The sequence below is a fragment of the Ailuropoda melanoleuca genome, chromosome X, assembly GCF_002007445.2.
Source record: "Ailuropoda melanoleuca isolate Jingjing chromosome X, ASM200744v2, whole genome shotgun sequence".
Lineage (NCBI taxonomy): Eukaryota > Metazoa > Chordata > Mammalia > Carnivora > Ursidae > Ailuropoda > Ailuropoda melanoleuca.
Genome location: NC_048238.1, coordinates 47,166,024 through 47,238,112, shown reverse-complemented (window position 1 = coordinate 47,238,112; position 72,089 = coordinate 47,166,024). Strand labels below are relative to the sequence as shown.

Sequence of the window (72,089 nt, the reverse complement as noted above, 5' to 3'; positions counted from 1 at the left end):
AACATTGTGATTATCATTGCAGGATATAGTATCAATGCACAGAAGTCAGTTACATTTCTATGCACTAACAATGAGGCAGAAAAATAACAGTGTTTTATATACAGCTGACCCTTGAACAACATGGGTTCTAACTCCATGGATCTACTTATAAGTGAATTTTTATTTTTACAGTACAGTGTTGTAAATGTATTTTGTTTTCCTTATAATTTTCTTAGTAACATTTTCTTTTCTCTAGCTCACTTTATTGTTAGAATACCATCTAGTCATAAAAAAATGTGTTAACTGACCATTTATGTCATCAATAAGTCTTCTGGTCAACAGTAGGCCATTATTAGTTAAGTTTGAGGGAAGTCAAAATTAATACATGGATTTTTGACTTGGTGGGAGGGTCAGAACCCCTAGTACCTGCAGTTCTTCAAAGGTCAACTGTACTTTAAAGTGGAGATACTAGATCCTCAATGTTCTCACAATAAAAAAGAAATGATAATTATGTTATATAATGGAGGTATTAGTAACACTATAATGGTAATCATATTTCAATATACAAGTGTATTAAATCAGCATGTTGTACAAGCTTATACAATGCTATGCCGATTATACCAATAAAAACATAAAAGAATAGAGAAAGATATGTGCTAACATTAATCAAAAGAAAGCTGGAGTAGTTATATTAATTTCAGAGAGAGCATACTATAGAGCAAGGAGAATTATCAGGACAAAGAGCATTGCATAATAATGAAGGGATCAAGTTTTTAAGAAAATAGGACAATCATCAATAAGTATGCATTTAACAACAAAGCATCCAAATACTTGAGGCAGAAACTGATAGATCTGCAAGAAGAAACAAATAATTGGAAACTTAAAAACTCCTCTGAAAGACAGAAAATTAGTAACAATGTAGTTGACCTCCACAGTAACTCCAATCAACGGAATCCAACTGTCATTATAAAATACTTCATCCAACAACAGAAGAATGCAACTTATTCTCAAGCTTCCACAGAACATTCAAGAAGATGAATATGTTGTTTTCAAATGACAACAGAATTAAACTAGAAGTTAATAACAGAAAGATAACTGAATAACCTCCAAATATTTGCTGATTAAACAACACCATTCTAAATAATACATGGCTTGAAAATAAAAAAGTTTCAAGAGAAATTTAGAATTTTTTAACCTAAAAGAGGGGCCCCTGGGTGGCACAGCGGTTAAGCGTCTGCCTTCAGCTCAGGGCGTGATCCCAGCATTATGGGATTGATTCCCACATCAGGCTCCTCCACTATGAGCCTGCTCCTTCCTCTCCCACTCTCCCTGCTTGTGTTCCCTCTCTCGCTGGCTGTCTCTATCTCTGTCAAATAAATAAATAAAATCTTTAAAAATAAATAAATAAATAAAATCTTTAAAAAAAAAGAATTTTTTAACCTAAAAGAAAATGAAAATGCAACATATCAAAATTTGTGGGATGTAGTGAATGCAGTACTTAATGGGAAATTTACAGTTTTGAGTAATATATTAAAAAAGAACAGACCAAAATGAATAATCTGAGCTCACTTCCACTTAATGAAAATAAAAAAAGAGCAAATTAAATCTAAAGAAAGCAGAGGAGAGGAATAAAAATTAAAGCAGAAAATACTGAATTTTAAAACATAAAAATCAATAGAGAAAAACCAATGAAACCAAAAGCTTCTTCTTCAAAATGATCAATGAAATTGTTAAACCTTTAGCCCAGTTCACTAAAAAAGTGAAATATAAAATTACTAATATCAAAACTGAAAGATCCTGATTCCTGGCATTGGAAGAATGAAGGTATATTATAGACAAGTCTATGCTTTCAAATTTAATCAAATTAAATGAAATTAGATGAAACTGACCAATTCCTCAAAAGACATAATATACCAAAACTCACACAAAAAATAAGGGGATGATTTTAATATATGTGTGTGTATATGTGTCATAGCAATTGAATCAGTAGTTACTAACTTCCCAAACCAAGAAGCAGCAGGCCCAGATGGGTTCACTGGAGAATTATAGCAAATATTTAAGAAACAAATTATATAAATTATCTATATTTCAAAAAATAATACAGAGGGCACTCTCTGTAACTAATTATTTGAGGGCAGCTTTACCTTAATGCAAAATTACACAAAGATGTTATAAGAAAGAAAAATCAGAGACCAGCAACTCTCATAAACATAGATACAAAAATCTCAATAAAATATTATCAAATTAAGTCCAACAATGTATAAAAAGAATTATACAATACAACTAAATAGACACAGAAGAAGTTTTGATAAAATCCAACACCTATTCATGATAAAATGTCTCCACAAACTAGAAATAGAAGGAAACTTCCCCAATCTGATAATGCATATCTACAAAACTTGACACTTTTCCACTAAGATGAGAACAAGACAAGGATGTCTTCTCTCACCACTACTATTCAACATTATAGTAGAAGTCCTAGATGTCCTAGATAACATAATAAGCCAAGAAAAAAATTTTTAAAAATTTATAAATTGAGAGGCACCCCCTTCTGAAAAGGGCAGAGGGGGTAAGTAGGGCAGAATTCTAGGTGGATCATTGTGGTCTCAGGATTCTAGGAGACTCAGAAAGAATGGAGGAGCCTAAAGCAATAGAGTGCTCAAGCAGGGAGACTGGTTGTGGTCAGCGAGCCCAGAGGGTTCATTCAGCTCTGGACACCATAAACCATAAGTGGAGCTGGTAGGGAGACCACCAACTGCCTAACCACCCTGAAAAGGACTAGAAGGTGCAGGCTGTCTAACATCCTAGGGAAGATATAGAACTGCTTGCACCCATGACAGAGACCACACTCAGGGTGGTGTGGCTCATGAGGAGATGCTGGGGTGGCATGCATTGTGACCTAGGAGCTGAGGAAAAGGTGGACGTGTGAGCCCACAGCTGCTGGCAGTTGCAGAGTCACAAGGTGCAGAGGCACTCTTGGGTTCCTGTGGATCCCCTGGGAGAAGTGCAGCCAGCGGGAGGCACAGGATTTGGTGGTTTGGCACACAAAGAGCCCATGCTCATGACTTGGCAATAGCTCACAGGGCGATGTGATCCCCAAGGGACACTGGGGCAGCACTCAGAACTCAGCATGACCTGGGAACTGTGGAAGAGGGTGCACATGCAAGCCCACAGATGCTAGCAATTGCAAAGTCACAAAGCTCAGAGACTCTCATGGGTCCCCGTACTCCCCTGGGAGAGGTGTGGCCGGCACAAATTGCATGAGTCTGTAGAGTTTGGTATGCACAAAGGTGGAGATGGATTGATCTGGAGGATTTGCTGAGGGATGGGAACCATAAAGTTGCGGTTCTGGGCCAGAGATTCCTGCATGGCCATGTTTGCTCTGACCCTCTAAAGAGAAGCAGAAAGATGCCAGGGAAAAAAAGCCTCACAGCCAACCACCTCACATTAAGTGTATCCCCCTGGCTAGGGGTGGGGCAACTTCACCCAGGCAAAGACACCTGAGAAGCCAAGCAGCCGGCCCCTCCCCCAGAAGACAGCCTGGAAGAACAGGTGAATGATAAGCTTATTTCCCACAAGACTGCTAAACTCCACTGCCAGGGGAAAATAATATAGGAGCTCCAGGTGTTACCTCACGACTTGTTTACACTTCATGCTAAAATTCTACATTTCTTTTTTCTTTCTTTCTTCTTTCTTTCTTTCTTTCTTCTCTCTTTTTTTCACTCTGTTCCCATTTCAAATAGATTCTAATTTCCAAAATTATGTTTTCAGGTCACTTTTTAACTTTTATTTTTTAAACATATATGTTTTATAGGTTTATGCCCCATACTAGTGCATTTTTCACTCTATTTAATTTTATCTTGATATGTATATGTAAGTGCTGATTTCTTCGCAATTTGGGGATATAGTGTCTTCTAACACAGAGACCAAAAATCAAGCAGGAGCAGGGAGATCAACCTGGGATATCCCCTGTGAGACATTATAATCTTATTCCCCACCCCCTGATTTTTTTCCCTCTCTCTTTTCTTTTTTCTTTCTTTTTTATTACTTTGGATCATCATGGCTTTGGTGGTGTATCTGTGGTAGCTTTTGACCACTTCAGATTTTTTCGTAGGTGCATTTTGCTTGGGTCATGGTTGATATTTTGGACTCTGTACATTCCATCAACCATTCCACAACAGAATGACTAGAAGGAGGAATTCTCAACAAAGAAAAGAACAAGAGAAAATGTCCTATTGCCATGGATCTAATGGATATGAATATAAGCAAGATGTCAGAGATAGATTTCAGAGTAGCAATCATGAAGTCAATAGCTAGTCTTGAGAAAAACATTAGAGACAATATAGAATCTCTAAGGGCAGAAATGAGATCTAATGAGGCCAAAATTTAAAAATGCTATGAATGAGATGCAGTCTAAGGTAGATACTCTAATAGCCACAGTAAATGAGGCAGAAGAACAAATTAGTGATCTAGAAAATAAGCTGATAGAAAGGAAATAAGCTGAGGAAAATAAGGATAGGAGCTAGAAGCCAATAAGAAAAGACTTAAAGAGGTCAATGATGCCAGGAATTTTCCAATGGCAGAATTATTGAGATATCTGAGAGGGTGGAGAGAGAGAAAGAGAGAGGGATAGAAGGCATACTTGAGCAAATCATAGATGAGAATTTTCCTGATATGAAGGAAACAAGCATTTGTGTCCAAGAGGAAGAGAGGACAACTCCTAAAATCAGTAAAAATAGACCAGCACCCTGGCAAATAATAGTGAAATCTGCAAATCTTGGAGTCAAGGAAGCTATCCTGAGAGCAGCTAGGGGTAAGAAATTTCTTACTTATGGAAGGAGGAGCATAAAAATAACATCAGACCTATCCACAGAGACCTGGCAAGACAGAAAGGACTGGCAGGATAAATTCAGGGTACTAAATGAGAAGAACATGCAGCCAAGAATACTTTCCCCAGCAAATCTTTCATTCAGAATGGGTGGAGAGATAAAGAGCTTTCAGGACAGGTAGAAACTGAAAGACTATGTGACCACCAAGCCAGGCCTGCAAGAAATATTAAGGGGGATTCTCTTAAAGAAGAAACATCCCAGGATAAATATAGACCAGAAATTAACAGAGACAATCTATAGAAACAAGGACTTTATAGGCAATATAATGGCACTAAATGCATTTCTTTCAATAGTTACACTCAATAGTAACTGGCTGAATGCTCCCATCAAAAGGCACAAGGTTTCAGACTGGATAAAAAAGAAGGAGCCATGCAGATGTTGTCTAGAAGAGACTCATTTTGAACCTAAAGACACCTCCAGATTGAAAATGAGGGGATGGAGAACCATTTATTATGCCAATGGACCTCAAAAGAAAGTTGGGATAGCAATTCTCATATCACACAAATTGGATTTTGAAACAAAGACTGTGGTAAAATATGTAGAGGGACACTAGATCATACTTGAAGGGTTTTTCCAACAAGAAAATCTAAGAATTGTAAATATCTATGACCCCAAAATGGGAGCAAACAACTACATAAACCATTAATCAAAATAAAGAATCATATTGATATTAATGCATATTAATGCATTAATGGTAGGAGACATCAGCACTCCACTCACAGCAATAGACAGATCATCTAAGCAGAAGATCAACAAAGAAACACGAGCTTTGCAGGAAACATTGGACCAGATGAACTGCATAGATATATACAGAACATTCCATCCTAAAACAATAGAATATTCATTCTTCTCATGTGTACACAGAACTTTTTCCAGACTAGATACCATGCTGGGCCAAAAATCAGGTCGCAACTGATACCAAAAGTTTGAGATTATTCCTTGCATATTTTTGGACCACAAAGCATTGAAACTGGAACTCAACCACAAAAAAAAAATTGAAGGGATGCAAAGACTTGGAGGTTAAAAAATCACCCTGCTAAAGAATGAAAGGGTAGGATATTAAAGAAGAACTTAAACAGTTCATGCAAACCAATGAAAATGAAAACACATGAGTTCAGAACCTATGGGATACTGCAAAGGCCGTCCTTAGAGGGAAGTACATAGCCACCCAAGCCACTCTCAAAAAATTATAAAAATCCCAAATGCACAAGCTAACTTTACACCTAAAGGACCTGGAGACAGAACAGCAAATAAAGCTTAAACCAAGCATGAGAAGAGAAATAATATAGACTAGAGCAGAAATTAATGAAATAGAAACTAGAAGAACAGAACAGATCACTGAAACTAGAAGCTGGTTCTTTGAAAGAATTAATAAGATTGATAAATCTCTGGGCAGACTTATGCAAAAGAAAAAAGAAAGGACCCAAATGAATAAAATCATGAATGAAAGGGGAGAAATCATGACCATACCAAGAAAAGAAAGACAATTATTAGGTCTTATTACCAGCAGCTATACGCCAACAACCTAGGCATTCTGGAAGAAATGGATGCATTCCTGGACACTTATAAACTACCAAGACTGAAACAGGAAGAAATAGACAATCTGAACAGACTAATAGCCAGCAAGGAAATTGAAACACTACTCAAAAACTTCTGAAAAATCAAGAGTCAGGGCCAGATGGCTTCTCAAGGGAATTCTAACAAAAACTTAAATAAGCAATCATACCTATTCTGAAGCTGTTCCAAAAAAAAGAGATGAAAGGAAAATTTCCAAACTCATTAAATGAGGCCAATATTACCCTTATCCAAAAACCAGACAAAGACCCCATCAAAAAGAATTACAGACCAATATCCCTGATGAACATGGATGCCAAAATACTCACGAAGATCCTAGCCAATAGGATCCGACAGTGCATTAAAAGGATTATTCACCACCACCAGGTGGGGTTTATTCCTGGGATGCAAGGATGTTTCAAAATTGCAAATCAATCAACGTGATAGATCACATTAATAAATGAGGAGCAACAACCATATGATCCTCTCAATTGATGCAAAAAAAATTTGACAAAATACAGTGTCCCTTCTTGATTAAAACTCTTCAAAATATGGGGATACAAGGAACATACCTCAATTTCATAAAGGCCACATAAAAAGCTCACAGGAAATATCATTCTCAATGGGAAAAAATGGATAGCTTTTCCCCTAAGGTCAGGAACACAACAGGGATGCCCACTCTCACCACTTTTACTCAGTATAGTACTAGAAGTCCTAGCCTCAGCATTCAGACAGCAAAAAGAAATAAAAGGCATTCAGATTGGCAAAGAAGTCAAACTCTCTCTCTTCACAGATCACATGATACTTTATGTGGAAATCCCAAAAGATTCCACCCCAAAATTGCTAGAACTTAAACAGCAATTCAGTAACATGGCAGGATACAAAATCGATGCACAGAAATTAGTTGGATTTCTATACACTAAAAATGTGACCAAAGAAAGAGAAATTAAGGAATTGATTCCATTTACAATAGCATCTAAAATTGTAAAATACCTAGGAAAAAACCTAACCAAGAGATAAAGGATCTATACCCTAGAAACTACAGAACACTTATGAAAGAAATGGGGGAAGACACAAAGAGATGGAAAAACATTCCATACAGATAGATTGAAAGAATAAACATTGTGAAAATGTCTATGTTGCCCAGAGCAATCTACACTTTCAATGTAATCACTATCAAAATACCATTGACATTTTTCACAGATGCGGAAGTAACAGTGCTAAAATTTATGGAATGATAAAAGTCCCTGAATTGCCAGGGGATTGTTGAAAAAGAAAACCAAAGGTGGGGGTATCACAATGCCTGACTTCAATCTATATTACAAAGTTGTGATCATTAAGACAGCATGGCATTTGCACAAAAACAGACACATAGATCAATGGAACAGAATAAAGAACCCAGAAATGGACTCTATGGTCAATTAATCCTTGACAAAGCAGGGAAGAATATCCAATGGAAAAAAGACAGTCTCTTCAATAAATATTGCTGAGAAAATTAGACAGCCAGATCGAGAAGAATGAAGCTGAACCATTCTCTTACACCATACACAAAAATATAGTCAAAATGGATGAAAGACCTAATGGGGTGACAAGAACCCACCAAAATCCTAAAGGAGAACATAGGAAGTAACATCTTTGACATTGGCCACAGTGACTTCTTTCAACAAAAGCAAAAATGAACTTTTGGGACTTCATCAAGATAAAAAGCTTCTGCAAAGCAAATGAAACATTCAACAAAACTAAGAGGCAACCAACAGACTGGGAGAAGATATTTGCAAATGACATTAAGGATAAAGGACTAGTATCCAAAATGTATAAAGAACTTATCAAACTCAACACCCAAAAAACAAATAATCCAGTCAAGAAATGGGAAGAAGACATGAACAGACACGTCTCCAAAGAAGACATACAAATGGCTAATAGACACATGAAAAAATGTAACATCACTAGCCATCAGGGAAATACAAATCAAAACCACATTACGATACTACCTTACACCAGTTAGAAGGACAAAAATTAACATGACAGGAAAAAACAGATGTTGGTGGGGATGTAGAGAAAGGGGAACCCTCTTACAATGTTGGTGTGGATGCAAGCTGGTACACCCACTCTGGAAAACAGTAATGGAGGTTCCTCAAAAAGTTAAAAATAGAGCTACCCTACCTCCTAGCATTTGCACTACTAGGTATTAACTCCATAGGTACAGATGTAGTGAAAAAAATGGGCACATACACCCCAATGTTCATAGCAGCTATGTCCACAATAGCCAAACTGTGGAAGGAGCCAAGATGCCCTTCAACAGATAAATGGATAAAGAAGATGTGGCCCATATATACAATGGAATATTACTCAGCCATCAGAAAGGATGAATACCTATCATTTGCATTGACATGTATGGAACTGGAGGGAATTATGCTGAGTGAAATAAGTCAAGAAAAGAAAGACAATTATCGTATGGTTTCACCAATATGTGGAACATAAGGAATAGCACAGAGGACCACAGAGGAAGGGAGGGAAAACTGAATGGGAAGAAATCAGAGAGGGAGACAAACCATGAAAGACTCTGGACTCCGGGAAAAAAAAATTGAGGGTTACAGAAGGGAGGGGGTGGTGGAGTGGGGTAACCACGTGATGTGTATTAAAGTGGCATGCATTGTGATGAGCACTGGGTGTAATACACAAATAATGAATCATTGAACACTACATCAAAAACTAAATATGTATTATAAGTTGGCTAATTGAACAGAATAAAAATTAAATAAAACTCATCTATATTAAGAACATGTTAATAATAAAACTAATAGCCCCCATAAAATGTTTTTAAAAATATACATATTAGGAAGGAGGAAATAAGCTGTCCACATTTCTGGATTGCATGACTCTACGTAAAATAAAAAATCCCAGAGAATCAACTCAAATATTAACAAGTAATTATTGGAAAAGTTGTAAGAAACAAGGTTAATATACAAAGTTCTATTGCTTTCCTAAATACAATTGCAGTTTGAAATTTAAAGCAAAACATCATTTACATTACCACACATAAAATGTGATGACAAGGTATAAATATAGCTACATATGTACAAAATCCGTATGAAAAAAACTACACTCTGTTGAACAAATCAAAGAAGATCTAAATAAATGTAGAGATATTCTATATTCATTGACAGGAAGAATCAACTCTTAAGATGTCAGTTCTCTGCTTGATCAATAGATACAATGGAATCTATATAAAAATCTCAGCAACTTATTAGTAGATATCAACAAGCTTATTCAAAATTTATTTAGAAAGGCAAAAGACCTTGAATATCCTACAAAATACTGATGGAGAACAACAATATTAGAAGACAGACACTCAATTGCAGATTTACTATAAGGCTATAGTAATCAAAATAGTGTGGTATTGACAAAGATATAGACAAATAGATCAATGTAACAGAATAGAAACAAAGAAATTAACCCCCAGAGACACAGTATATTGGTCTTTGACATAGGAACAAAGGTAATGAAGAAAGTCTTTTCATCAAATGATCCCAGAAAAACTGAACGTCCACATGGAAAAAATTAATCTAGATACAGAACTTATACAAAATTAACTCAAAATGAATTACAGACCTAGATATAAAATTCAATCTATAAAGCTCCTAGCAGGCCAAAATCTAGGTGACCTCTGGTTCAGCAGTGGATTTTTAGATACAACACCAAAAACATAATCTATGAAAGACAAAATTCATAATTTGGACTTCATCAAAATTAAAAACATTTGCTCTATGAAAGGCTGGGTTTTTTTCTTTTAAGAATTCATTTAAATTCTAGTTACTTAACATATAGAGTAATATTAGTTTCAGGGATATAATGTAGTAATTCATCTGTGCATGTAACACCCAGTGCTCATTACAAGTCCCCTCCTTAATGCCCATTACCAATTTACCCCATTCCCCCACCCACCTCCCTTCTAGCAACCTTCCAATTTTTCCCTATTATGAGTCTCTTATTATTTGCCTCCCTCCCTGTTTTTATCTTATTTTTCCTTCTCTTTCTCTATGTTCATCTGTTTTGTTTCTTAAACTCCACATGAGAGTGAAATCATATGGTATTTGTCTTTCTCTGTTATTTCACTTAGCATAATATATACTTAGTTCCATCCACATTGTTGAAAATGTCAAAATTTCATTCTTTTTGATGACCTAGGAATTTTCCATTGCATATGTACTTCCCACTTCTTTATCCATTCATCAGTCAGTGGATATTATATCTCCTTCCATATCTTGGCTATTGTGGATATTGCCACTATAAACATTGGAGTGCATGTGACCCTTTGAATCACTATATTCATATCCATTGAATAAATACCTATTAGTGCAACTGCTTGGACTTAGGGTAGTTCTATTTTTACCATTTTGAGGAACCTCTATAAAGTTTTTCAGAGTGGCCACACCAGTTTGCATTCCCACGTACAGTGTAAGAGGGTCCCCCATTCTCCACATCCTTACCAACACCTGTTATTTTCTGAGTTGTTAATTTTAGCCATTCTGACTGGTGTGAGGTGGTATCTCATTGCAGTTTCAGTTTGTATTTCCCTGATGATGAGTGATGTTGAGTATCTTTTTATGTGTCATTGGCCATCTTCTTTGGAAAAAGTCTGTTCACATCTTCTGTTCATTTCTTAACTGGATTATTTCTTTTTTCGGTGTTGAGTTTGAGAAATTATATATAGATCTTGAATACTAACCCTTTATCAGAGATGCCATTTGCAAATACCTTCTCCCATTCTGTAGGATGTCTTTTAGTTTTGTTGATTGTTTCCTTCCTGGGCAAAAGCTATTTATCTTGAGGAAGTCCCAATAGTTCATTTTTTATTTTGTTTTCCTTGCTACTAGAGACATGTCTAGTAAGAAGTTTTTATAGCTGGGGTGAAAGAGGTTGCTGCCTGTGCTCTTCTCTAGGATTTTGATTGTTTCCTGTCTACCATTAAGGTCTTTTATCCATTTGAATTTATTTTTATTTATGGTGAAAGAAAGTGGTCCAGTTTTATTCCCCTGCATGTTGTGTCCATTTTTCCAAACACCATTGTTGAAAAGACTATCTTTTTTCCTTTGGATATTCTTTCCTATTTTGTCACAGATTAGTTAACCATTTAGTTGTAGGTCCACTTCTAGGTTTTCTATTCTGTTCCATTGATCAATATGTCTCTTTTTGTGACAGTACCATACTGTTTTGATCACTACAACTTTCTAATATATCTTGAAATTCAGTATCTTGATACCTCCAGCTTTCCTTTCCTTTTGCAGGATTTTTTTGTCTATTCAAGGCCTTTTGTGGTTCCATACAAATTTTGGGACTGTTGGTTTTAGCTCTATGAAAAATGATGGTGGTATTTTGACAGAGATTGAATTAAATGTGTAGATTGCTTTGGGTAGTATAGACATTTTAACAATATTCTTCCAATCCATGAGCATAGAATTTTTTTTAATTAATTTTATTTTATTATATTATGTTAATCACCATACAGTACATCCCCTGATTCTGATGTAAAGTTTGATGCTTCATTAGTTGCGTATAACACCCAGTGCACCATGCAATACGTGCCCTCCTTACTACCCATCACCAGTCTATCCCCTTCCCCCACCCCCTCCCCTCTGAAGTCTTCAGTTTGTTTCTCATAGTCCATAGTCATGAGCATAGAATTTATGTCCATTTCCTTATGACCTCTTCAATTCCTTTCACAAGTGTTCTGTGGTTTTCAGAGTACACATCTTTTACCTCTTTGGATAGGTTTATTCTAAGAATCTTATGGCTTGTGGTGCAATTGTAAATGGGATCGATTCCCTGATTTCTCTTTGTGCTGCTTTATTATTGGTGTATAAAAATACAGCTCTTGAGGGGCGGAGGCAAGATGGCAGAAGATTAGCAGACCTCAATTCATCTGGTTCCTTGAATTTAGCTAGATAACTAACAAATCATTCTGAATATCCATGTATTCATTCTGACATGTGAGAAAAGAATATCTGAACCTTACCAGTAGAAAAGAGACCACTTTCTGCAACATAGGAGATGCAGAGAAGTGAATCTGAAGGGATATATTGGAAGATAAATGGTGGGGGGAAGGGACCCTCAGTAAGCCAGCTACCAGAGGGTGATATAGCCCCAGAGGGAAAAATTGAAACCTTTTACAAATCTGCTCCAGTGAGAGACATCCCTGCCTGAACTGTGTTCAGGGGCTGAAATGGGTCACAATTCTAGGTGGAACAGTGTGGTCTCAGGATTCCCAGAATACAGAACTAATGGGAGTGCCTGAGTCAGTGGAGTTCCCAAACATTGGAATGGGGAACTGGTAATGGTCAGCTAGCCCGGGAGGGGTCTCTCAGCTCGGTTCACCATAAACCATCAGGTTACCTCTCTCCACGTGGTGACCATGCAAAGGACAGGAACTTGAGGTCCCTCTGCCTTCCCCTGGGAGGAGTGTAGCAGGTGTTCACATGAGTGGGGGACAGCTCTCAGTGCCAGAGCCCTGCAAAAAACAGAAATGTGATGACATTCTGCCCTCCCCTGGAGGGACAGAGCAGATGGGCACACAATCCATTACCAATCTCCGTGCCAGGACCCTACCATGTGCAGCAATGTGGGACCCTCTGCCTTCCCCTGGGAGGATTAGTATGGATGCATACCTCAGGAGTCTACAGAGTTTGGCACACACAAAAGTGAAGACTGTTTATCCCTGAGGGTTTACTGAAGGGTTTCGGCTCTGGGGCTGGAGATTGGAGCATTGACATTTTTGTTTTGATCCTCTAAAGAAGCATGGAAAGGCTTCAGGGAAGAAAAGCCACACAGAGCAACCAGCTTACTCTGAGCCCAGCTCCTCGGCAAGGGGTGGTGCAACTTCACCCAGGAAAAGATACCTGAGAAGAATCTCAGCTGGTCCCCCTCCAAGAAGACCAACTGAAAGAACAGGTGCACAGCAAATTTAAGGAGCACACAGGATTGTAAAACTCCAGCACTAGGGGAAAATAGTATATAGAATTCAAAGTTTTTTCTCATGATTCATGTATCTTTTAGTGTAAGGTTTTGATTTCTTTTTACCCTCTTTTCAACTAGTTTCTTATTTTAACAACTCTGTTTTTAAGCCTTTTTTTAACTTGCATTTTTTACATTTACATTTTATAGATATATTCCTCATTTTTGCCTTCCTTTCACTGTATTCGATTTTATTTTTTTGCATATATATATAGATAGATATATATATATATCTATATATATATACATTCTTTACAATTTTGGGATTTAGTGTCTTCTAACAAACAGACCAAAATACAGCCAGGACCAATATATCAGCTTGTTTTGTCCACCTGAGGGATTATATTCTTTCTTTTCCTACCCCCTACTTTTTGTTTCTTTTTTAGTTTCTGACATCTTCAGATTTGAACATTTTCTTGGGTTGCAGTTGATATTTTTTATTTTGTTCTCTTGTTCATTCATTCTTCTCCAGGCAAAATGACTAGAAGGAAGAATTCACAAAAAAAGAGAGAACCAGAGGTAATACTCTCTGCCACTGATCTAATAAATATGGATATAAGTAAAATGTCAGAGCTGGAATTCAGGATAATGATTATAAACTTAGTAGCTGGGATTGAAAAAAAGTATAAAAACACTAGAGAATCACTTGGTGCAGAAATAAAATCTAATCAGGCCAAAATTAAAAATGCTTTAACTGAGAGGCAGTCTAAAATGAATGCTATAACAGATAGGGTAAATGAGGCAGAAGAGGGAGGAGTCAGTGACACAGAAGACAAGATGATGAAAAAAGAAGGAAGCTGAGGAAAAGAGGAAAGAAATGATGGGCCAAGAGGGGAGGCTTTCAGAAATCAGCAATACCATAAAGCAAAACAATATTGGAATTATTGGGGTCCCAGAGGAAAAAGAAATAGAGGAAGTGACAGAAGGTATATGTGAGCCAATCATAGCTGAAAACTTCCTGAATCTTGGAAAGGAAACAGGCATTCATATCCAAGAAGTAGAGAGGACCCCTCCCAATACCAATAAAAATAGATCAACACCCTGACAAATAATAGTGAAGCTTGCAAATTTAGAGATAAAGAGAAAATCCTGAATTCAGCTCACACAACAGGTGTAGGAACATTGGACTGGCAGCAGGCCTATCCACAGACACCTGACAGGCCAGAAAGGGCTGGCAGGGTGTATTCAGGACACTAAATGAGAAAAACATGAAGCCACAATTACTTTATCCAGCAAGGCTGTCATTCAGAATGGAAGGAGAGATGAAGAGCTTCCAGGATAGACAGAAACTGAGAGAATATGTAACCACCAAACTAGCCCTGCAAAAAATATTAAGTGGGATCATGTAATTGAAGAGCAAGCCCAAGAGTAACATAGGCCATAAAGCAACAGAGACAATCAACAGAAACAAGGACATTACAGGCAATACAATGGCACCAAATCCATATCTTTCAATATTTACTCTGAATGTAAATGGGCCAAATGCTCCAATTAAAAGACACAGGTTATCAGATTGGATAAAAAAGCAAGACCCATCCATAGGCTGTCTATAAGAGACTCATTTTCGACCTAAGGACACATCCAGATTGAAGGTGAGGGGGTGGAGAACAATTTATCATGCTAGTGGATCTCAAAAGAAAGCTGGGGTAAAAATCCTCATATCAAACATATTAGATTTTAAACCAAAGACTGTAGTAAGAGTTGAAGAGGGACACTCTATCATACTTAAAGGGTTTACATAACAAGAAGCTCTAACAATTGTAAGTATTTATGCACCTAATTTGGGAGCAGCCAATTACATCAACCAACTAATAACCAAAGTAAAGAAACACATTGATAATCATACAACAATAATAGGAGACTTCAAACCCCAGTCACAGTAATAGATCATCTAAAGAGAAGATCATAAAGGAAAAAAAGGCTTTGAATGACACACAGGATGAGATGGACTTCACAGGTATATACAGAGCATTACATCCTAAAGTAACAGAATACTTATTCTTCTTGAGTGCACATGGTACTTTCTCCAAATAGATCACATTGTGGATCACAAATTAGGTCTCAACCAATACCAAAAGATTGGGATTATTCTCTGCCTCATTTCAGACCAAAATGCTTTGAAACATAGACTCAATCACAAGAGGACATTTGGAAAGAACTCAAGCACTTGGAGGTTAAAGAGCACCCTACTAAAGAATGAATGGACCAATCAGGAAATTAAAGAATAATTTTAAAAATTCATGAAAACAAATAAAAATGAAAACAAAACTGATCAAAGCCTTTTAGCAAAGGTGGTCCTAAGAAGGAATTACACTGCATTACAAGCCTTTCTCAAAAAATTAGAAAAGTCTGAAATATACAAGTTAATCTTACACTTAAAAGATCTGGAGAAAAAACAGCAAATAAAGCTTAAACCAAACGGAAGAAGAAAAATAATCAAGATTAGAGCAGAAATCAATGAAATAGAAACCAAAAGAACAGTAGAACAGATCAATGAAAGTAGAAGCTGGTTCTTTGAAAGAATTAATTAGATCGATAAACCCCTAGACAAACCTATCAAAAAGAAAAGAGAAGGGACCCAAATTAATAAATTAATGAATGAAAGAAGAGAGATCATGACCAACACCAAGGAAATACTAACAATTTTATGAACATATTATGAGCAACTATATGCCAACAAATTAGGCAATCTGGAAGAAATGAATGCATTCGTGGAAACTTATAAACTACCATAACTGAAACAGGAATAAATAGAAAATATGAACAGACCCATAACCAGCAAGGAAATTGAAACAGTAATGAAAAACCTCCCAAAAACTAAGAGTCCAGGGCCAGATGGCTTCCAAGGGGAATTCTACCATAAATTTAAAAAAGAAATAATAGATATTCTACTAAAGCTGTTTCAAAATAGAAAATCTGAACAAACCCATAACCAGCAAGGAAATTGAAGCAGTAATCAAAAATCTCCCCAAAAAATGAGAGTCTGGGGCCAGATGACTTTCCAGGGGAATTCCACCAAAAATTTAAAGAAGATAATAGATATTCTACTAAAGCTGTATCAAAAATTAGAAATGGAAGGAAAACATCCAAACTCTTTTGATGAGATCAGCATTACCTTGATCCTAAAACCAGATAAAAATCCCAGCAAAAAGGAGAATTACACACCAATATCTCTGATGAGCATGGATGCCAAAATTCTCCCCAAGATCCTAGGCAATAGAATACAACAGTACATTAAAAGGATTATTCACCACTACGAAGTGGGATTTATTCCTGGGCTGCAAGGGTGGTTCAACATTTGCAAATCAATCAACGTGATACGTCACATTAATAAAAGAAAGAACAAGAATCATATGATCCTCTCAATTGATACAAACGTGATAAAATACAAGAAATCCTGTCTTGATTAAAACTCTCCACAGTGTAGATGGAACATACGTCAATAGCATAAAAGCCATCTATAAAAAGCCCCCACTGAATATCATTCTCAATGGGGAAAAACTGAGAGCTTTTCCCATAAGGTCAGGGACATGACAGGGATGCCCACACTAACTACTCTTGTTCAACATATGACTAGAAGTCCAAACCTCAGCAATCAGACAACAAGAAGAAATAAAAGGCATTCAAATTGGCAAAGAAGAAATCAAACTCTCAATCTTCGCAGATGACATGATACTTTATCTGGAAAACCCAGAAGACTCCACCCAAAAGTTGCTGGAACTCATACTACAATTCAGCAACATGTCAGGATAAAAAAATCAATGCACAGAAATCAGTTGCATTTCTACGCAGTAGCAATGAGACTGAAGAAAGAGAAATTAAGGAATTGATCCCATTTACAGTTGCACCAAAAACCATAAGATACCTACAAAGAAAACTAACCAAAGAGATAAAAGATCTGTACTCTATAAAAAACACAACATTTATGAAAGAATTTGAGGAAGACACAAAGAAATAGAAAACATTCCATGCTCCTGGATTGGAAGAATATTGTTACACTGTCTATGTTACCCAAAGCAGTCTACACATTCAATGCAATCAATATCAAAATACCATTGACATTTTTCACAGACTTGGAACAAATAATCCTAAACTTTGTATGGAACTAGAAAAGATCCTGAATAGCCAAGGGAATGTTGAAAAAGAAAACCAAGACCGGGAGCATCAAGATACCTGACTTCAAGCTATACTACAAAGCTGTCATCATCAGACAGCATGGTACTGGCACAAAAATAGACACATATATTAAGGAACAGAACAGAGAGCCCAGAAATCGAACCTCAATTCTATGGTCAACCATTGAGCACTATATCTGAAACTAATGATGTTGGCTAATTGAATTAAATAAAAATACATATGGTTTCTTTTGGTGTTTTTTTATTTAGATTCAATTAGCCAACATATAGTACGTCATCAGTTTCAGATGAAGTGTTCAATAATTCATCAGTTGCATATAACACCCAGTACTCACACATCAAGTGCCCTCCTTAATGCCCATCACCCAATTACCACCTACCCCCACCTGTCTTCCCTCCAACAATCATCAGGTTTTTTTTCCTATAGTTAAGAGTCTCTCATGGTTTGTCTTCCTCTCTGATGACTTCCCATTCAGCTTTCCCTCCCTTTCACTGTGTTCTGTTTGTTGGTTTTATATCCTGTGATTTTGCTGCATTCATGTATGAGTTCTAGCAATTTTTTGGTGGTCTTTCAGGTTTCGTACATAGTACCATGTGATCTGCAAATAGTGAAAGTTTTATTTCTCCCTTGACAATTTGGATTCCTTTTATTTCTTTTTGTTGTCTGATTCCTGAGGCTAAGACTTCAAGTACTATGTTGAATAGTAATGGTAAGAGTGGACATCTTTGTCTTTTTCCTGAGGATAGAGGAAAAGCTCTCAGCTTTTCCCCATTGAGGAGGGTATTATCTGTAAGTCTTTCATAAGTGGCCTAATTATGTTGAGTTGTGTTTCCTCTAACCCTACTTTGTTGAGGGTTGTTATCAAGAATGGATGCTGTATTTTGTCAAATGCATTTTCTGCATCTATTGAGAGGATCATATGGTTCTTATCTTTTCTTTTATTAATGTGGTGTATCACGTTGTTTAGTTTGTGAATATTGAACCACCCCAGCAGCCCAGGAATAAATCCCACTTGATCATGGTAAATAATTTTTTAATGCATTGTTGGATTCTATTAGTGAGTATCTTGTTGAGAATTCTTGCTTCCATGGTCATCGGGGATATCAGCCTGTAATTATCCTTTTTAGTGGGGTCTTTGTCTGGTTTTGGAATCAAGGCAATGCTGGCGTCATAGAATGTGTTTGGAAACTTTCCATTCATTTCTATTTTTTTGGAAGAGTTTCAGAAGAATAGATATTAACTTTTCTCTAAAATTTTGATAGAAGTCCCCTGGGAAGGCATCTGGTCCTAGTCTTTTGTTTGTCAGGAGATTTTTGATTACTCATTCAATTTATTTACTGGTTAGGGGTCTGTTCAAATTTTCTATTTCTTCCTGTTTCCATTTTGGCAGTTGGTATGTTTCTGGAAATTTATCCATTTATTCCACATTTCCCAATTTGTTGACATTTAATTTTTCATAATATTCTCTTATGGTAGTTTATATTTCTTTGGTGTTGGTTGAGATATCTCCTCTTTCATTTATGATTTTACTTATTTGTGTCTTTCTCTTTTCTTTTTGATAAGAATGCCTACAGGTTTATCAATTTTATTCTCTAAAAGAACTGGCTTTTAGTTTCACTGATCTTTTCTACTGTTTTGCTTGTTCATTTCTGTATTGTCTACTTCTCTGATATTTATTATTTCCCTTCTGCTAGTTTTAGGCTTTTTTTTCCTATTCCTTTTCTAGCTATTTTAGGTGTAAGGTTAGCTTGTGTATTTGAGATTTTTCTTGCTTCTTCAGGTAGGCCTGTATTGCAATATCCCAAAGAATTGCTATTGTTGCATCCCAAAACTTTTGGGCTGTCATGTTTTCATTTTCATTTCCTTTCTTATATATCATTTTAAATTCTTTTTAATTTCCTTCTTCACCCGTTCATTCTTTGGTAGGGTTTTCTTTAAACTACATGTATTTAAGGTATTTCTAAAGGTTTTCTTGTGGTTGACTTCATGCTTCATAGTGCTTGGTCTGAAGCTACTTTCAGGACTTTTCCTTCTCTGTGTGTTTTGTAAATTTGACTATGTTATGTCTTGGTGTGGGCTTGCTGTTGTTGATTTTAATGGGAGTTCTCTGTACATCTCAAATTTTGATGTTTGTTTCCTTCTCCAGATTAGGGATATTTTCAGCAAAATATGCTCAAATAAAACTTCTTCCTCCTTTTCCCTACCGTTTTCTTCTGGAATTCCTATGATACAATTATTATTATAGTTTAAGGGGCTACTGAGTTCTCTAATTCTACTTTCACGATCCAATAGTTTTCTTCCTCTCTTCTTTTCAACTTCATTATTTTCATTAATTTTACCTTCAATATCACTGATTTGTTCCTTTGCTTTGTCCATTCTCATTGTCATTGCATCCAGTTGGTTTTGCATCTCAGTTATACTGTTTTATATTTTGGCCTGACTAAAGTTCTTTTATATATGTAGTAAGGGATTCTCTAGTGTCCTCTATGCTTTTCTCAAGCCCAGCTTGTGTCCTTATGATTATTGTTTTATTCTTTTTATTTTTATAGATTTTATTTATTTGACACACACACACACACACAAGTGCACAAGCAGGGGGAGTTGCAGAGGGGGAGGGAGAAGCAGCCTCCTCATTGAGCAGGAAGCCCAATGTGGGACTCGATCCCCAGACCTGAGCCGAAAGCAGATGCTAACTGACTGTGCCACCCAGGCACCCATGCTTATTGTTTTAAATTCTGGTTAAGACCTCTAATATCAGTTTTGTTTAATCCTTGGCTGTTACTTCTTTCTCTTCTTTGTCTTAGGGTGAGTTCCTCTGTTGTGTCATTTTGTCTAGGTCACTGTTGTATGAGTGTGTGTGTGTGCGTGCACTCACGTGTGTGACTCTTATGAAAGCCTGTTATGTTCCTGCTCCTGAGAGTAATGGCTATATTAAGAGGTCCTATACTGTCTCAGCATGTACTCTATAAACTTAGTTCATAATAACGTATCACTATTGGTACATCTCTAGGAGTACATTAGGGTTTGCTCTTTGTTTTGTACATTCTCTGGGTTTTGACACATGTATAATAACATGTATCCATCATTACAGTATCATACGGAATAGGTTCACTCCCTTAAAAATACCCTGTGCTTCACCTATTCATTTTTCTCTCTCTTCCTCCTATGGAGTCCCTGGCAACCATTGATCTTTCTATTGTCTCCCTAGTTTCAAGTGGTCCAGAATGCCATATAATTAGAATCATATAGCATGTAGCCTTTTCAGGTTGGCTTATTTCACTTAGCAATATGCATTTAAGGCTTGTCCATGTTTATTCATGGTTTTGTTGCTGTTTGTAACAATCTTATTTAACTTTTCCACAGGCTTTGCAGTGGTAAAAGTAAATCTAATGGGGATATGAATTTTAAAGCATTTTCTATGGGATCCTGATAACAAATGAAGACAGTACATTTTAGCCCCAACTTATCCTAAGATATTCTTAAATATTTCATGACACTTAGGTTAAGCAGAAATTTTATTATTTTTTAAAGTTTTTATTTAAATTACAATTAGTTAGCATACAGGGTTATATTAGTCTCAGGTGTACAACATAGTGACTCAACAATTCCATACATCACCCAGTGCTTATCATGACATGTGCACTCTTTAATCCCCATCACCTATTTAATCCACACACTGACCAGCCTCCCCTCTGGTAACCATCAGTATGTTCTCTATAAGTACAAGTCCGTTTCTTGGTTTGTCTCCCTCTCTCTTATTTTTCACCTTTGCTATTTGTTTTGCTTCTTAAATTCCACTTATGAGTGAAATCATATGGTATTTGTCTTTCTTTGACTTATTTTGCTTAGAATAATACTTTCTAGCTTCATCTATGTCATTGCAAATGACAAGATTCCATTCTTACAGCTGAAACATATTCCAGTGTGTGTGTGTGTGTGTGTGTGTGTGTGTAATCTCACATCTTTTTAATCCATTCATTAATCACCCTTAGGCTGCCTCCATATCTTGCCTATTTTAAATAATGCTGCTATAATACTCAGGGTACATGTATACCTTTGGATTTTGTTTTTGTATTATTTGGGTAAATACCCATTAACGTGATTACTGGATCATAAGGTAGTTCTATTTTCAAATTTTTCAGGAACCTCGATACTGTTTTCAACGATGGCTGCACTAGCCTGCATTCCCACCATTGGTGCTAGAGTGTTCCCTTTTCTCCAGATCCTGGCTAACACCTGTTGTTTCTTGTGCTTTTGTGTTAGCCATTCTGACAGGTGTAAGGTGATATCTCATTATAGCTTGATATAATGATATCTCATTATAGCCTGATGGTGAGTCATGATGAGCATCTTTTCATGTGTCTGCTAGCAATCTGGATGTCTTCCCCGGGCAAAAGGTCTATTTATGTCCTTTGCCCATTTTTAAATTGGATTATTTGGTTTTTGGGAGTTGAGTTTATAGGTTCTTTTTGGATACTAACCCTTTATCGGATATGTCATTTGCAAATATCTTCTCCCATTCAGTAGACTGCCTTCTACTTTTGTCCATTATTTTGTTTGCTGTACAGAATCTTCTAATTATGATGTAGTGTCAATAGTTTATTTTTCCTTTTCTTTTCCTTGCCTGGGAAACCTATCAAAAAATATGTACTACATTCAGTGTTGAAGAAATTACTGCCTGTGTGCTCTTCAGGTTTTTTATAATTTCAGGTCTCACATGTAGGTCTTTCAAACATTTGAAATTTAATTTTTGTGTGACAAAAGAAAGTGGTCCAGCAGAAGTTAAGATGGTGGAGGAGTAGGGGACCCTAATTTTGTCTAGTCCCTGGAATTCACCTAGATAGTTATCAAATCATTCTGAACACATGTGAAATCAACTGGAGATCTGAGAAAAGAATTGTTACAATTCTTTTATAGAAAAATAGAAAGGCGACCATTTTTTTCAAGGTCAGAGGTGTGGCGATGTGAATCTGAGGTGAATATCAGAAGATAAACTGCCGGGGAGGAGGGAGTTTCCTTAAGCCACCTACCAGAAAGTGTTATAAGCAGCAGAGCACAAAATTAGAACTTTCAGAAGTGTTTTCCGGTTGGGGATGTCCCTGCCTGAAAGGTCCTCAGGTGGCAATGCAGGACAGAATCCCAGGTAGGGCAGCATGGTCGCAGGATCTCCAGGGTCACAAAAAGGATGGGGCTGCCTGAGTGCAGCAGATTTCCCAAGCATCAGAGCAGGGAAGCTGGCTGCAAACACTGATTCTAGCCACCGGCCTTCTGCTCGGTGTTGCCATAAATGATGAACCACTGCAAGGTCCGGTGACTGCTCTCTAAGCAGGGGCCCAGCAAAAGGCAGAAGTATGGTGAGACCTCCCCTCCCTCCCCTAGGAGGAATGACATGGGTCTGCACCGGAGAAGTCCATAAAGTTTGGAGACTCAAAATAGGATTGAATGCCTGAGATAAAAATGCTGTCACAGGCTGGGTGAACCACAGCGTTTAGGCAGAAACCAAGGAGACAAGAGTGATTGATGTTTTTCTGTCAGGGCCCACTGAAAAGTGGGGGTCTCAAACTTTCAGCTAGAGATCAGGGCAACACCATTTTCATCCCTCCCCACTGAAGTATTGAAAGCCTTCAGGGAGCAAAACAGTGCTACATAGTGCAATACACTTACACTGTGACCAGCTCCCTGGTAAGAGGGGTGCAATTCTACCCGGGCAAAGACATCTGAAAATCAGTGCAAAAAGCCCCACCCCCAGAGCACCAGCAGGAATATCTGGCTAATAACAAATTTACCAATCACAGAGAACTGCAAAACTTGAGGTTTTGGGGAAAACAGAATATAGCAATTGTGATTTTTTTAAAAGTTATTATTACTCCTTAGTCTTTCAGTTTTATTTTATTTTTTCTTTTCAGTTATTTTCTTATTTTACCAATTCTTTTTAAAATGGTTATATATATATATATATATATATATATATATATATATGTGTCCTTTCATTGTATTCAATTTTTTTATTTTATTTTTTTAGCTATATAAGTTTTTCTTTCTTTCTTGTTTTGGGATTTGGTTTCTTCTAACAAACAGACCAAAACCCACCCAGGATCTAGTTTATTGTTGTGTTCTGTTTTACTTTTTGGTGGATTTTACTCTCTTTTTTCTTTAGTTTCTGTGTTCTTCTGATTTATTTTGTTTGTATTTTCTGGTGTTGTTGTTGCTATGTTTGTATTTTCTCTCTCTTCAATGTATTCTTTTCTGAACATAAGGATGAGGCAGAGAAACTTACCCCAAAAGAAAGAACAGAAGGCAGTACTCACTGCCAGGGAATTAATCAATATGGATGTAAGTAAGATGTTAGAACAAGAATTCAAAACAACAATTGTAAAGATATTAGCTGGGCTTGAAAAAAATCATAGAAGACACTATAGAACCCCTTACTGGAGAAATAAAAGAACTAATAAGACCCAAATCAAAAGGGCTATTATTGAGATGCAGTAAAGAATGGAGTCTCCAACTCTAGGAAAAATGAAGCAGAAGAGAGTGTCAGTGATATGCAAGACAAAATGATGGAGAATAAGTTGAGAAAAACAACTACTGGATCATACAGTTCACTCTTGGCATGGTACATTTTATGGGTTTGGGCAAATGTATGATGGCATTATCCATCCATTATAATATCATACAGAGTATTTTCACTGACCTAAATATTCTCTGTGCTCTTCCCATTCATCTCTATTCCCTCACCAGCAACCATTGAGCTTTTTTTTCCCCCTCCATAGCCTGTTAGCCTTCTGTATATCTTCTTTGGAAAAATGTCTATTCAGATCCCCTGACCATTTTTAAATTAAATTTTGTTATTGAGTTGTATGAGTTCTTCATATATTTTGTATATCAAAAACTTATTGGATAAAAAATTTGCAACTATCCTCTCCATCTCAGTAGGCTGCCTTTCATTTTGTTGATGGTTTCCTTCACTATGCAGAAGATTTTTAATTTGATGTAGTCTCATTTGCTTACTTTTGCTTTTGTCTCATGGTCCTTTTTATTATCCTTGTATCAGTTGTAACTTCTCTCACTTGACATTTTTTTTCTCATTAAACATCTGTTTTAATGGGTCTCACAATTCTGTGGCAGATTTTTGGTCAAGTTGTTGCCATTAAAAAGTACTGATTTTAAAAACTAACAACTTAAACCTGCCACACACACACACACACACACACACACACACACACGGTCCACAAAACATTCTCCTTTCCTTCTGAAGGTTTTTTTTTTATTTTAATGTTTCTTTATTATATTATGTTAGTCACCGTACAGTACATCCCTGGTTTCTGATGTAAANACAGTACATCCCTGGTTTCTGATGTAAAGTTCGATGATTCATTAGTTGTGTATAACAGCCAGTGCACCATGCAATACGTGCCCTCCTTAATACCCATCACCAGTCTATCCCATTCCCCTACCCCCCCCCAAAGCCCTCAGGTTTTACCATGCATTGTTATCATTAACCAGTCTTTTACTATTAAACTTAAATGGCCAATTGATGCAAACAGTTCTGAGACCATTCTTCCACCTCTGATTAAGACTTGGGTGGCGGGGGGGGGAGGTTAAGATGGCGGAGGAGTAGGGGACACCTTTTTCAGCCGGTCCCCTGAGTTGAGCTGGATAGGTACCAGACCAGCAGGAATATCCACGGAATCAGCCTGAGACGCAGGAAGATACATCTGGATCTCTACAAATGAACATCTCCAGCGCTGAGTATCGAGGTACGAAGCGGGGAGCCGTGAAACCGCGCACAGATATCGGAAGCTAAACAGAAGGGGGAGGGAGCCGCCGTGTCAGGGCGCCGGGAAGCGGTAGCCACCTGCAAGGGGGAGTGGACAGACCGCGGACCCGCACGCTTGAGACAGCAGGCTGAGAAGGGAGCTCCGGGAGCGCACGCGGGACGGCTGGCGGTTGGCGGGCCACCTGCACGGGGGAGCAGGCGGACTCGCGGACGGCACCCGCGAGACAACAGACTTAGAACGCGAGCTCCAGGAGCGCGCGCGCAGGGCGGCTGGCGGGCCACCTGCACCGGGGAGCGGGCGGACCGCGGACCCGCACTCTGGAAACGGCAGACTGAGTCCGTGAGCCGGGAGCGTGCACCACCAAGCATCTCACGGAGCTCCGGAGCTCCGGTGTGCTCACTGGATCGAGGCTGAGACCGGGAGCTCCGGGAGCGTCCGCGGGGCGGCTGGCGGCTGGAGGGCCACCTGCACGGGGGAGCAGGCGGACTCGCGGTCAGCACCCGTGAGACACCAGACTGAGACGGGGAGCTCCGGGAGCCCGCGCGGGGCGGCTGGCGGCGGGCGGGGTTGGAAACACAAAGGACAGAGACGTGCCGGCCCTGGAAGTGAGGGCTGGGACGCCGGGTGTGGGGCGCACAGCCCGGGATGCTGCAGGGTTGAGCAGCACCAACAGAAACAGAGTTAAAGTGGCCAGAACATCAGTGGAGAACGATCCGCGATCCCTCTGTTCTGAGACAGAGGCTGAATTTCAGCCGCTGCTGCTCTCTCAGAAGAGGCATAGCAAACCGCCAGGGAAAGCCGCCAGAGAACAAAAGCCCGGAAATACCGGCTCACAGGGTGCCCATCCCCATCCCCCCTCGCAAGGGACACAGAGACTCTACCCAAACAGGGTTTTCTGAGTACCGGCAGGCAGGCCCCTCCCCCAGAAGGCAGGCTGAAAAATCAAGAAGCCCACAACCCGGAGCGCCTGAGTGGCGCAGTCACCAAGCACCTGTCTTCGGATTAGGGTGTGTTTACAACGTTCCGGAAAGGAGTCCCTCATCGGGCTTCTCCACCGGGAACCTGCTTCTTCCTCTCCCACTCCTCTGCTTGGGTTCCCTTTCTTGCTGACTGTCTCTCTCTCTCTCAAATAAATAAATAAACTCTTTAAGGAAGAAGCCCACATCCCTAAGATCTCTATAAAACAAGGGCGCACGGCCTGGGTCCCAGTCAACACTTGGGCTCTGGACAACCCTGCAATCTCTCTTCATCAGAATGACGAGAAGGAGAAGTCCCCCCCAGCAAAGAAAAGATAATGAGTCTGTGGCCTCTGCCACAGAATTGGCCTCGGCCACAGAATTAATACATATGGATGTATCCCAATTATCAGAAATGGAATTCAGAGCAACAATGGTCAAGATGATGAGTAAACTTGAAAAAAGCATCAGAGAAAGCGTTGCTGAGAATATAGAATCCCTAAGGGCAGAAATGAGAGCGAATCTGACAGAAATTAAAAATTCTATGGGCCAAATACAGTCAAAACTAGAGGCTCTGACGGCCAGGGTCACCGAGGCAGAGGAACGCGTTAGCGAATTGGAGGATGGGTTAGTAGAAGAAAAAACGAAAATAGAAGCTGGTCTTAAAAAAATCCACGCCCACGAATGTAGATTACGGGAGATTACTGACTCTATGAAACGATCCAATGTCAGAATCATCGGCATCCCTGAAGGGGTGGAGAAAAACAGAGGTCTAGAAGAGATATTTGAACAAATTGTAGCTGAAAACTTCCCTAATCTAGCAAGGGAAACAAGCATTCGTGTCCAAGAGGCAGAGAGGACCCCATCCAAGCTCAACCAGGACAAACCTACGCCACGGCATGTCATAGTGCAATTCGCAAATATTAGATCCAAGGATACAGTATTGAAAGCGGCCAGGGCAAAGAAATTTCTCACGTACCAAGGCAAAGGTATCAGGATTACGTCAGACCTGTCTACAGAGACCTGGAATGAGAGAAAGGCTTGGGGGGGCATTTTTAAAGCTCTTTCAGAGAAAAACATGCAGCCAAGGATCCTTTATCCAGCAAAGCTGTCATTCAGAATTGATGGAGAAATAAAGACGTTCCAAAATCGCCAATCATTAACCAATTTCGTAACCACGAAACCAGCCCTACAGGAGATATTAAGGGGGGCTCTATAAAGGTAAAAAGGCCCCAAGAGTGATACAGAGCAGCAAGTCACAACCGATACAAAGACTTTAAAGAGAAATGGCATCATTAAAATCATATCTGTCAATAATCTCTATCAATCTAAATGGCTTAAACTCTCCCATAAAACGCCACAGGGTTGCAGATTGGATAAAAAGACATGACCCATCCATTTGCTGTCTACAAGAGACTCATTTTGAACCCAAAGATGCATTCAGACTTAGAGTAAGGGGATGGAGTACCATCTTCCACGCAAATGGACCTCAAAAGAAAGCTGGAGTAGCAATTCTCATATCAGATAGACTGGATTTTAAACTAGAGGCCATAGAGAGAGATACAGAAGGGCACTATATTATTCTTAAAGGAAGTATTCAACAAGTGGATATGACAATTATTAATATATATGCCCCCAACAGGGGAGCAGCAAGATACACAAGCCAACTCTTAACCAAAATAAAGAGACATATAGATAAGAACACAGTAATAGTAGGGGACCTCAACACCCCACTATCAGAAATAGACAGAACACCCTGGCAAAAACTAAGCAAAGAATCAAAGGCTTTGAATGCCATACTCGACGAGTTGGACCTCATAGATATATATAGAACACTACACCCCAGAACCAAAGAATACTCATTCTATTCAAATGCCCATGGAACATTCTCAAGAATAGATCATGCTCTGGGACACAAAACAGGTCTCAGCCAATACCAAAAGATTGAAATTATCCCCTGCATATTCTCAGACCACAACGCTCTGAAATTGGAACTCAACCACAAGGAAAAACCTGGAAGAAACTCAAACACTTGGAGGCTAAGAACCATCCTGCTCAAGAATGACTCGATAAACCAGGAAATCAAAAAACAAATTAAACAATTTATGGAGACCAACGAGAATGAATACACAACGGTCCAAAACCTATGGGATACTGCAAAGGCAGTCCTAAGGGGGAAATACATAGCCATCCAAGCCTCACTCAAAAGAATAGAAAAATCTAAAATGCAGTTTCTATATTCTCACCTCAAGAAACTGGAACAGCAACAGAGGGACAGGCCTAACCCACTGACAAGGAAGGAGTTGACCAAGATTAGAGCAGAAATCAATGAATTAGAGACCAGAACCACAGTAGAGCAGATCAACAGGACTAGAAGCTGGTTCTTTGAGAGAATCCATAAAATTGATAGACCACTGGCAAAACTTGTCCAAAAACAAAGAGAAAGGACTGAGATTATTAAAATTATGACTGAAAAGGGAGAGGTCACGACCAGCACCATTGAAATTGCAAGGATTATTAGAAACTTTTATCAACAGCTATATGCCAAAAAACTAAACAATCTGGAAGAGATGGAGGCCTTCCTGGAAACCTATAAACTACCAAGACTGAAACAGGAAGAAATAGATTTCTTAAATAGGCCAATTAACTATGAAGAAATTGAGTCAGTGATAAACAACCTTCCAAATAATAAAACTCCAGGCCCAGACGGTTTTCCTGGGGAATTCTACCAAACATTCAAAGAAGAAATAATACCTATTCTCCTAAAGCTATTTCAAAAAATAGAAACAGAAGGAAAGCTACCAAACTCATTCTATGAGGCTAATATTACCTTGATCCCCAAACCAGGCAAAGACCCCCTCAAAAAGGAGAATTACAGACCGATTTCTCTAATGAATATGGATGCCAAAATCCTCAACAAGATCCTTGCTAATAGAATCCAACAGTACATTAAAAGGATTATCCATCATGACCAAGTGGGATTCATACCTGGGATGCAAGCATGGTTCAACACTCGCAAATCAATCAATGTGATACATCATATCAACAAGAAAAGACTCAAGAACCATATGATCCTCTCAATTGATGCAGAAAAAGCATTTGACAAAATACAGCATCCTTTCCTGATTAAAACCCTTCAGAGTGTAGGAATAGAGGGTACATTTCTCAATCTCATAAAAGCCATCTATGAAAAGCCTACTGCAAGCATTATTCTCAATGGGGAAAAGCTGGAAGCCTTTCCCTTAAGATCAGGAACACGACAAGGATGCCCACTCTCGCCACTATTATTCAACATAGTACTAGAAGTCCTTGCAACAGCAATCAGAAGACAAAAAGGGATCAAAGGTATCCAAATCGGCAAAGAAGAAGTCAAACTGTCTCTCTTTGCAGATGACATGATACTCTATATGGAAAACCCAAAGGAATCCACTCCCAAACTATTAGAAGTTATAGAACAATTCAGTAAGGTGGCAGGATACAAAATCAATGCCCAGAAATCAGTTGCATTTCTATACACGAATAACGAGACTGAAGAAAGAGAAATTAGGGAATCCATCCCATTTACAATAACACCAAAAACCATGCGTTACCTTGGAATTAACTTAACCAGAGACGTAAAGGACCTATATGCTAGAAACTATAGATCACTTTTGAAAGATATTGAGGAAGACATAAAAAGATGGAAAAATATTCCATGCTCATGGATTGGAAGAATTAACATAGTTAAAATGTCCATACTACCCAGAGCAATCTACACTTTCAATGCTATCCCGATCAAAATACCGAGGACATTTTTCAAAGAACTGGAACAAATAGTCCTTAAATTTGTATGGAACCAGAAAAGGCCCCGAATCTCCAAGGAACTGTTGAAAAGGAAAAACAAAGCTGGGGGCATCACAATGCCGGATTTCGAGCTGTACTACAAAGCTGTGATCACAAAGACAGCATGGTACTGGCACAAAAACAGACACATCGACCAATGGAACAGAATAGAGAACCCAGAAATGGACCCTCGGCTCTTTGGGCAACTAATCTTTGATAAAGCAGGAAAAAACATCCGGTGGAAAAAAGACAGTCTCTTCAATAAATGGTGCTGGGAAAATTGGACAGCTACATGCAAAAGAATGAAACTTGACCACTCTCTCACACCATACACAAAAATAAACTCCAAATGGATGAAAGACCTCAATGTGAGACAGGAATCCATCAAAATTCTAGAGGAGAACATAGGCAACAACTTCTATGACATCGGCCAGAGCAACCTTTTTCACGACACATCTCCAAAGGCAAGAGAAATAAAAGATAAAATGAACTTATGGGACTTTATCAGGATAAAGAGCTTCTGCACAGCCAAGGAAACAGTCAAAAAAACTAAGAGACAGCCCACGGAATGGGAGAATATATTTGCAAAGGACACCACAGATAAAGGACTGGTATCCAAGATCTACAAAGAACTTCTCAAACTCAATACACGAGAAACAAATAAACAAATCATAAAATGGGCAGAAGATATGAACAGACACTTTTCCAATGAAGACATACAAATGGCTAACAGACACATGAAAAAATGTTCAAAATCATTAGCCATCAGGGAAATTCAAATCAAAACCACACTGAGATACCACCTTACGCCAGTTAGAATGGCAAAGATAGACAAGGCAAGAAACAACAATTGTTGGAGAGGATGTGGAGAAAGGGGATCCCTCCTACATTGTTGGTGGGAATGCAAGTTGGTACAGCCACTCTGGAAAACAGTGTGGAGGTCCCTTAAAAAGTTAAAAATTGAACTACCCTATGACCCAGCCATTGCACTACTGGGTGTTTACCCCAAAGATACAGACGTAGTAAAGAGAAGGGCCATATGCACCCCAATGTTCATAGCTGCATTGTCCACAATAGCCAAATCATGGAAGGAGCCGAGATGCCCTTCAACAGATGACTGGATTAAGAAGCTGTGGTCCATATATACAATGGAATATTACTCAGCTATCAGAAAGAACGAATTCTCAACATTTGCTGCAACATGGACGGCACTGGAGGAGATAATGCTAAGTGAAATAAGTCAAGCAGAGAAAGACAATTATCATATGATTTCTCTCATCTATGGAACATAAGAACTAGGAGGATCGGTAGGGGAAGAAAGGGATAAAGAAAAGGGGGGTAATCAGAGGGGGGAATGAAACATGAGAGACTATGGACTGTGAGAGGCAAACTGAGGACTTCAGAGGGGAGGGGGTGGGGGAAGGGGATAGCCTGGTGATGGGTAGTAGGGAGGGCACATATTGCATGGTGCACTGGGTGTTATACGCAACTAATGAAGCATCAAACTTTGCATCGGAATCTGGGGATGTACTGTATGGTGATTAACACAATATAATAAGATAAAAATTAAAAAAAAAAAAAAAGACTTGGGTGGCAGGTATTGGGTATAATATTCATTTAGCTTTCTGAGCTTTCTGGGCAGACTTGGTGACCTTGCCACTTGTAATTTTATTTGAGTCCTTTCTCTCTTTTTTTGTTATGTATAGCTACATTTCTTTCAGTTTTGTTTGTCTTTTTTAAAAAATCAACTCTTATTTTCATTTATGTTTTGTATTATCCTTTTAGTCTCTATTTCATTTATTGCCACTTGCTTTGGTCTTTACTATTTTCTTCCTTCTACTAACTTTGTTTGTTTGGTCTTTGTTGTTCTTCTTTTTCTGCTTCCTTTAGGTGTAAATTTAAATTGTCTATTGAGATACCTCTTGTTTTTTGAGGCAGGCCTATATTGCTAGGAACTTCTTTTTTAGAACTGCTTTTCCTGCATTCCATAAATTTGGGTACTTCACATTTCTGCTTTAATTTTTCTGAAGGTATTTTTTAATTTCTCCTTGATTTCCTTTATGACCCTAAATTATTCAGTAACATGTTGTTTAATCTCCATATGTTTGTAAATTTTCCAGAATTCTTTTTGATTTCTAGTTACATTTCATTTTGTTTGGAAAAGATGCTTGATAATATTTCAATATTCTTAAAATTTTGAGACTTGTTTTGTGGCCTAACATGTAATCTGTTCTATGCACACTTGGAATTTCCTACATATATCAATTACAACCATATGGTGTAATGTGTCATTTAAAGCCAATGTTTTCTGTTTAATTTTCAGTCTGGGTGATCTATCCATTAATGTTTGTGAGGTATTAAAATTGCCTTCAATTATTGTACTACTTTCAATTTCTTCCCTTAGGTCCATTAATAATTGTTTTATATACCTCTTTGTCTTTTATTACAATCTGTTTTAAATTCTATTTTGCCTAATATGAATATGTCTACACTAGCTTTCTTTTCATTTCCATTTGCATGTAATATCTTTTTCCATCTCTTCATTTTCAGTCTGTCTGTGTCTTTACCTCTGAAGTGATTCTCTTGTAGGCAACATATAAATGCATCTTTTTAAAAATCCTTTCAGGCACTCTACCTTCTAATTTGAGAATTTAGTTCACTACATTTAAAGTAATTATTGTTAAGTATGTACTAATTGCCTCTTTGTTAATGGTTTTCCAGCTGGTTTTATAGTTCCTCTCTCTTTCTTTCTTCTTTTTTCCCCTTGCTTTGTAGTTTGATGACTTTCTATTTAGGTTATGTTTAGATTCCATTCACATTTTGTTTTGTTTATTAACTATATATTTTTGCTCTGTGGTTGCCATGAAGTTCACATATATTATCGTATGTATACGACAGTCTATCTTAAGTTGATAACTTAAATTTGAACACATTCAAAAACTCTTATTTTATTAACCCCTTCCCACATTTTGTGTTTTTGATGTCACTTTCTACATCTTTTTATTCCACATATCCCATAACTAATTATTGTAGTTTCAGTTAATTTTACTACTTTTGTCTTTTAACCTTTTTACTAGCTTTCTAATTGAATAATCCACTACATTTAGTGTATATTTACCTTTCCCAGATTTTTATTTCTTTTTTTTAAAACTGAATTTATTGATTTGTATAAATATCTGAATAGCTGCTCTTTTTTGTATTTATTTTTTTATTATTATTATGTTATGTTAGTCACCATAGTACATCATTAGCTTTTGATGTAGTGTTCCATGATTCATTGTTTGCATATGGTTTCTTCTTTCTTTTCTACTTTAAAAAGTTCCTTTAATATTTTATTATTATTATCATTATATTATTATTATCATTTTTATTTAGAGAGAGAGAGTGTGTGTGTGCAAGTGGAGGGAGGTCCGGAGGGGGAGGGAGACAGAGAATCTTAAACAGAGTCCACATCCAGTGCAGAGCCCAATGCTGGCCCAACATGGGGCTTGATATCATGACCCTGAAATCATGACCTGAGCTGAAATCAAGAGTCAAATGCATAACTGACTTGAGTCACCCAGGCACCCTAGTTCCTTTAATATTTCTTACAAGGTCTGATTTAGTAGTAATAAACTCCTTTAGCTTTTGCTTGTGTGGAAAACTCTTTATTTCTCCTTCAAGTCTGAATAATAAACTTGCCAAGTACAGTATTCTTGGTTGTAAATTTTTCCTTTTAGCACTTTGAATATGTCATGCCACTTTCTTCTGGCTTGCAAATTTTCTGCTGATAAATCTGATAGCCTTATGAGGTTTCCCCTGTGTGTAACAATTTATCTTTGCCCTTATTTCTTCAACTAGATTGTCTGCCGCTTTTTCTCTCTCTTCTTTGGAGAACCCTAGAATGTGAATGTTATTCTATTTGATGTTGTTCCATAAGCCTCTTAAGTGATCTTCACTTTTTAAGTTTGCTGTTTCTTTTTGGTTCCCAGTCTGGCTGAGTTCCATTGCCTACCTTCCAGTTCACTGATCCATTTTGCTTTATCCAGTCTGATGTTGAAACCTTCTGATGTATTTTTCAATTCAGTTATTGTACTCTTTAGCTCTGTGACTTACTTTTGATACGTTCTTAGGTTTTCCTTCTTTTGTTGACATTCTCATTGTGTTTATCCATTCTGAGTTTGGTGGGCATCTTTATGACCATTACTTAGAATTCTTTATCAGGTAGATTTTTATCTTCATATCATTAAGATATTTTCTGAGGTTTTATCTTATTCTTTCACTTGGAACTTCTCTCTCCATTTCCTCATTTTGTTTGACTGTGTTTCTATGTATCACATGAAATTTTTACTTCTCTTACCTTAAAGGAATGTCCTTGTTTAAGTGATGAACCATCTCATTTAACCTCCCCCTAGTTCTTGATTATCACTTGGACCTTTTTGATTGTCCAAACTGCCTAATTCATTGTTGATAAGTCCCTGTTGCTGAGAGTGTAAAAAATATCTCTCTCCTTAGATCACTGACAGGTCACCAGATCTAAGGAGAGAGATATTGTTTACCACCTAATTTTGGACTGATTGGAAGCCAGATCCTAATGCTACTCCTTTTAAAGGATACAAACATATGCAGTCCTGTGGAACCACATCATAACCCCTCCTGACCTCCTAACTAGATCTGGAGGTATCTCTAAGTGACACTTAAAAAAATTAAGACTCCAGTTAAATGTACAGTCTTCTTTCTGAGAAGTCTTGTTGGGCTGTAGTGAGGTCAAGGGGTTACACGAGGATGGTATATACTTGCTTATATTCACTGGGATTGCTTACTTAATGCCTAGAAGTGAGAGAAACCAAAAGCCTACACCTCAGGCTGAAGTGTCAAGCTAAGTATGCAGGCCTTTTTCAAAGGAAGACTGGGGTTCTGTATTAGTCTGCTGTCTGAGCAGTACCTGTGTGGGGGGGATGGCCTGCTAAGGATTCTGATTGTTACAAGCCTGTGGAGCTCTGAAATTCCAGTCCTCTTGACCATCAGTGTCTGAGGAATGAATGAGAGTTGTCCTCTGTGTGAATTGCACACATCTTTTGTCTTAAATAAGGCAGCTGGAAACTGTTGGGGAGTGGGGCAGGCTCACTGGCTTTAAAAATGGCAGTGGAAAATGTCTTGATGGAATATGCTTAGCAATGGAATAGGCTTTAGCTATGTAGTTGTCTACGTGTGTACACTGGCTTTAGGCTGAGAGGAAGAGCACACTGCATACACTCATGCCTGATAGCCCCAGCAGGGACAGGGGAGACTTTTAACCTCCCACACTCACCGACTTTGGTTAAGGTGTGGGAGAACTCCATGACCGTACATGTTCACCTGCTTCAGCCAGGGAGTGAGAAAACACAAACTGGCCATGCTCTCTGGCCTCAGCAAAGGCTCAACCACTCTCCCCAACTATCCCAGCAATGCAGTAAGAGGGTGCTGTGTCCAAGTTCATTTCCCTGTACTTTCAGGTTGTGCGGGGAGTGCAACAATGGCATCCAACAGTTACTCCATTTCTGAGGATCATCACAACTGTTCCCCAAACCTCTAGCTGATGCCCCAAGATCACCAAATGAATCTCCCACACATACAGCCTAGACATGTTTCAAACTGCTGTTTTTTCCACTGGGTCTCAGCATGAGCAAAATAACATGCAAGCCCTTCAAGAGGGGAGATTAAGTTTCCTGTAGCACTTTGGTACTCTTGAATGTCAGCCTCATTAGTTCTCTAAGTTAGATGTTCTGGGGGGTCATCTCTTTGGAGCAGATCCTAGGGGCCAGGGTGTCTGAGATGGGCACTAAATGCTTGGTTTTCTGGGAAAAGCACTGATGTGGTGAGTTCCTATTGTCATCATGCCAAGGATTTTTTTATTCTTTTTTTTTTTTTTGCAAGACTGTGTCTCTGCTTTCCCTACCCATTTCAATATTGTCCTTTTATCTTTTGTTGTGGAGAACAGTCCCTGTATTTTCCAGGTCTTTTTCAGAGGGAAATGACCCATATGTAACTGCAGATTTGGTGTATTTGTTGGAAGAGGTGAGTTCAGGATCTTCCTGCAGTACCACCATTTTGATCCCCCCTTCCTGTAGCTTGGCTTCTAATTCTCTTGATCCTGTATTTGCAAAATAGAATTTTTAGTTTTAATGAATTCAAACATATCAACTGGTGTGTGTGTGTGTGTGTGTGTGTGTGTGTGTGTGTGTGTGTGAATCATGTCTTTGGTGTTGGATCTAAAATTCATCAGGTAATTAGGTTTTATTCTGTATTGCCTTCTAGAATTTCTATGGCTTTGCGTCTTACATTTAGGTTGATAATACATTTGAAGTTAACTTTTTGTGAAAGACGTAAGGTCTGTTTCTAGTTTCATTTTCTTTCTCTTTTTTTCTTTTTTTTTGCATTTGGGTGTCCAGTTGTTCCAGCACTATTTGTTGAAGATCCTATCTTTGCTCAGTTGTATTGACTTTTCTTGTCAAGATCAATTGACTATATTTATAGTTGTCTATTTCAGGGTTCTCTATTCTGTTTCATTCATTTTAATCTATTCTTTCACAATACACCATTTTGATTACTGTAACTTTATAGTATGTCTTGAAGTCAAATACCATCAGTCCTCCAACTTTGTTCTTTATTCAGTATTGTGTGGTTCTTCTGGGTCTTTTTTTCCTCTCTGTATAAACTTTAGAATGTTTGTTATTTTTAAAATAACTTACTGGGATTTTTTTTGAGATTCCATTATATCTATACATCAATTTGGAATGAACTGACATCTTGAACACAGTCTTCCTATTCATGAACATGGAATATCTCTCCCTTAAGTTCTTTGATTTCATTAATCAGAATTTTGTACTTTTCCTCACACAGATCTTGCAGATATTTTGTTACATTTATACCAAAGTATTTTCTTTTGGAGAGTGCTAATGTACTGTATCTTTAATTTCAAATCCCAATTGTTCATCATTGGTTACTGGAGCTATTGTTTTTGTTTTTGTTGTTGTTGTTCATTCTTTTCTTTTTCCATGTAGATGCTCATTATATCTGTGAACAAAAACAATTTTTCTTCCCAATCAGCATACCATTTATTTTTTTGGTTGTTGCCTTATAACATTAACAGTAACTTCCTATGTGATGTTGAAAGGGAGTGGTGAGAGGGGATATTCTTACCTTGAACATGATCTTAGTGAGAAAGCTTCAAGTTTCTCACCATTACATATGATGCAAGTGGTAGGTTTTTTGTAGTCTTATCAAGTTGAGAAAGTTTCCCTCTATTTCTAGCTGAGATAGGTTTTTATTATGAATGAGTGTTGGATTTTCTCATTTTTTTCTCTGTATCCATTGATACTGTCATGTGATTTTCTTTTTCAATTTGCTAAAGTGATACTTTACACTACTTGATTTTTGTTTTTATTATTTTTTATTATGTTCAATTGCACAACATATAATACACCTTTAGTTTTTGATGTAGTGTTCAACAATTCGTTAGTTGTGTATAACCCCCAGCGCTCATCACCACATGTACCCTCCTTAATACCCTTCACCCAGTTACCCCGTCCCCCTACCCCATTCCCTTCTGTAACCCTCAGTTAATTTCCCAGAGTCCAAAGTACAAAGTTTCTCATGATTTGCCTCCCTCTCTGATTTCTTCCTATTCAGTTTTCCCTCCCTTCCCCTATGGTCTTCTGCTCTATTCTTTATATTCCACATATGAGTGAAACCATATGATAATTGTATCCCTCTGCTTGACTTATTTCACTTAGCATATTATCTTCCAGTTCCATCCATATCAATGCAAGTGGTAGATATTAATTCTTTGTGATGGCTGAGTAATATTCCATTTGTATATATGAACCACAACTTCTTTATCCATTCATCTCTTGAAGGACATCTCAGCTCCTTCTACAGTTTGGCTATTGTGGACATTACTGCTATGAACATCAGGATGTAGGTGCCTCTTCTTTTCACTGCATCTGTATCTTTGAGGTAAATACCTAGTAGTGCAATTGCTAGGTTGTAGGGTAGCTCTATTTTTAATGTCTTGAGGAACTTCCATAACTGTTTTCCAGAGTGTGTTTACAGTTTGCATTCCCACCAACAGTGTAATAGTGTTCCTCTTTCTCCACATTCTTGCCAACATTTGCTGTTCCCTGTCTTGTTAATTTTTTGCCCTTCTAACTGGTGTAAGGTGGTTTTGATTTGTATTTCCCTAATGGCTAGTGATATTGAACATTTTTTGGCTAGTGATGTTGAATTTTTTTCATGTGTCTGTTAGCCATTCATATGTCTTCTTTGGAGAAGTGTCTATTCATGTCTTCTGCCCATTTATTGACTGGATTATTTGTTTTTTGGGTGTTGAGTTTGATAAGTTCTTTACAGATTTTGGATACCAGCCTTTTATCCTCAATGTCATTTGCAAATATCTTGATTTTTAAATGTTGAACCATCCTTGCATTAGAGATACATTCCATTTCTTTACAGTGAAAAATTGTTTTAATGTACTGTTGGATTCAATTTGCTAATATATTGTTGATGATCTTTGCATCTATATTCATGAGGTCTGTGATTTTCTGTTCTGGTAATTTCTTTGTCTTAATTCAGTATGAGGGTAATGCTGGCCTCAAAATGAGTTAGGAAGTATTCTCTCTGTTTCTGCCCTCTGAAAGACAGGTTGCAGAGAATTGGTATAATTTCTTCCTTTAATGTTTGGTAGTCTCTTATTATTTTTGATGTTATTGTAAATGAGATTACTTTTTATATTTCTTTTTGGGTTCTTTGTTATTATTGTATATAAATGCAACTGGTATTTGTATGTTGATTTTGTATCTTACAATGTTACTTAATTTGTTTAATAGTTTTAACTGTGTGTGTGAGTGTGTGTGTGTGTGTGTGGGTAAAATCTTTAGGGTTTTAAGAGTAGGCCATCTGAGAACAGAGATCATTTTACTTCTTTCCTATTACAGACATTTCTTTTGTTTGTTTTTGTTTCTTTGATTTTTTGCCTGGTAGTTCTTGTTAAAACATTGACTATCATGCTGAATGAAAGACTTCTTCCTGATAATAGAGGAAAATTTTCAGTCTTTACCATTGAGTATGATGTTGGCCATGGGCTTTTCATCTATGGCCTTTATTGTTTTGAAATAGATGTCCTACATTCAGTAATCACAAAACAAAAAGAAATAAAAGGCATTCAAATTGGCAGAGAAAAAGTCAAAGTCTCACTCTTCACAGATGACATCATACGCTATGTAGAAAATGCAAAGACTTCAAAATTGCTAGAATTCGTACAACAATTCAGAAATGTGTTAGGATACAAAAATAAATGCCCAGAAATCAGTTGCTTTTCTATATACTAACAATGTAACTGTAGAAAGAGAAATTAGGGAATCAATTCCATGTACAATACCACCAAAAACCATAAGATAGCTGGGAATGAACCTAACCAAAGTGGTAAATGATCTGTACTCTATAAACTACAGAACACTTATGAAAGAAATTGAGGAAGACATAAAGAGATGGAAAAAGATTTCATGCTCATGGATTGGAAGAATAAGCATGGTAATGTCTATACTTCCCAGAGCAATCTACACATTCAGTGCAATCCCTATCAAAATACCATCGACATTTTCCTAAAATTTGTATGAAATCAGTAAAGACCCCGAATCCCCAGGGGAATGTTGAAAAGGAAAACCAAAGTTAAGGGCAACACAATGCCTGACTTCAAGCTATATTACAAAGCTGTGATCGTCAAGACAGTATGGTACTAGCACAAAAACAGATATATAGATCAATGGAACAGAGCAGAGAGCCCAGAAATGGACCCTCAATTCTGTGGCCAAGTAATCTTCAACAATGCAGGAGAGAATATCCAATGGAAAAAAAGCCAGTCTCTTCAATAAATTCTGGGAAAATTGGACAGCCACATGCAGAAGAATGAAACTGGACCACTCTCTTACACCATACACAAAGATAAACTCAAAAGGATGAATTATCTCAATGTGAGACAGGAATCCATCAAAATCCTAGAGAAGAACACAGGTAGAAACCTCTTCGACATCAGCCACAGCAACTTCTTTCAAAACACGTCTCCAAAGGCAAGGGAAATAAAAGCAAAAATGAACTATTGGGATTTCATCAAGATAAAATTTTCTGTGTAGCAAAGGAAGCAATCAACAAAACTAAAAGGCAACCCATGGAACGGGAAAATATATTTGCAAATGAGGTTACAGATAAAGGGCTCATATCCACGATGTATGAAGATCTCAAACTAAACACCCAAGAAACAAAGAATCCAGTCAAGAAATTGGCAGAAGACATGAACAGACATTTCTCCAAAGAAAATATACAAATTGCCAAGAGACACATGAAAAAATGCTCCACATCAACTTGTCATCCGGGAAATAGAACTGAAAACCACAATTCAAGACCACCTTACACCAGTCAGAATGGCTAAAAATAACAAAATGTGGAACAACATATGTTGGCGAGTATGTGGAGAAAGGGGAACCCTCTTACACTGTTGGTGGGAGTGTAAGCTTGGTATAGCCACTCTGAAAAACAGTATGGAGATTCCTCAGGATGTTAAAAGTAGAAGTATCCTACAACCCATAAATTGCACACTAGGTATTTACCCCAAATGATACAGATGTAGTGAAAAGAAGAAATACATGCACCCAAATGTTCACAGCAGCAATTTCTACAACAGCCAAACTGTGGAAGGAGCTGAGATGAATGGATAAAGAAGCCATAAGAATGAGTATCTACCATTTACATCAACATGGATGGAACTGGAGGGATTATGCTAAATATAAGCCAATCAGAGAGAAACAATTATCATATTGTTTCACTCATATGTCGAACATAAGGAATAGTGCAGAGGAGAGTAGGGGTGTGGGGGGGAACTGAATGGGAGGAAATCGGAGATGGAGACAAACCATATGAGACTCCTGACTCCGGGAAACAAAATGAGGGTTTTGGTAAGGGAGGTGGGTGAGGGGAATGGGGTAACTGGGTGATGGGCATTAAAGAGGGCACATGAGACAATGAGCACTGTGTGATTTACTTGACTAATGAACATTATATCAAAAACTAGTGATGCAGTATACCTTGGCTAATTGAATTTAAATAAAAAAATTAAAACAATAAAATTAAAATTAAAATTAAAAAAATAAAATAGGGGCGCCTGGGTGGCACAGCGGTTGAGCGTCTGCCTTCGGCTCAGGGTGTGATCACGGCGTTTTGGGATCGAGCTCCACATCAGGCTCTTCCTCTAGGAGCCTGCTTCTTCCTCTCCCACTCCCCCTGCTTGTGTTCCCTCTCTCGCTGGCTCTCTCTATCTCTGTCGAATAAAGAAATTTTTAAAAAAATCTTTAAAAAAATAAAATAAAAAATAAAATAAAACCCATTTTGTCTGATATAAATAGTGCTGCCTAGGCCTTCTTTCAACATCCGTTTGCATGATAAATGTTTCTTCTTCTAATTTTCAATCTGTAGGTGTCTTTAGGTTTAAAATGAATCTCCTGTATGAAACAGATAAATGATTGTTCTTGTGTATAGAAATGCAAGAGATTTCTCTATGATTATTTTGTATCATGCAACTCCACTGCATTTGTGTATAAATTCTAGCAAATTTTTGTAGTGTCTTTCATGTTCTGTATAGTTTATCATGTTTTTGCTACTGCTGAAAGTTTTACTTCTTCTATGTTGATTTGAATGCATTGTCTTTTTTCCCCCCTGTCTGGTTGTTGTGGCTTGGACGTCAAGTACTATGTTAAAGTACAGTGTGAGAGTGGAAATCCTTATCTTGTTCCTGACCATGGAGGAAAAAGCTTTCATTTTTCCATTGAGGATTATATTAGATGTGGGGTTTTAAATTATGCCTTTAATAGGTTTAGGTATATTCTCTCTAAACCTACCTTGTTGGTGTTTTTTTTTATCATAAATTTATGTTGAATTCTCAAATGCTTTTTCTGTATCTATTGAAAGGATCAAATGGTTCCTATCTTTTAATTAATGTGGTGTCATGCTGATTGATTTGTGAATATTGAACCACCTTTCAAACAATAAATAAATTACACTTGATTTTAGTGAATGATTTATTAAATGTATTGTTGGATTTGGTTTGCCAGTATTATTTTGACAATTTTTGCATCCATAATCATCAGGGATATTGGCCTATATTTCTCTTTTTAAGTGGAGTCTTTGGTTTTGGTACCTGGGAAATGCTGGCCTCATAGAATGAATTTGGAAATTTTCCTTCCTTTCCTATATTTTGGAATAGTTTGAGTAGAATAGGTATTAGCTCTTCATTAAATATTTGTTAGAATTGGGTTGTGAAGACTTCTGGCCTTGTACTTTTGTTTGTTGGGAGATTTTTTATTAACTAATTCAATGTATTTGTTGGTTATTGGTCTGTTCAAGTTCTCTATATCTTCCTGTTTCCTTTTTTGTGCTTTATATGTTTTTAGGCTATTATCCATTTCTCCCAGATTCTCCAATTTGTTGTCATATAGCTTTTCATAATATTCTCTTTGAATTGTTTATATTTCTATGGTGTTGGTTATTTTTCCACTCTCATTTGTGATTTTATTTATTTGGGTCCTTTATCTTTTCTTTTGATAAGTCTGGCTGTGTGGTTATCAATTTTGTTAATTCTTTCAGAGAACCAAATCCTGGCTTCATTGATACGTTCTATTGGTTTTGTTTGTTTTTGTTCTTTTTTTTTTTTACTTTCTATATTATTTATTTTTGCTGTCATCTTCAATTATTTCCTTTCTTCTGTTGGCTTTAAGATTCTTTTATTATTTTTCTAGATCCTTTACATTGTTTACTTGAGATTTTTCTTGCTTCTTGAGGTAGGCTTATATTGCTATATACTACCCTCTTAGGGCCACTTTGGTTACGTCCCAAAGGTTTTGGAATGTTGTGTTTTCATTTTCATTTGTTTCCATGTATTTTTTTTAAATTTCTTCTCTGATTTCCTGGTTGACCCACTTATTATTTAGTAGAATGTTGTTTAACTCCCATGTATTTGTGGTCTTTCCCAATTTTTTTTTCTTGTGCTTTCCTAGATTCATAGTGTTCTGGTCAGAAACAATGCATGATACAGCATCAATCTTTTTGTATTTGTTGAGGTCTGATTGTGTCTGAATACGTGATGTGTTCTGGATAATGATTCTTTTTTTAAGATTTTATTTATTTATTTGACAGAGAAAGAGAGAGCATGCAAGTTGGCAGAGCATCAGGCAGAGGGAAAAGGAGAAGCAGGCTCCCCACTGAGCAGAAAGCCCAATGCAGGGCTCCATCCCAGGACCCTGGGATAATGACCCAAGCTGAAGGCAGATGCTAAACTAACTGAACCACCCAGATGTACCCTGGATAATGTTTCATGTGAACTTGAAGGGAATGTGTATTCTGCTGCTTCAGGTTGGAATGTTCTGAATATATCTGTTAAGTCCATCCGGTTGAGTATGTCATTCAAAGCCATTGTTTCCTTGTTGACTTTCTGTTTAGATGATCTGTCTGCTGATGTAAGTGGGGTGTTAATGTTCCCTACTATACTGTAGTGTTATCACTGAGTTCCTTTATGTTTGTTATTAGTTGTTTTATATTTGTTCTTCCCATGTTGGGTGCATAAATATTTACAATTGTTAAAATTTTTGTTGGATTGTCCCCTCTATGATTATATAGTGATCTTCTTTGTCCCTTGTTTTATAGCCTTTGATTTATTAATTTATTTTTTAATTTTTTTTGTTATATTATGTTAGTCACCATAAGGCACATCCCTGGTTTCTGATGTAAAGTTCGAGGATTCATTAGTTGCGTATAACACCGAGTGCACCGTGCAATACGTGACCTCCTTACTACCCTAACCAGTCTATCCCATTCCCTCACCCCTCTCCCCTCTGAAGGCCTCAGTTTGCTTCTCAGAGTCCATAGTCTCTTATGCTTCATTCCCCCTTCTGATTACCCCCCATTCTTTATCCCTTTCTTCCCCAATTGATCTTCCTAGTTCTTATGTTCCACAGATGAGAGAAATCATATGATAATTGTCTTTCTCTGCTTGACTTATTTCACTTAGCATTATCTCCTCCATTGCTGTCCATGTTGCAGCAAATGTTGAGAACATGTCCTTTCTGATAGCTGAGTAATATTCCATTGTATATATGGACCACTACTTCTTTTCATTTTTAATGTTTTCTTATTATATTATGTTAATCACCATACAGTACATCCCTGGTTTCTGATGCAAAGCTCAATGCTTCATTAGTTGCATAAAACACCCAGTGCACCATGCAACACTTGTCCTCCTCACTACCCATCACCACTCCATCCCATTACCCCACCCCCCTCCCCTATGAAGCCCTCAGGATGTTCCTCAGAGTCCAGAGTATCTCATGCTTCATTCCCCCTTCTGATTACCCATCTCTTAACCCTTTCTTCCCCTACCGATCTTCCTAGTTCTTATGTTCCATAGATGAGAGAAATCATATGGCAATTGTCTTTCTCTGCTTGACTTATTTCACTTAGCATTATCTCCCCCAATGCCGTCCATGTTGCAGCAAATGTTGAGAACTCGTTCTTTCTGATAGCTGAGTAATAATCCATTGTATATATGGACCACAACTTTGTAATCCATTCATCTGTTGAAGGGCATCTCAGTTCTTTCCACGATTTGGATATTGTGGACAATGCTGCTATGAACATTGGGATGCATATGGCCCTTCTCTTCACTACGTCTGCATCTTTGGGGTAAATACCCAATAGTGCAATGGCTGGATCATAGGGTAGCTCAATTTTTAACTTTTGAAGGGACCTCCACACTGTTTTCCAGACTGGCTGTACCAACTTGCATTCCCACCAAGAGCATAGGAGGGATCCCCTTTCTCCAAATCCTCTCCAGCAAATGTAGTTTCTTGCCTTGTCAATTTTTGCCATTCTAACTGGTGTAAGGTGGTATCTTAGTGTGGTTTTGATTGGAATTTCCCTGATGGCTAATGATTTTGAACATTTTTTCATGTGTGTGTTAGCCATTTGTATGTCTTCATTGGAAAAGTGTCTGTTCATATCTTCTGCCCATTTTATGATGTTTATTTGTTTCTCACGTATTGAATTTGAGAAGTTCTTTGTAGATCTTGAATACCAGTCTTTTATCTGTAGTATCATTTAATAATATCTTCTCCAATTCCTTGGGCTGCCACTTAGTTTTTTGACTGTTTCCTTGGCTGTGCAGAAGCATTTTATCTTGATGAAGTCCCACAAGTTCATTTTCTCTTTTGCTTCTCTTACCTTTGGAGATGTGTCATGAAAAAGGTTGCTTTGGCTGATGTCATAGAGGTTGCTGCCTATGTTCTCCTCTAGGATTTGGATGCATTCCTGTCTCACATTGAGGTCTTTCATCCATTTGAAGTTTACCTTTGTGTATGGTCTGAGAAAGTGGTCGTTTCATTCTTTTGCATGTAGCTGTCCAATTTTCCCAGCACCATTTATTGAAGAGACTGTCTTTTTTCCACCGAATGTTCTTTCCTGCTTTATCAAAGATTAGCTGCCCAAAGAGTCTAGGGTCCATCTCTGGGTTTTCTGTTCTGTTCCATTGGTCTATGGGTCTGTTTTTCTGCCAGTACCATGCTGTCTTTGTGATCACAGCTTTGTAGTACACCTCGAAATCTGGCATTGTGACGCCACCAGCTTTGTTTTTCCTCTTCAACAGTTCCTTGGCGATTCGGAGCCTTTTCTGGTTCCATACAAAGTTAAGGACTATTTGTTCCAGTTCTTTAAAAAATGTCCTTGGTATTTTGATCGGGATGCCATTGAAAGTGTAGATTGCTCTGGGTAGCATGAACATTTTAGCTATGTTAATTCTTCCGATCCATGAGCATGGAATATTTTTCCATCTTTTTGTGTCTTCCTCAATGTCTCTCAAGAGTGATTTATTGTTTCTAGATTATAGATCCTTTACGTCTCTAATTAAGTTAATTCCAAGGTAACGTATGTTTTTTGGTGCTACTGTAAATGGGAAGGATTCCCTAATTTCTTTTTCTTCAGTCTCATTATTTGTGTATAGATATGCAACTGATTTCTGAGCATTGATTTTGTATCCTGCCACATTACTGAATTGCTCTATAATTTGTAGGAGTTTGGGAGTGGATTCTTTTGGGTTTTCCATATAGAGTACCATGTCATCTGTCAAGAGAGTTTGACTTCTTCTTTGCCAATTTGGATACATTTTATCCCTTTTCATTTTCTGATTGCTGTTGCAGGGAATTCTAGTAGTATGTTGAATAATAATAGCCAGAGTAGGCATCCTTGTCGTGTTCCTGATCTTAAGGGAAAGGCTTCCAGCTTTTCCCCATTGAGAATGACATTTGCTCTAGGCTTTTCATAGATGGTTTTTATGAGATTGAGGAATATACCCTCTATCCCTACATTCTGAAGGATTTTAATCAGGAAAGGATGCTGTATTTTGTCTAATGCTTTTTCTGCATCTATTGACAGAATCATATGATTTTTGGCTTTTTCCTTTTGGATAAAATCAAAGGCATTGATTGCGACTGTTGAACCATACTTGCATCCCAGGGATGAATCCCATTTGGTCATGAAGGATAATCCTCTTAATGTACTGGTGGATTCTATTAGCAAGGATCTTGTTGAGAATGTTGGCGTCCATATTCATTAGGGAAATCGGTCTATAATTTTCCTTTTTGATGGCGTCTTTGCCTGGTTTGGGGATCAAGGTAATATTGGCCTCATAGAATGAGTTTGGAGGCTTTCCTTCTGTTCTATTTTTTGAAATAGCTTCAGGAGAATAGGTATTACTTCTTCTTTCAATGTTTGGTAGAGTTCCCCAGGAAAATAGTGTGGGCCTGGAGTTTTGTTATTTGGAAGGTTGTTTATCACTGATTCATTCAATCTCTTCATAATTAATTGGCCTGTTAAAAAATCAATTTCTTCCTGTTTCAGACTTGGTACTTTATAGGTTTCCATGAAGACCTTCATCTCTTCCAGATTGCTTAATTTATAGGCATAAAGCTGTTGATAAAAGTTTCTAATAATCCTTGCAATTTCATTGGTGTTGGTTGTGACCTTTCCTCTTTCATTCATAATTTTATTAATTTGGGTCCTTTCTCTATTCTTTTGGATAGGTCTTGCCAGTGGTCTGTCAATTTTACTGATTCTCTCAAAGAACCAGCTTCTAGTTCTGTTGATCTGCTCTACTGTACTACTGGTTTTTAATTCATTTATCTCTGTTCTAATCTTGGTCAACTGCTTCCTCGTGCATGGATTAGGCCTGTTCCTCTGTTGCTGTTCCAGCTTCTTGAGGTGAGAATATAAAAACCGCATTTTAGATTTTTCTATTCTTTTGAGTGAGGCTTGGATGGCTATGCATTTCCCCCTTAGGACTGCCTTTGCATTATCCCATAGGTTTTGGACCATTGTGTTTTCATTCTCAGTGTCTCCATAAATTGTTTAAATTGATTTTTGCTTTCCTGGTTTATCAAATCATTCTTGAGCAGGATGGTTCTTAGTTTCCAAGTGTTTGAGTTTTTTCCAAATTTTTCCTTGTCGTTGCATTCTAATTTAAAAGCCTTTTGGTCTGAGAATATGCAGGGAATAATTTCAGGATTTTTGTGTCAGTTGAGACCTGTTTTGTGAGCCAAAACATGGTCTATTATAGAGAATGTTCCATGGGCATTAGAAAAAAATGAGTATTCTTTGGTTCTGGGGTGTAATGTTCTGTATATATCTATGAGGTCCAACTCATCGAGTATGGCTTTCAAAGCCCTTGTTACTTTGTTGATTTTTTGCATGGTTGTTCTGTCATTTTTTGATAGTGGAGTGTTGAAGTCCCCTACTATTAATGTATTTTTATCTATATGTCTCTTTATTCTGGTTATCCCCTGTTGGGAGCATATATATTTATAATTGTCATATCCACTTGTTGGATACATCCTTTAAGAATAATATAGTGCCCTTCTGTGTCTCTAATTATAGTCTTTAGTTTAAAATCCAATCTGTTCGATATGAGAATTGCTACCCCAGCTTTCTTTTGAGGTCCATTGGCATGAAAGATGGTATTCCATTCCTTTACTTTCAGTCTGAATGTATCTTTAGGTTCTAAATGAGTCTCTTGTGGACAGCAAATGGATGGGTCATGTCTTTTTATCCAATCTGCAACCCTGTGGCATTTTATGGAAGCACTTAGTCCATTTATATTGAGACTGAATATTGAGAGATATGATTTTAATGATGCCACATTGCCAGTAAAGTCTTTTTTTCTATAGATTGTGACTTTCTCTTCTGTATCACTCTTTGGGCCTTTTTACTTTTATAGAACCCCCCCTTAATATCTCCTGTAGGGCTGGTTTCGTGGTTTTGAAATTGGTCAATGACTGGCGATTCTGGATGGTCTTTATTTCTCCATCAAATCTGAATGACAGCCTTGCTGGATAAAGGATACTTGGCTGCATGTTTTTCTGTGAAAGAGCTTTAAAAATGCCCGCCAACCCTTTCTCTCATTCCAGGTCTTGTAGACAAGTCTGATGTAATTCTGATACCTTTGCCTTGGTACGTGTGAAATTTCTGTGCCCTGGCCGCTTTCAATACTGTATTCTTGGATCTAATATTTGCAAATTGCACTATGACATGACATGGTGTAGGTTTGTCGTGGTTGAGCTTGGGAGGGGTCCTCTCTGTCTCTTGGACACAAATGTTTGTTTCCCTTGCTAGATTAGGAAAGTTTTCAGCTACAATTTGTTCAAATATCTCTTCTAGACCTCTCTTTTTCTCCACCCCCTCAGGGATGCCGATGATTCTGATATTGGAACGTTTCATTGAGTCAGTAATCTCCTGTAACCTACATTCCTGAGTGTGGATTTTTTTGAGTCCGGATTCTATTTTAGCTTTCTCTTCTACTAAACCATCCTCCAATTCACTGATACGTTCTTCTGCCTCATTCACCCTGGCCGTCAGAGCCCCTAGTTCTGACTACATTTGGCTCATAGAATTTTTAATTTCTGCCACATTTGCTCTCATTTCCGCCCTTAGAGATTCTATATTCTCATTAACATTTTCGTGAATACTTTTTCCTAGTCTACACATCATCTTGACCATTGTTACTCTGAATTCCATTTCTGTTAATTTGGTTATATCCATGTCCATTAGTTCTTTGGCAGAGGCTACAGACTCATTGTCTTTTCTTCACTGTGGGGGATTTCTCCTTCTCATCATTCTGATGAGGAGAGTTTGCAGGGTTGTCCAGAGCCCAAATTATTGACCTGGACCCAGGTCATGCACCCTTGTTTTATAGGAATCTTAGCGATGTGGTCTTCTTGATTTTTCAGCCTGCCTTCTGGGGGAGGGGCATGCCATGCAGATACTCAGGCAACCCTGTTTGGGTAGAGTCTCCCTGTCTCCTGCGAGGGGGTTGGGGATGGGCACACTGTGAGTCGGTGTTTCCAGACTTTTCTTTCTGGCAGCTTTCCCTGGCCATTTGCTGTCCCTCTTCTGAGTGTCAGATCAGCAGTGGCCAAATTTCAGCCTCTGTCTCAGAACAGAGGGATTGCGGACCTTTCTCCACTGATGTTCTGGCCACTTTAACTCTGTTTATGTTGGTGCTGCTCAACTCTGCAGCGTCCTGGGATATGTGCTCCACAACTGGCATCCCAGCCCTCATTTCCAGGGCTGGTGCGTCTCTGTCCTTTGTGTTTCTAACACCACCAGCCATTCCAGCACACTCCTGGAGTTCCCAGTCTCAGTCTGGTTCCAGTGAGCACAGCGGAGTTCCATTGCAGTCTGGTGGCATGCGTTCCCTGGCTCACGGTCTCAGTCTGCTCTCTCATGGGTGCCGGTCCACGAGTCAGCCCACTCCCCCGTGCAGGTGGCTATGGCTTCCCAGCACCCGAACACGGTGGCTCCCTCCCCCTTCCGTTTATCTTCTGATATCTGTGTGCAGTTTCTCAGCTTCCCGCTTTTTGCCTCCATACTCAGCACTGGAGATATTCATTTATAGAGGTCCAGATGTGTCTTCCTGCATCTCAGCCTGATTCCGTGGATGTTCAGTCTGGTCTGGTACCTATCCAACTCAACTCAGGGGACTGGCTGAAAAAGGGGTCCCCTACTCCTCCACCATCTTAACTCCGACCCCCCATAGTCTTTGTTTTGTAGTCTAGTTTGTCTAAAGTGAGTGTTATTACTCTGTCTCATTTGACAACCATTTGCATGAGAATGGGTCTCCATTTCCTCACTTGCAGTCTGTATTTAGGCCTAAAATATGTCTGTTGTAAGCAGTATATATATACATGGGTCTTGTTGTTGTAACCATTCTGACACACTATGTCTTTTGATTGGAACATGTAGTCCATTTACATGGAAAGTAATAACTGAGAGATACGTATTTACTGCCATTTTTATTTCTTGTTTTGTTATTGTTTCTGGAGACTTTCTCTGATCCTTTCTTGTCTTTGTCCCTTTTGGTGTCACCCTTCCACTCAAAGAGTTCCCTTTCATATTTCTTGCAGGACTGGTTTAGTGGTCATGAACTCCTTTAGTTTTTTTTTTGTTGTTTGTTTTTTGTTTTTTTGTTTTTTTGCAAAACTCTTTATTTTTCCTTCTATTCTGAATGTTAGCTGTGCTGGCTAGAATAATCTTGGCTGTGGATTTTTTCCACTAACACTTTGAATGTATCATACCACGGCCTTCTCTGTGCAACATTTCTGTTGTGAAATCCCCACCACTTCTTATTGGTCTTTCCTTGTTATTTAAGGACTTGTTTTGTCTTGCTGCATTTAAGATTTTTTCTTTATCAGTATATTTTGCAAATTCAATTACATTATGTTTTGGTGGGTGTCTGCTTTTTTTGATTTTTATGGGAGTTCTCCCTCTGTCCTTGATTTGAATGTTTGTTTCTTTTCCCAGATTAAGCAAGTTTTCAGCTATTTTTTCCTCAAATAAATCTTCTGCCCTCCATTCTTTTCCTTCTTCTGAAGCTCCTGTAATATGAATGTTATCATGTTTGATGGAGTCATTGAGTTTCTTAAGACTATTCTCATGTTCCATAATTCTTTCTCTCCTTTGACCAGCTGCATTACTTTCCATTATTTTGTCTTCTGCGTCACTAATTCATTCCTCTGCTCCTCCAGCTTGAGGTTTTTATTGCATCAAGCCTGCTTCCCATATCGTTTATTGGACCCTTCATCTCTGATTTTTTTTAACTCTTCTATTTCTATGGTAAAGGTTTCTCTGATGTCTTCTATTCTTTTCTCAAACCCTGTGAGTATCCTTATAACTGTTGCTTTAAATTGTCCATCAGGCATGTTACTCATATCTTTTCTGCTTCGATCTCTGGCCTTATCTTCTTTCATTTGGGATAAATTCCTCCATATTGACATTTGTCTAAGTCTCTCCCTTCTGTGTGTTAGAAAAGACTGTTTTGTTTTCTGCTCCTTTATGAAAAGTGGTCATGTAGTGTCCAAGTCCTGCAATCAGGGAATGCCTCTAGCATGTGCTGTGTGTGCTTTTCTTTTGTGTTTTGGATGTTACATCCTTCAGGCCAGTCATCTAAAGAGGCTCTCTTTGCCTGCTGTGAGCAGTGTTTGGTCCTTGGTCTGAATCTGGTGTGTTTTAACTAGGTGTTCTCTGGTCTGCTTGTGGAATGAGTTCTGATACTTCTTCCAGAAAGACTGAGTCCCCACTAAAGTCTCTGGTCGAGAGATGTGGTATGGGCAAGTGTTTCTGCTGGTATTCTGGGGGAGGGGCTAGCTATTTTAAGTATATTCAATATGGTAAAGGAAAGTATGTCTAAAAATATAAGGGAAGTTATTAAGACAGTATCTTACCAAATTGAAAACATCAATAAAGAGAGAAATTGTAAAGAGGAATCAAATAGAATTTTTAAAGTTGAAAAGCAAAATAACTGAAATAAAAAATTCACTGGAGGCCCTCAATGGTAGATTTGGGCAGGCAAAAAAAGAATAAATTTGAACATAGAACATTGAGATTATCCAGTTGAGTAAAAGAAAGGAGAAAAAAACTAAACAGAGCCTAAGAATATCATGGTACATTATTGATATTGTCAAAAACTGCATAATGGAAAATCCAGAAGGCAAGGAAAGACAGAGGCAGGAAATGTATTTGAAAAAAAATGAAGGAAAAAATTAAATTTCATGATATCCATGAATTTATGCATCCAAGGTACTCAGGAAATTTCAAAGAAGGTAAATTCAAAGATATCCAGACCTAGACACATCATAATCAAATTTTTGACAAAAACCTTGAAAACAGCAAGGAAGAACATCCTCTTTACATACTAAATTTCATTAATATGATTAATGGCTTGTTACTCATCTGACAGACCATGGTAGAATGAAGATAGTGGGAAGACATATTCAAAGTTCTGAAAAAAAATCTTTCCACCAAGAATTCTATAACCAATACTATCCCTGATAGTATGGATGGCAGATTAATAATTTAAAATTAAAATTTATAAAGAAAGAAAGAAAAATTGAGGAAGTCATCACTAGTAGACCTTCCTTAAAAGAAATGCTAAAGGGAGACTTTCAGGCTGAAAAAAAAAAGTCAGTAGACAGTAACTCAAGTCCTCATAAAGAATTAAAGGATATCAGGAAAGTTAAAGGGAAAATATAAAAGTTTGTATTAATATATTTTTATTCATAACTTATTTTTTTATTTGATTTAAAGTGGAATAACAAAATGCAATAATTATAAATCTAGTTTGATGGACACACTAATTATATGGATGTAGTCTGTGACAATAACAGCAGCAGTAGAAGGGGAGGAATGGGGATATACAGAAGTACAGTTTTTGTAGTTTCTGTACATTATTGAACTTAAGTTGGTATTTTATTTATTTATTTTTTAAAGATTTTATTTATTTATTTGACAGAGATAGAGACAGCCAGCGAGAGAGGGAACACAAGCAGGGAGAGTGGGAGAGGAAGAAGCAGGCTCATAGCAGAAGAGCCTGATGTGGGGCTCAATTCCATGATGCCAGGATCACGCCCTGAGCCAAAGGCAGACGCTTAACCACTGTGCCATCCAGGCGCCCCATTAAGTTGGTATTTTTTTTAAAGATTTTATTTATTTATGTAACAGACAGCCAGTGAGAGAGAGAACACAGCAGGGGAGTGGGAGGGGAAGAAGAAGACTCCCAGTGGAGGAGCCCGATATGGGACTCGATCCTGGAGTGCAGGGATCATGCCCTGAGACAAAGGCAGATGCTTAACAACTGCACTACCCAGGCACCCCTTAAGTTGGTATTTTTTTAAATTATTTTTTAAAGAGGGAGTGAGAGAGCAAGAAAGTGCAAGTTGGGGGAGGGGCAATGGGAGGAGAGGGAGAGAAGCAGCCTCTCCACTGCGCATGAAGTCAGTCACAGGGCTCAATCTCAAAACCCTGAGATCGTGACCTAAGCCGAAATCAAGAGTTGGATGCTTAACTGTCTCAGCCACTCAAGTGCCCTGAGCTTAAGTTGTATTAATCACAAGTATATAGGCATAAATTAAGATGTTAATTGAAACCCTTATGGCAACCACTAAAAATTAAGCTTAATGTACAAGTAAAAATGGAAAAAAAGAAGGAAATCAAAATGGTTCACTTGAAAATATACATCTAATGCAAAACATGACAGTAATGGAGGAATTGAGGAGTAAAGACATCTTTGTGGGTTAAACTGTGTCTCCCAAAACAAGACCTAGTCCCTGGCACCTATGAATGTAACCTTATTTAGAAATAGGATCTTTGCAGATATAATCTAGTCAAGATAAGGTCATGCTGGATTTGAGTGGGCTCTAAATAATGACTAGTGTCCTTATAAGATGAGTTAAATTTGGAAACAACACAGAGAAGATGCTATATGACTACTCTGGTAGATATTGGGATGATGGATCTATAAGTAATGAAACACCATGAATTGCAACTGCCAGAAGCTAGGAAGAGGCAAAAAAGGATTCTCCCTTAGAATTTTCAGAGTGAAGATTGCCATGTTCATAACTTGATTTATGACCTCCAAATTCCAAAACAGTGAGACAAATGAATTTCTCTTATTTTAACTTATCCAAGTTTGTGATACTTTCTTATGGCAACCCAAGGAAATTTAATAGACACATATATAAAAAAGAGCAGAATGTCAGGGACCCAGCAAGAAACACCCCCATCTGTGCCTTCAGAGATCTTGAAAGGGCTCCAGCCTCTGCCAGTAGCAGTACAGCAACAGTCATAAAAGTGCGGGGACCCAGCAAAAAATATTCCTATGCTGTTGGAGATCCCGAAAGGACCCTACACTTCTCCATGAGTATTTTTGCATGCCCATGAACCCTGTGGGAGACACACATCTGCACCTCTAGAGATCCTGAAGCTGCTCTATACTTGGCTCTGGCCCTTAGGAGAACTGCCATCCCATGATCCCAACAGGAAACATGCTTAGTAGTGTCCATAGAAGTAAGTCAGCCAACCTTTGACTGAAGATCCAGAAATGAACCTGTGGCTCATCTCCAGCTCCTCCCAGACACTGTCCATGGGTAGTTCTGCCTACTCAGAGTCCCACTAAGAGGTGCACCCATCTTTGCCCCTGGGGATAAAACTGAGGTAACCTCAGTCCAAATGCAAATCCTGAAAGGTCCTGTCTCAACTAGAGCCCTTCTCAACCATTGTTTAAGAGACTTTTTCTCACCCATGGACCAGAAAAGAGACATACCCATGCCTCCAGAGCCAGGCCTCAGACCTCAATCCTAGCTGTGCACCCTGAGCCAGACTTGAGACATTACTCTAGCCCCTCTTAGCCACAGTATGAGGTCAATGATGCCTGCCCAGGGACCTAACTACTTGTAGAGGCCCTTATGGAGAACTTATGGTCTCTCTTAGGAGACTGTTTCCTAAGACTTACACCCATCAATGCATCTGGTAACAGAATTGTTGTTTAAGCATCTAAATGTGGATACTAAAGCAGACTCTTATCCCAGTTCCATACTACTTAACAAGGTCCTGGAGGCAATCTTGTACACTCAACAACCAGACAGGATTCATGCCCATTCAGGCCCATGGTAGCAAGACCACAAAACCACAGATACCATTGTGGACCCAGCAACAGGATTCTGACTCAGATCAAACAAAGCATGACTGCAATTCCAAAGGTAATACAATTAGCCTAGGGAGTCAAGAAAAGGCCTTTACCTGACAAAACCAACCAGTACAAACTAGAAGAGTGATTCTTCCCATGGATAGACACTAATGTAAGGCACAAATAAATGAAAAAGATAGCCTATGTTCTTAAGTTGGGAAAATTAATATTCTGAAAATGTCTATACTACTGAAAATGATGTATAGATTAAGTGCAATCTCATCAAAATTCCAATGACATTTTTCACAGAAATAGAAAAAGACAATCCTAAAATTCATATGAAGCCACCCAAATAGCAAAAGCAATCTTGAAAAAGAAGAACAAAACTGGAGGCATAACAATTCCAGAACTAAAACTATATTATAAAGCTATAGTAAGCAGAACAGTATATACAGGCATAAAAACAGACTTATAAAGTGATGGAACAGAAGGAAGAGCTCAGAAATAAAACCTCACACACACAGTCATTAATCTATGACAAGGTTGTCAAGAATATGCAATGGGAAAATAAGAATCTCTTAAGTGTATGGTGCTAGGAAAACTGTATATCCACATGTAAGAAAAGAAAATAAAATTAGACAATTTCCTTATGCTATATACAACTCAAAACAGAATAAAGACTTAAGATCTGGCACTATAAAACTCCTACATGAAAAGATAGGGAAAAAACTACTTGACATTGGTCTTGGCAATGATTTTTTTGAGGGGTGGGATATGAAACCAAAAGCACAGGCAACATCAAAATAAAAAGCTTCTGCACAGCAAAAGAAACAATCAACAAAATGAAAAGACAAGCTATGTATGGAAGAAAATATTTTCAAACTATAAATCTGATAAATGGTTAGTATCAAAAATATATAAGGAACTCATAAACTCAACAGCAAACAAATAATCTAATTTAAAAATGGACAAAATTGCTTGAAAAGACATTTCCCTAACAAAGACATATCAATGATAAACAGGTACAAGAAAAAGTGCTCAACATCACTTAATCATCAGGGAAATACAAATCAAAACCACAATGAAATATCACCTAACATCTATTACTATAGCTAGTATCTCATAATGACAAGAGGTAACAACAATTGGTGAAAGTGTGGAAAAATGGAAACTTTTGTACACTGTTGATGAGTTTGTAAATTGTACAAGAATTATAGAAAACAGTACAGGGCTTCCTCAAAAAATTAAAATAGAACTACCATACAATCCAGTAATAACACTTCTCAGTATGTGTCTAAAAGAAATAAAATTAGTATCTTAAGAGATATTTGCACTCCCATGTTCATTGCAGCGTTATTTAGTAGCCAAGTCTAGCAAACAACCTAAGTGTCTGTCAACAGATAAATATAAAGAAAATGTATGAGATACATACAATGGAATATTATTCATTCATAAAAAAATAAGGAAGTTCTGCCATTTGCAACAACATGAGTGAGTCTGAAGTCATTAAATAAGTGAAATTAGATAAAGAAAAAATAATTTATGGTGTCACATTTGTGTGGAATCTAAAAATGTTGAACTCACAGAAACAGAGAATAGAATGGTGGTTACCAGAAGTTAGGGGCTGGAGAAAATAAAGAGGTTGTTCAAAAGGTGCAAACTTTCTTTTTTTTTTAAGATTTTATTTATTTATTTGACAGAGAGAAATACAGCCAGTGAGAGAGAGAACACAAGCAGGGGGAGTGGGAGAAGAAGAAGCAGGCTCCCAGCAGAGCAGGGACCCCGATGTGGGGCTCAATCCCAGGACTCTGGGATCACTCCCTGAGCCAAAGGCAGATGCTTAATGACTGAGCCACCCAGGCATCCCCAAAAGGTGCAAACATTCAATTATAAGATAAATAAGTAATGCAGATTTAATGTCCATGACAGTGACTATAGTTAATAATACCATACTGTGTACTTGAGATTTGCTGAGAGTTCTAATCAAATCAGAAAAGGTAACAATGTGAGAAAATAGGTGTATTAATTAACTTGACCATGGTGACTATTTTACAGTGCATATGTTTATCAAACCATGGCATTTCACATCTTAAATATACCTATCTTTGTGTCCATTTTGTCTCAAAAAAGCTAGATCTCGAATCAGTAACTTAACCTTCCAATTGATGAACTAGAATGAGAAGAGCAAATTATACCCAAAGCAAGAAAAAAAAGAAATAATTAATACTAGAATGTAGGCAAACAAAATAGAGAAGAGAAAAACAAAAGAATCAGGAAACCAAAAGTTGGTTCTTTGAAAATATAAAAAAATGAATACAAATTAGCTAGATGCACCCAAAAAAGAGAGAAAATTCAAATGACTAAAATCAGATTGAAAAAGGAAACATTTTTACTAACCTTACAGAAATGAAAATGAATATAAGGGAATACTATGAAGATTTGTACCAACAAATGAAATAACCTAAATAACATGTACAAATTACTAAAAACATATAAACTATGAACACTGACTCAAGAGGAAATATATAACAGACCTATAACAAAAGATTGAATCAGAAATAAAAAATAACTCCCAACAAAAAACCATTCAAACACCTTCTATGAGGCCCATATGACCTTGATTACAAAAAAGAAAAAGATCCCACTAAAAAGAATTACAGGCCAATATCCCTGATGAAGAGGGATGCAAAAATTCTCAACAAGATACTAGCAAATCTAATCCAGCAGTACATTAGAAGAATTATTCACCACAGTCAAGTGGGATTTATTACAAAAAGAAAGAATAAGAAACATACGATCCTCTCAATAGATGCAGATCAAATATTTGACAAAATACAGCATCCATTCTTAATAAAAACCCTCAACAAAGGAGGGATAGATAGAACATACCTCAATATCATAAAGGCCATAAAAGAAAGATCCACAGCTAATATCCTCAGCTGAGGATAAAGCTGAGAGCTTTTCCTCTGTGCTCAGGAACAAGACAAGGATGTTTACTCTCACCACTACTATTTAACATAGTACTGGAAGTGTTAGCCTCAGCAATCAGACAACAAAGAGACATAAAATGCATCCAAATTGGCAAGGGACAAGTCACACTTTCACTATTTGCAGAGGACATGCTACTCTGTTTAGAAAACCAGAAAGACTCATCCAAAAAATTGCTGGAACTAACAAATGAATTTAGCAAAGTCACAGGATATGAAATCAACATACAGAAATCTGTTGCATTTCTATACACCAATAATAAAGCAGCTGAAAAAGAACTGATCCCATTTACAATTCCACCAAAAACCATAAGATACCTGGGAATAAACCTAACTAAAGAGGTGAAAGATCTATACTCTAAAAACCATAGAACACAAATGAAAGAAATTGAGGAAGACACAAAGAGATGGAAAAACATTCCGTGCTCATGGATTAGAAAATCAAACATTGTTAAATGTCTATACTTCCCAAAACAATCCACACATTTAATGCAATTCATATCAAAATGCCACCAGCATATTTCACACAGGCAAAAAAAAAAGAATCCTAAAATTTGTATGGAACCAGAAAAACCCCTGAATAGGCAAAGTGTTCATGAAAAAGAAAAGCAAAGCTGGAGACAACACAATTCTAGACTTCAAGCTATATTACAAAGCTGTAGTCATCAAGGCAGTATGATATTGTCACAAAAACAGACACATAGCTCAATGGAACAGAATAAAAAACCCAGAAGAGGACCCACAACTCTATGGTAAACTAATCTTTGACAAAGCAGGAAAAAATATCTAATGGAAAAAGGGCAGTCTCCTCAACAAATGATGTTGGGAAAACTGGATAGCCACATGCAGAAGAATGAAACTGTGACATTTCTTGCACCACAAACAAAAACAAATAAAAAATGGGTGAAAGATCCTAAAGGAGAATACTGTCAGCAACCTCTTTGACCTTGGCCGTAGCAACTTCTTACTAGACACATCACCAGAAGCAAGGGAAATGAAAGCAAAAATGAACTATTGGGACTTCATCAAGATTAAAAGCAATGAAGGAAACAATCAATAAAACTAAAAGGCAGCCTACAGAATAGGAGACGATATTTTTAAATGACATATCTTATAAAGGCTCAATATCCAAAATCTATAAAGGACTTATCAAACTCAACACCCCAAAAATGAATAATCCAGTTTAGAAATGGGCAGAAGAAATGAATAGACACTTTTCCAAAGAAGATAGCTAGATGGCTAACAGAAACATGAAAAGATGCTCAATATCACTCATCGTCAGGGAAATTCAAATGAAAATCATGAAGAGATACCACCTCACACCTGCCATAATAGCTAAAATTAACAGCACAAGAAACAACAGGTGTTGGCGAGGAAGTGGAGAAAGGGGAACCCTCTTGCTCTTTGGTGGAAATGCAAACTGGTGTAGCCACTCTGAAGAACAGTATGGAGGTTCCTCAAAAAATTAAAAATAAAACTACCTATGATCCAACAATTGCACAACTAGGTATTTACCCAAAGATACATAAACACAGACACAATGGGGTACATGCACCCCAATGTTTATAGTGGCACTATCAACAATAGTCAAACTATGGAAAGAGTCCAAATGGCCATCGACTGATGAACAGAAAAAGAAGATGCACTATATACATACAGTGGAATATTACTCAGCTACAAAAAGAATGAAATCTTGTCATTTGTAATGATGTGGATGGAGCTAGAGTGTATTATGCTAAGCGAAATAAGTAAGTCAGAGAAAAACAATGCTGTAGGATTTCACTCATGCAGAATTTAAGAAACAAAACAGATGAAGATATGGGAGGGGAAAATAAAAAAAGAGAGAGGGAAACAAAGTATAAGAAACTCATAAAGAGAGAGAACAAACATGGTTGAGGGAGGAGGGTGGGTGTGGGATGGGTTATATGGGTGATGGCTATTGAGGAGGGCACTTATTATAATGAGCACTGAGAGTTGTATGTAAGTGATGAATCACTGGATTCTATTCCTGAAACCAATATTGCACTATATGTTAATTAACTAGAATATAAATAATAATTTGAAAAGGAATTTTTTAAAAAGGAAAAAAAGAAAGAAAAACCCTCCCAACAAAGAAAAATCCACAACCAGATGAGTTAACCATAGAATTCTAACAATCATTTCATGAAGAATTAAGAGTAATCTTCTTCAATTACAAAAGTAGAAAAAGAGAAAGAATATACTAACTTATTCTATGGAGCTAACTTTAGTCTGCTACCAAAGCCAGACAAAGTAATTGCAAAAAAGAAATGGACCTAATTATATAGATTCAAAAATACTCAACAAAATGCCAGCAAATAGAAAGCAGCAATTTATCAATATACACTATGATCAATTAGGACTTATATCAGGAATGTAAGAATGGATCAACATGCAAAAATCAATCAAGGTAATACATTATGCTAGAAGAGTAAAAAGGAAAAAGAAACAGTGGTCTTTTCAATAAACACTGAGAAATCTTTTGACAAATGCAAAATTCTTTATGATTAAAAAAACCACTAAAATAAGAACAAAAGGAAACTTCACTAACATGATCAAAGATATTTATGAATATCTAATTCAGCTAATATCCATGAAAAACCCACAGCTAACATAATAATTAATGGTGAAAGAATGGATAATTTCCCCCTAAGATCAGGAACAAGACAGGACTATCTGTTCTTAGCACTTCTATTCAACATTGTACTGGAAAGTGTGGCCAGGGAATCAGACAAGAAACACAGTAAAATTTGCCCAAATTGGGGGTAAAAAAGTAAAATTAATGCAACTTGTATAAATAAACAACCAAAAAGAATCTACCCCCCCAAAAAACCCTACTAGATCTAATAACAGAGTTCAGCAACATCACAGAGAACAAGATCAAGACATACAAAATCCATTGCATTTCTACATACAACCAATGAAAAATCCAAAAATAAAATTTTAAAACCCATCATATTTACAAAAGCATCAAAAACAATAGTATATTTAGAAATAAATTTATCCACAAAAATGTAAGACTTTAACCCTGAAAACAATAAAATATCATTGAAAGAAATTAAATAAATCTTAAATGAATGGAAAGGTATCCTGTGATTATGGATTGAAATACTTGGTATTGTTAAGAGAGCAATACTACCTAATGTGATCTATAGAGTTAATGCAATACCTATAAAAAATTCCAACTTCTTTTTTTAACAAAGGAAAAAAACTAATTCTAATACTCATATGGAGTTGGAAGGGACCCCGAATAGCAAAACAAAACAAAACAAAAACAAAAAACCCTAAAAAAGGACAAAATAGTCTCTCCCAATTTCAAAACATAACACTAAACTAAAATAATCAAGAAGTTATGGTACCGGCAAGAATTTGGGAAAGATGGTGGTGCAGTAGAAGGATCCTAGGATCACCTCGCCTCATGAATAAAACCAAATAACTATCAAGTCTGTCTAAATCAGAACCCCAAAAATCAACCTCAAGACTGGCAGAACAAATTCTACAACTAAAGGTAGAGAATAACACAGTGGGCCCCATCCCCCAGAAAACCAGCCCTAAACCCAGCCAAATTTGCATATCCCTACCCATGAGTTTTGTGGGGCCTTGGTTGCGGTGGCAGTAGCGACAGATCTCATTTCCCAGACAAGAGCACACCTAGTTAAAAGTCGCCACATTCAGGCCAAGAACCAAACACTGCCCACAGTAGGCAAAGAAAGCTTGTTGCAGATGACTGGCCTTAAGGATAAAGTGGTCAGGACACAACAGAAAGTGCATGCAGCACACATTGGAGAAACTCCCTGGAGCACCAGGCCCTGGAGAACAGGGGACACTACATGGCAGGACAGTACAGGACCTCTTCCTCATAAGGCTGCTACCCTCAAGAACAGGAAATGTGCTGACTCTCCTAATACAAACAGGTACAGAGGCTTAGAAAAAATGAGAAGATAGAGAAATTTGTCCCAAAAGAGAGAATAAGAAAAGGCTATGACCAGACATCTAAGCAAAACAGATATAAGTAACATGCCTGATAGAGAATTTAAAGTACTGATAATAAGCATACTCACTCATCTTGAGAAAACACTGGAAGATATAAGTGAGACCTTTGACACACAGAGATGATGAATAACAGCAAAAATAAAGCATTCAACAAAGGAAAATGAGAAACATGCTCGATGGAATAAACAATAGGCTAGAAGCTGAGGAACAAATTCACAACCCAGAAGACAGAGTAATGGAAAGTAATCAAGCTGAAGAAAAGAGAGAAAAAATAATTGTGCAAAATGGAAATAGACTTAGGGAGCTCAGTGACTCCATCAAATATAATAAAATTCATATTATAGAGATCCCAGAAAAAGAAGAGAAAGAAAAGGAGGTAAAAATTTACCTGCAGAAGTAATACCTAAACTTTACCTAATCAGGGGAATGAAGCAGATCCAATTCCAGAAGGCACAGAGAACCCCCAACAAATCAACAAAAGCAGATTAACAATATGTTATAGTATAATTAAAAATGGCAAAATATAGGGGAAAAGAAAAATCTTAAAAGAAACAAGACAAAAGAAGACAGTTGCATACATGGGAAACTCCAAAAGGCCATCAGCAGATTTTTCAGCAGAAACTTTCCAAGCCAGGTGGGAACGGCATATTTTCAAACTGCTGAATGGGGAAAATCTGCAGCCAAGAATACTCTATCCATCAAGGCTATCACACAGAGCAAGAGGAGAGATTTAAAAATTTCCCAGTCAAACGAAACTGGAGTTTTTCATGACCACTAAACCAGCCCTGCAAGAAATATTAAAGGGGACACTTTGAGTCAAAAGGAAAGGCCAAGGGATAGGTACCAGACGAGCAGGAATATCCACGGAATCAGCCTGAGACGCAGGAAGATACATCTGGATCTCTACAAATGAACATCTCCAGCGTTGAGTAATCGAGGTACGAAGCGGGGAGCCGTGAAACCGTGCACAGATATCGGAAGCTAAACAGAAGGGGGAGGGAGCCGCCGTGTCAGGGCGCCGGGAAGCGGTAGCCACCTGCAAGGGGGAGTGGACAGACCGCGGACCCGCACGCTTGAGACAGCAGGCTGAGAAGGGAGCTCCGGGAGCGCACGCGGGACGGCTGGCGGTTGGCGGGCCACCTGCACGGGGGAGCAGGCGGACTCGCGGACGGCACCCGCGAGACAACAGACTTAGAACGCGAGCTCCAGGAGCGCGCGCGCAGGGCGGCTGGCGGGCCACCTGCACCGGGGAGCGGGCGGACCGCGGACCCGCACTCTGGAAACGGCAGACTGAGTCCGTGAGCCGGGAGCGTGCACCACCAAGCATCTCACGGAGCTCCGGAGCTCCGGTGTGCTCACTGGATCGAGGCTGAGACCGGGAGCTCCGGGAGCGTCCGCGGGGCGGCTGGCGGCTGGAGGGCCACCTGCACGGGGGAGCAGGCGGACTCGCGGTCAGCACCCGTGAGACACCAGACTGAGACGGGGAGCTCCGGGAGCCCGCGCGGGGCGGCTGGCGGCTGGCGGGGTTGGAAACACAAAGGACAGAGACGTGCCGGCCCTGGAAGTGAGGGCTGGGACGCCGGGTGTGGGGCGCACAGCCCGGGATGCTGCAGGGTTGAGCAGCACCAACAGAAACAGAGTTAAAGTGGCCAGAACATCAGTGGAGAACGATCCGCGATCCCTCTGTTCTGAGACAGAGGCTGAATTTCAGCCGCTGCTGCTCTCTCAGAAGAGGCATAGCAAACCGCCAGGGAAAGCCGCCAGAGAACAAAAGCCCGGAAATACCGGCTCACAGGGTGCCCATCCCCATCCCCCCTCGCAAGGGACACAGAGACTCTACCCAAACAGGGTTTTCTGAGTACCGGCAGGCAGGCCCCTCCCCCAGAAGGCAGGCTGAAAAATCAAGAAGCCCACAACCCGGAGCGCCTGAGTGGCGCAGTCACCAAGCACCTGTCTTCGGATTAGGGTGTGATCACAACGCTCCGTAAGGAGTCCCTCATCGGGCTTCTCCACCGGGAACCTGCTTCTTCCTCTCCCACTCCTCTGCTTGGGTTCCCTTTCTTGCTGACTGTCTCTCTCTCTCTCAAATAAATAAATAAACTCTTTAAGGAAGAAGCCCACATCCCTAAGATCTCTATAAAACAAGGGCGCACGGCCTGGGTCCCAGTCAACACTTGGGCTCTGGACAACCCTGCAATCTCTCTTCATCAGAATGACGAGAAGGAGAAGTCCCCCCCAGCAAAGAAAAGATAATGAGTCTGTGGCCTCTGCCACAGAATTGGCCTCGGCCACAGAATTAATACATATGGATGTATCCCAATTATCAGAAATGGAATTCAGAGCAACAATGGTCAAGATGATGAGTAAACTTGAAAAAAGCATCAGAGAAAGCGTTGCTGAGAATATAGAATCCCTAAGGGCAGAAATGAGAGCGAATCTGACAGAAATTAAAAATTCTATGGGCCAAATACAGTCAAAACTAGAGGCTCTGACGGCCAGGGTCACCGAGGCAGAGGAACGCGTTAGCGAATTGGAGGATGGGTTAGTAGAAGAAAAAACGAAAATAGAAGCTGGTCTTAAAAAAATCCACGCCCACGAATGTAGATTACGGGAGATTACTGACTCTATGAAACGATCCAATGTCAGAATCATCGGCATCCCTGAAGGGGTGGAGAAAAACAGAGGTCTAGAAGAGATATTTGAACAAATTGTAGCTGAAAACTTCCCTAATCTAGCAAGGGAAACAAGCATTCGTGTCCAAGAGGCAGAGAGGACCCCATCCAAGCTCAACCAGGACAAACCTACGCCACGGCATGTCATAGTGCAATTCGCAAATATTAGATCCAAGGATACAGTATTGAAAGCGGCCAGGGCAAAGAAATTTCTCACGTACCAAGGCAAAGGTATCAGGATTACGTCAGACCTGTCTACAGAGACCTGGAATGAGAGAAAGGCTTGGGGGGGCATTTTTAAAGCTCTTTCAGAGAAAAACATGCAGCCAAGGATCCTTTATCCAGCAAAGCTGTCATTCAGAATTGATGGAGAAATAAAGACGTTCCAAAATCGCCAATCATTAACCAATTTCGTAACCACGAAACCAGCCCTACAGGAGATATTAAGGGGGGCTCTATAAAGGTAAAAAGGCCCCAAGAGTGATACAGAGCAGCAAGTCACAACCGATACAAAGACTTTAAAGAGAAATGGCATCATTAAAATCATATCTGTCAATAATCTCTATCAATCTAAATGGCTTAAACTCTCCCATAAAACGCCACAGGGTTGCAGATTGGATAAAAAGACATGACCCATCCATTTGCTGTCTACAAGAGACTCATTTTGAACCCAAAGATGCATTCAGACTTAGAGTAAGGGGATGGAGTACCATCTTCCACGCAAATGGACCTCAAAAGAAAGCTGGAGTAGCAATTCTCATATCAGATAGACTGGATTTTAAACTAGAGGCCATAGAGAGAGATACAGAAGGGCACTATATTATTCTTAAAGGAAGTATTCAACAAGTGGATATGACAATTATTAATATATATGCCCCCAACAGGGGAGCAGCAAGATACACAAGCCAACTCTTAACCAAAATAAAGAGACATATAGATAAGAACACAGTAATAGTAGGGGACCTCAACACCCCACTATCAGAAATAGACAGAACACCCTGGCAAAAACTAAGCAAAGAATCAAAGGCTTTGAATGCCATACTCGACGAGTTGGACCTCATAGATATATATAGAACACTACACCCCAGAACCAAAGAATACTCATTCTATTCAAATGCCCATGGAACATTCTCAAGAATAGATCATGCTCTGGGACACAAAACAGGTCTCAGCCAATACCAAAAGATTGAAATTATCCCCTGCATATTCTCAGACCACAACGCTCTGAAATTGGAACTCAACCACAAGGAAAAACCTGGAAGAAACTCAAACACTTGGAGGCTAAGAACCATCCTGCTCAAGAATGACTCGATAAACCAGGAAATCAAAAAACAAATTAAACAATTTATGGAGACCAACGAGAATGAATACACAACGGTCCAAAACCTATGGGATACTGCAAAGGCAGTCCTAAGGGGGAAATACATAGCCATCCAAGCCTCACTCAAAAGAATAGAAAAATCTAAAATGCAGTTTCTATATTCTCACCTCAAGAAACTGGAACAGCAACAGAGGGACAGGCCTAACCCACTGACAAGGAAGGAGTTGACCAAGATTAGAGCAGAAATCAATGAATTAGAGACCAGAACCACAGTAGAGCAGATCAACAGGACTAGAAGCTGGTTCTTTGAGAGAATCCATAAAATTGATAGACCACTGGCAAAACTTGTCCAAAAACAAAGAGAAAGGACTGAGATTATTAAAATTATGACTGAAAAGGGAGAGGTCACGACCAGCACCATTGAAATTGCAAGGATTATTAGAAACTTTTATCAACAGCTATATGCCAAAAAACTAAACAATCTGGAAGAGATGGAGGCCTTCCTGGAAACCTATAAACTACCAAGACTGAAACAGGAAGAAATAGATTTCTTAAATAGGCCAATTAACTATGAAGAAATTGAGTCAGTGATAAACAACCTTCCAAATAATAAAACTCCAGGCCCAGACGGTTTTCCTGGGGAATTCTACCAAACATTCAAAGAAGAAATAATACCTATTCTCCTAAAGCTATTTCAAAAAATAGAAACAGAAGGAAAGCTACCAAACTCATTCTATGAGGCTAATATTACCTTGATCCCCAAACCAGGCAAAGACCCCCTCAAAAAGGAGAATTACAGACCGATTTCTCTAATGAATATGGATGCCAAAATCCTCAACAAGATCCTTGCTAATAGAATCCAACAGTACATTAAAAGGATTATCCATCATGACCAAGTGGGATTCATACCTGGGATGCAAGCATGGTTCAACACTCGCAAATCAATCAATGTGATACATCATATCAACAAGAAAAGACTCAAGAACCATATGATCCTCTCAATTGATGCAGAAAAAGCATTTGACAAAATACAGCATCCTTTCCTGATTAAAACCCTTCAGAGTGTAGGAATAGAGGGTACATTTCTCAATCTCATAAAAGCCATCTATGAAAAGCCTACTGCAAGCATTATTCTCAATGGGGAAAAGCTGGAAGCCTTTCCCTTAAGATCAGGAACACGACAAGGATGCCCACTCTCGCCACTATTATTCAACATAGTACTAGAAGTCCTTGCAACAGCAATCAGAAGACAAAAAGGGATCAAAGGTATCCAAATCGGCAAAGAAGAAGTCAAACTGTCTCTCTTTGCAGATGACATGATACTCTATATGGAAAACCCAAAGGAATCCACTCCCAAACTATTAGAAGTTATAGAACAATTCAGTAAGGTGGCAGGATACAAAATCAATGCCCAGAAATCAGTTGCATTTCTATACACGAATAACGAGACTGAAGAAAGAGAAATTAGGGAATCCATCCCATTTACAATAACACCAAAAACCATGCGTTACCTTGGAATTAACTTAACCAGAGACGTAAAGGACCTATATGCTAGAAACTATAGATCACTTTTGAAAGATATTGAGGAAGACATAAAAAGATGGAAAAATATTCCATGCTCATGGATTGGAAGAATTAACATAGTTAAAATGTCCATACTACCCAGAGCAATCTACACTTTCAATGCTATCCCGATCAAAATACCGAGGACATTTTTCAAAGAACTGGAACAAATAGTCCTTAAATTTGTATGGAACCAGAAAAGGCCCCGAATCTCCAAGGAACTGTTGAAAAGGAAAAACAAAGCTGGGGGCATCACAATGCCGGATTTCGAGCTGTACTACAAAGCTGTGATCACAAAGACAGCATGGTACTGGCACAAAAACAGACACATCGACCAATGGAACAGAATAGAGAACCCAGAAATGGACCCTCGGCTCTTTGGGCAACTAATCTTTGATAAAGCAGGAAAAAACATCCGGTGGAAAAAAGACAGTCTCTTCAATAAATGGTGCTGGGAAAATTGGACAGCTACATGCAAAAGAATGAAACTTGACCACTCTCTCACACCATACACAAAAATAAACTCCAAATGGATGAAAGACCTCAATGTGAGACAGGAATCCATCAAAATTCTAGAGGAGAACATAGGCAACAACTTCTATGACATCGGCCAGAGCAACCTTTTTCACGACACATCTCCAAAGGCAAGAGAAATAAAAGATAAAATGAACTTATGGGACTTTATCAGGATAAAGAGCTTCTGCACAGCCAAGGAAACAGTCAAAAAAACTAAGAGACAGCCCACGGAATGGGAGAATATATTTGCAAAGGACACCACAGATAAAGGACTGGTATCCAAGATCTACAAAGAACTTCTCAAACTCAATACACGAGAAACAAATAAACAAATCATAAAATGGGCAGAAGATATGAACAGACACTTTTCCAATGAAGACATACAAATGGCTAACAGACACATGAAAAAATGTTCAAAATCATTAGCCATCAGGGAAATTCAAATCAAAACCACACTGAGATACCACCTTACGCCAGTTAGAATGGCAAAGATAGACAAGGCAAGAAACAACAATTGTTGGAGAGGATGTGGAGAAAGGGGATCCCTCCTACATTGTTGGTGGGAATGCAAGTTGGTACAGCCACTCTGGAAAACAGTGTGGAGGTCCCTTAAAAAGTTAAAAATTGAACTACCCTATGACCCAGCCATTGCACTACTGGGTGTTTACCCCAAAGATACAGACGTAGTAAAGAGAAGGGCCATATGCACCCCAATGTTCATAGCTGCATTGTCCACAATAGCCAAATCATGGAAGGAGCCGAGATGCCCTTCAACAGATGACTGGATTAAGAAGCTGTGGTCCATATATACAATGGAATATTACTCAGCTATCAGAAAGAACGAATTCTCAACATTTGCTGCAACATGGACGGCACTGGAGGAGATAATGCTAAGTGAAATAAGTCAAGCAGAGAAAGACAATTATCATATGATTTCTCTCATCTATGGAACATAAGAACTAGGATGATCGGTAGGGGAAGAAAGGGATAAAGAAGGGGGGTAATCAGAAGGGGGAATGAAACATGAGAGACTATGGACTATGAGAAACAAACTGAAGACTTCAGAGGGGAGGGGGTGGGGGAAGGGGATAGACTGGTGATGGGTAGTAAGGAGGGCACGTATTGCATGGTGCACAGGGTGTTATACGCAACTAATGAAGCATCAAACTTTACATCGGAATCTGGGGATGTACTGTATGGTGATTTACATAATATAATAAAATAAAATTTAAAAAAAAAAAAGGAAAGGCCAAAAGTGACAGTATGAAAGCAGAATGCAAAAAAGCAGTAAAAATAAATATTGCCATAGAATGTCAGTCAAGGAAATCACAAAATGAAAGAATGTAATACACCATATACCTAAACATGGAAAGGAGAGTAGTAAAAACTGTATTCAAACTTAAATGGCCATCATCTTAATATAGACTGCTATATGCAGAAGAGGTTATATACAAACTTAATGGTAACCAAAAATCAAAAGAAAAAAAAACAATAGATATACAAAGAATAAAGAGAGTGGAATCCAAGTATATCTCTAAAGGAACTCAGCAAACCATGAAGGACCAAAAGAGTAGAAAGGATAAGAGGAAAAACTTCAGAAACAACCACAAAACATTAATAAAATGCCAATAAATAGATGTTTATCAATTATTACTTTGAATGTAAATAGACTGAATGCTCCAATCAAAAGACATAGGGTGACAGAATGGATAAAATAACAAAAACAATCATCTGTTTCCTACAGGAGATTCATTTTAGACCTAAAGACAACTACAGGTTGAAAATGAGGGGATGGAGAAATATTTATCATGCAAATGGATGCCAAAAGAAAGCCTGGACAACACTATTCATATTAAACAAAATAGAATTTAAACCAGAGACTATAACAAGAGACAAAGAAAGAAACTAAATAAAAATAAAGGGTACAATCCAACAAGAAGATATAACAACTGTAAATATTTATACACCCAATATCGGAGCACCATAATGCATAAAACAGCCAATAAAAAACATAAAAAACTAATTGATAGTAAGAAAATAATAGTAAGGGGCTTGGACACCCTACTTTCATCAATGGACAGATCACCCAACAAGAAAATCAACAATGGAAAATGCCTTTGATCACACATTGGACCAGGTGGATATAACAGATATATTTAAAACTTTCCATCCTAAAACAACAAAATAAACATTGTTTTCAGTAGTACATGGAGCGTTCTGCAGAATAGAGCACATATTAGGCTACAAAAAAGCCTCAACAAGTTCAAAGATATAAAGTCATACCATGTATCTTTTCTAACCACAATGCTAATAGAAATAAACCAGAAAACAAAATCTGGAAAGCCAGCAAATACATGGAGGTTAAATAACATACCACTAAACAATGACTGGGTTAACCAAGAAGTCAAAGAACTAATCCAAAAGGAAATGGAAATAAGTGAAAATGAAAACACAACTGTCAGGGCACCTGGGTGGCTCAGTAGGTTAAAGGTTTGCCTTCAGCTCAGATCATGATCCCAAAGTCCTGGGATGGAGCCCTGCATCAGGCTCCCTGCTCAGCAGGATCCTGTTTCTCCCTCTCCCACTCCCCCTGCTTGTGATCTCTCTCTCTCTCAAATAAATAAATAAATAAACCTTAAAAAAAAAAGAAAACACAACCGTCCAAAACTTTAGGATGCATCAAAAACAGTTCTATACATCAAAAACAATAAAGGGCTACCTCGAGAAGAGAAATTAAAAAAAAAAAACTAACATTACACCTAAAGGAAGTAGAAAAAGAACAACAAACAAAACTTAAAATCAGCAGAAGGAAGAAAATAGTAAAGATTAGAACACAAATAAATGATACAGAAATGAACAAATAAATGCAAAACCTGCAGAACAGATCAATGAAACCAGGACCCAGTTCTTTGAAAACCTAAACAAAATTCATAATCTTCTAGCCAGACTCACGTTAGAATGGCAGCTCCAGAAAGGACAGTAGGGCAACACTCAGCAGTCCCCCAGAGCAGTAGAGCAGGTACGTACATGAGCCTGCAACTGCTCTCAGCCCCAGGGCACACAAAGGGCAGTAATGTGGGTCCCTCGGACTCCCCCTGGGAGGATTGCTGTGGGCATGCACCAAAGGAGTCTGTGGAGTTTGGCACACACAAAAGTGAAGACTGTGTGTCCCAGGGAATTTAGTTGATCTTTCAGCACAGGGGCTGGAGATCCATGCACGGCCATTTGTATTCTGAACCTCTAAAGAGGTGCAGAAAACCTTCAGGGAAAAAAAGCCACACAGAGGACCAGCTTACACTGAATCCAGACCCCCCGGTAATAGGCAGTGCAACTCCGCCCAGGAAAAGACACCTGAGAAGCAGTGCTGCAGGCCTCTCCCCCAGAAGACCAATGGAAAGAACAGGTGAAGAACTAATTTACGGATCCCAGAAGACAGTAAAACTACAGAGAGAGGGGGAAATAGTATACAGAACTCAAGGTTTTTTCTCATGATCTTTCAGTCTAAAATTTTCCACTATTTTTTCTTTTTTCCCATTTCAATTGGTTTCTTATTTTAACAACTCTGTTTTTAAATTGCTTTTTCACTTTTATTTTTTACAACTACATTTTATAGATATATGCTTCACTTTTGGCTTGCATAAGTTTTGCTTTCTTTGCAATTTTTGAATTTAATGTCTTCTAACACACAGATTAAAATTGAGAGAGGAAAAAGTGGATTACCCTGTTTTGTCCACCCTGTGAGATTACAGTCTCTCTGCACTTCCCCAACCTCTGTTTTGTGTGTTTGTTTTGTTTTGCTCTCGTTTGCTTTTTTGTTTAGGTTTCCAACT

At 38.2% G+C, this 72,089-nt stretch overlaps 1 long non-coding RNA gene across 1 annotated transcript; it reads left to right on the top strand.

Annotated features, from left to right (window-relative positions):
- The first annotated feature begins 24,792 nt into the window (after window positions 1-24,792).
- On the top strand, window positions 24,793-25,090 carry LOC117797398. Its single transcript, XR_004622332.1, has 2 exons — window positions 24,793-24,825; window positions 25,044-25,090. It is a non-coding gene; the product is annotated as an uncharacterized LOC117797398 (long non-coding RNA).
- Window positions 25,091-72,089: the final 46,999 nt, after the last annotated feature.